This window comes from Zalophus californianus, chromosome 5 (assembly GCF_009762305.2).
Source record: "Zalophus californianus isolate mZalCal1 chromosome 5, mZalCal1.pri.v2, whole genome shotgun sequence".
In the NCBI taxonomy this organism is placed as follows: domain Eukaryota; kingdom Metazoa; phylum Chordata; class Mammalia; order Carnivora; family Otariidae; genus Zalophus; species Zalophus californianus.
In genome coordinates this window covers 13,815,495-13,887,583 of record NC_045599.1, presented here as the reverse complement: position 1 = coordinate 13,887,583, position 72,089 = coordinate 13,815,495, and positions in this window count along the sequence as shown.

The following is a 72,089-nucleotide window of genomic DNA, read 5'->3' as shown; positions in this document are numbered from 1 at the left end:
AATAACTGTTTCTTGTTCTGAAATTTAACAAGGATTTCTGATTTTTTCTGTTGCTTTTATAGTCTGCCCTTTCAGTTGCTCTAACAGAGGCCAAAAGTTCAGTTTTGTAACTCAGTCACTCTTAATACAGTTTCCATCTCATGCTCTCCGATTATGGTGACTGTAAGACCTTCGAGCAATAGGAGCAAATAGGAGTGTCTTATGTAAACTAGTGGATAAGGTCACTCTGTCTGAATTGGCTGTTCTTTCAAAGGGATGAAAAGGAGGGAGATGTGAAGGGAAGGAGAAGGCAAGCTTCTGGAAGTTGTGCTCATACCTTCCATTACATCTCAGAAGACAGATTGGAATCTCAAGGGTGCACTTAACTGCAGGAGAAGCTGGGGACATCTGACTGGGTGCCATATTCCCAGTTAAACTCAGGGGTTATTAGTAGCAGGAAGGAGTGAGGCACAGCAGGTAGTCTCTCCACACAGACTGAAGCTGAACATTTCCTTTTAAGTCCGATAGTAGAGAACTAAAATTTCTACCAACTTTTTGAAGTGCTTTCCTTTGGGAGACGGGGGAAATCTTACTGTGTTTCACTCTTGCATTTAATAAGTAGACTGTCTCTTTTGCAAGAGCAAGTACTGAATAAAAATTTCTGAGCCGAAAGTTTTGAGGAAGCAGCTCAGGAAATGTAATATGTTTGTCTTTGGTATTTTTAGGTTAGGTTTTCTTATGGAATTAACTAAAGGACGATATTCCATAGGCTGTCCCGGTAAATAGAGTTTAGAGGAAATTGGTGAGGAAAACTTATAATGAAACTCAGGGTTGTCTGTCTAGGTATTACCGGCTTGGTTTTCCAGCTCTGCTCTGGTGGAGTGCTGAGGCTTCACACCGGCATGACAAGTAGTCGGGCTGTGCCTTCAGCCACCTTCTCTAATTAGCCACACCATCCAGTGGGCAAACCCAGTTGGGAGGAAAGTAGCCAGAGGCACCCTCGGTGTGCCGACGGCAGGAAAGGGTATGCCGACACATCTCCAAGAGATTTTTTATTTTTTTAAGATTTCAGAGGAGGTGAAACGCGCCCTTGTAGATACCTCTTTTTAATCAATGGTGACCTCAATATGTCATCCCACAGTTTTGAAAGGGATCTGTGAAATGCAACAGCTATTCTTTAAATTGGAATGTATACTTTGTCCTCTCTCTGCAGCCCCCAATTTTGCTTTCAGTCATGGTTGCTAATATCCCTGCTGTCTTCAGCCTAGCTGCCAACTTTGTCAGTTACTGAAATATTGTTTATGCAGGAGCAATTTATATTTTAGAGAGATGAAGAGCAGATTGCAAAGCAGACTCTTGCCAACTTGTTGGAATGTATTCCAGTTCAGAACATTGTAATGTAATTTTTGAATTACTATTTATTATTTTATGTTGATTGGTAAAGGGCTTCTTGAATAATTGATTCATAAAAAAAATCATGCTGTGTTTGAAATAATTGCTGGAGCTGCTTTATTTACGTTTTAAGCTACATAATTATACATTCTTGAAAATATTAAATGGAGAAAGGATGAATTGACACTGCCTCAGTGTGATATGTTTTTGTCCTGTAACACGTGTGATGGTAATTTATGTGCAGAAGCATATTTTAGTGTATTTTTCATCTTATTTGTAATGACTTGTAATTTGTTTCTAAACAATGTTTTATATATATTTTTTCCTATTTTAAACAACCTTAGAAGAATGCAGGTAAGGCTGAATGGTTTTTGTCTTATTTAGTGGCCTCTCTCTATGTCTTGGAAGAGACAACCAATAGCAGACATTTCTACTTCCAACATGTTGAGCTTTGTAGGGAAGAAAGTGATGCTTGAAACTCGATTTTCTGCCTTTGATTTACTTTTTTTCCTTTCTTCATCACATAATGTGCTGTTTTCCTTCTGGTCTCCCTCCCTTTCGTCTTCTCCCCACCTCCCCCCATTTTTTTTTCTCTCTCTCTTTTAATTGAAGTACAGTTGACACAGTGTTATATTAGTTTCAGGTGTACAACACAGTGGTTTAATGAGACTCTACTTACCCTGTGCTCACCAGGAAGTGTAGCTACCATCTGTCACCATGCAACACTATTACAATATCACTGACTGTACTCCCTGTGCTGTGCCTTTTATTCCTGTGACTTACTCTTTCCATAACTGGAAGCCTGTACCTCCCACTCCCCTTCACCCAGTTTGCCCATCCTCCAACCCCCTGCCCTCTGGCAACCATCAGCTCTTTCTCTGTATTTATGGGTCTGTTTCTACTTTTTGTTTATTCACTTTTGTTTTTTAGATTCCACATGTAAGTGAAATCACACAGGATTTGTCTTTCTCTGTCTGATTTATTTAACTTAGCCTAACAGCCTCTATGTCCATCCATGTTGTTGCAAATGGCAAGATTGCATTCTTTTTTTTTTTTTTAAAGATTTCATTCATTTACTTATTTGAGAGAGAGAGAGAGAGAGAGAGAGAGAGAGACAAAGAGCAGGGGGAGGAGCAGAGGGGGAAAGACTCTTAAGAGACTCCCACAAGCTGAATGTGGAGCCTGATGCGGGGCTTGATCTCATGACCCCTGGAGATCATGACCTGAGCTGAAACCAAGAGTCAGGCACTTAATGTACTGAGCCACCCAGGCACCCCTGGATTGCATTCTTTTTTTAAGGCTGAGTAATATTTCACTGTGTGTGTATATATATATGCACATACATACACACACTATGTCTAGATAGATGGATAGATAGATTATAGATAGGTAGATACCGTATCTTCTTTATCCATTCATCTATAGATGGACATTTGTGTTGTTTGCATATATCAACTATTGTAAATAATGTGATAAGCATAAGGGTGCATATATCTTTTCCATTCTTTATCTCTTTATATTTTATGTTATTTTTAAAGTGATTTCTTTATTTATTTTAGAGAGAGAGAGCATGAGTGGTAGGAGCAGAGGGAGAAAGAGAGAGAATCCCAAGCAGATTCCACACTGAGTGTGGAGCCTGACGTGGGGCTTTATTTCATGACTGTGCCACGCAGGCACCTCACTATTTTTTTTTTTTTAATTCCCTGTCCCTCTCTCTTTTTTTAAAAAAATATTTATTTATTTATTTATTTTAGAGAGAGAGCATGCATGGGTGAGCGAGGGGAGGGGCAGAGGTAGAGGGAGGGAGAGAACCTCAGGCGGACTCCACCATGAGCATGGAGCCTGATGCAGGGCTTGATCTCATGATACTGAGATCATGATCTGAGCTGAAACCAAGAGTTGGGCGCTTAACTTATTGAGCGACCCAAGCGCCCCTGACTCTCTCTTTTTTAACTTCATGTAGAACTTATGGAAGTTATGTTACTTCCCTTTTTCCGCATTGGTTACCTCAGAAAATTATTACCTTACTCTCTAAGTACTATTCTGTACTTAGGGTATCTGAAGTGTTGGTCAGTTTTAACTCAGATAGCATAACTTGAAAGTGTCAATGACTTTTCCAGCTTTTCATCTTTTTTGTCCTCTATTGCTCTCTTCTATTTTGTATTTTATAAACAGAATAATATCAAAGATCATTATAATATCCCTAAGAAAAAAGAAAAACAATACCCAGGACCTTGTATTTCAGGATAGTAGTTATTATTTCTGCTTTAGGCGTAGTGACCATTGTTCAGTTTGACCTCTATTAACTTGTTGGATAACTCTATTAAAAAGTTACATATTTTTTATTTTTTTGAGTGAAAATGCAGCTTACCTCTGTGCTATTGGAGAATAAACCTCCATTTTCCCTGAGATTACACGAAATGGCAGAAAGTGGGATCTTCCTTTTTCTGGACAGAATGAAAAAGAACTGCCTCCCCCCTACCTTTTAAAGTACAATTGCTTAAAAAGTACTAAAAAGGAATTTTTAAAACCTGCCTAAATGAAAGGCATAATACAAACATTTCAGACACCAGTTTTCAATCTTATTTTTTGACCCAGGGTTTTCTGGGTGCTGTATAGCAGTTGGCAAACTAGGCTGTGGTAAAGTCTTTGTGCTTATAATTCTTGCTGGTTGTTTGATATAATTACAGTATTTTATTTTCTGTATAATGAGAAATTCATATACTGAATAGAAGGAGTGTCTTATAATATTCACTATTTGGCTTTTTATCATTTTATTTGATGTGTAAAACATCTTCCTGTGTTAGCGAGCAATGCCCGTAGCAGTGCTATGCTAATCACCTTATTAAATAGCCTGTGGTATAATTTAGTGTCTAGATTTGTTCAGGAATCAAGTAAATGATTCAACAGTTTTTACCGAAAATAAATTTATTTTCATTTTTCTGAAAAAGTATACACTGAACTTTCTTATTGCCAGTGGTCGTTTGGGACAATTATAAAATCAGTAATATCTGCTACTGCTAGAAAGAGTGAAACATGCTTACCATTTCATATTTTCACCTCAAATGGTGCACAGTGCTCTCTAATTATGCATTGTGTCTGCCCTGAAATAAAGTTTGGGATGGATGATAATGAGACTGTTGTAAATAAACAAACCTCACAGTGGTTGGTGTGTTGTTTTTGAAGTTGAGACTTACTTAGACTTGAAACTCGATTCTGTGTATGTACATATATATCCCCTTGATTGGCTAATGCGGATTTTTAGGTGTGTAGATATCCTAGAAAGTGGACGTTCCATGGTGCAGTAGGTATACTTGGTTAGATATCTAATTGAACCCTCCCAAGCAAGTGATGGTAGACATAGAGGGACATGCTGCAAATAAAAGGCAAAAAAAAAAAAAAAATTTTTTTTTTAGAATGCACTGTATATTAGCAGTGGACATTTGGTAAGGACCTCAGAATTTATTGTCTGTGTAACTGTAATAACTTCCTGAACTAACTTCTCTGCCCACAGTCTGGCCCTTGCCGCTGTATTCTTCACATAATTTTCATCCTCAGATGCAAAATGAGCCTAACATTCTCTTACTTAGATTCCCTCACTGATCCATTTCACCTGCAGGATCATCTGTGCTCTTTGGTGTCCTGAGCACAGCCTTCCACGTGTGGACCTGGCCACGGGCACCGTCATTTTCACCCCCCCCCCACCTCTCCACTGAGGAGCTCCTCTTGTCTAGATGCACCAGGCTTTCCCTTGACCCCGAGCCTTTAAAGTGTCCTCTCCCACTTGACTTTCACCTTGCTCTTGCGTTTCTGGGCCCAGCTCAGGGTCACCATGTCTGGGAAGACTTCCTTAATCCTAAACCTCCAAAGTTCTAGGAGCTAGGAGTTCCTCTCCCCTTCCAGATACTCTGTGCATAATGTCACCATATCCTTCATTTACTTCCCTGTCTCACCTCTAACCTGTCTGATGACATTTACATCATGGGTGGCAGCCAAAATGACTTTGAGTTTCCAGAATGACAGGTCCCTTCCAGTATGTGCTTGGGGAGTTGTCTATTCTTCTTGGTCTCTGAGACACTGTGGAAAGTATGGGCTAATGTTCCCCTGAAATTCCTCTGTTGTATTGAGGCAGGTTACCACGCTTTTCTGGAGTCTTCTGGAGTCACACTTGTAGTCACGGCAAAAGGAAAACATAGAGGTTGTTTTGTTAAGGATATAAATTGTTCTATGCTATATAGAAGAAAATGACAGCTAAAGTAGGGTTGGAGAACACATTCATTTTATAACAAAGAAACAAATAAACATAGGAGTGAATAAATACAGTGGATATTCAAAAAAATATTACATTGACTTGAACACCCACACCCTGTCATAAACCTATTCATTTCTGGTTGGAATATATAAAGGTTATATTGTTAGTGCCAGTGATATGTTGAATGGTAATTCATTCATTTATATAATTTTACTCATTTATCACACAGTTATTAGCTGCTTACCATGTGCCAAGAGCTGTGCCAGGTACTGGTAGTGACCAAAACAGGGTGTCTGTCCTCAGAGAGCTCCTAGTTGTAGAAGAGCGAAGCCTCTTTCAACTCTCTTCGAGAGAGCTGGAATGTAATTCAAACAGATCTGATAGTAACGGTTCTGAGAAATACTTTTTGTTTTTGTTTTCATTTTTTTAAATATAGAAGACATGTTTTGGCAATATTTCTTGACTAAATAAGTTGGAAATTAAAATTTTCCAATTTGAAAACAAAACTGAGAATGGCCAACCACGAGTGAACAAGAAGGTGTATTCACTTGCACTGAATGATGGCAAAGCTGTGTTCTATTGATCACTGGAAATAATACCCTGAAATAGAGGAAGTTCTACAGAAAAGAAATTTAAACTCCTTTCTCACTTGATTATTTGTTAATAGCTTCATATTTCACGTGGTACCAGAGGATATTACTTTGGTGACATTCAATAAATCTAAGGCAGCAATAGAAATAATTAATAATCTATTCATAGAAATCATGATAAAATACTAGGAAAACACAATCCGATTATGGTAGTAGTAGAAAATAAAATGGCACAGGATGGAAACCGTGACAAATGAATAAAGACTCATATATATACCCCTGCGTTTCCAATTTTTGTGTTTAAGTGGATGACTCTCTTTAAAATGGTTAATTGTGTTTAACTTTAGAAAATTGTACTTTATGTTCTTGGTTAAAAATGTGGTAAGTTTTTTGTTCACCATATTGCAGAGTAGGGAGGTTTAGTGACGATTTCTGCTCATTATGCATAGTTTCCAAACATCGAATGAGTGAGGATTTCAGCGGTAAACTTGAAAAGCCTGGCCCTCACCCACATCAGCTTGTGGTACTTCCTTTCCGCTTGACCTATAAAGAGAAGTGTGTATAACTGTACCGTGATCACTGCATGTGTGATCCTGACTGATGTTCGGGAATCTTCGATCTAGCTTGATTCTCTTGTCATTTGGCAAGATTTTGAGGTCTGTTTGATTCTCCACTTCTTGTAAGTCATTAACCCCTTTTAGTAAACTACAGGAAAGGTGCGGGAGGAGGAAGTGGTGGGAACTAGAGAGGGTCTGGCGTGGGCAGAGGTTCGAGCTGGGGTTATGGACTTGATTCTGGGCTTCAAGTGTTTTCTTAGTCTCTGTTTAACAAGTCTTCAAGAAGGGCATTGTGCTGCTTTGGCAAAAAGTGCCGATTGATGTCTTCTAGTGAATGCTGTGCTTTGTAACAGACCCTGGCGGTCAGCTAGAGGTATCTGGGTTTCTGGAGAGACTGGTTGGAAGCCAGCCTATAGGCATGGGAGTGAGCGGTGGTCGCCACTTCTGTATATAGGCTGGGAAGAGACTCGGTTGCCAGGCTGCTGGAGTCGGAGTTGGTTTAAGGGGCTTGCCTATAAAAGATTTCCAGAATGAATTCAAATGGCCTCTGTCAAAGGAATTGGGCCCTGTGGATCTGTTAACTGAAAAGTGCACAGCTGCCTAGTGATTTGGGTAGATGGATATATAAAGGAGAGTGAGAAGAATTGCAGCACTTCTAAGAACAAGATTATTATGCAGTCCCTTTGTTTCTGCAGTCCTGTCAGCTGACAGCAGGTTTCTTATTAACTCTGATGCTAAGAAGCCTCCAGAGAGGCTCTGTGGAACAGTCTGCACTGCAAGTGGTTTCTCTTCTTCAAGGGAGAAATTTCATAGAGAAGTGTGTGGAAGGAGATGGACCAAAGGGCTGTTGTTCTTGACCTTGTGAGGGAGTGGTCGTGGGACTATAAAGTGAGAGTGGTGGTCTCAAACTTTTTTAGGCATGTGTTTCGTGCTGTTCGCATATCAAAAAAATTCAAGTAACCGTAAGAGATTTTTATATTCTTCCAAGAAGATTAATTATTGTGTTTGTTATTGGGGTTCTATAACCTCAGTACTGTTAACCTAAAAACAGTGGAATATTGAAATGTGTGGACATAAAATTATGATTAAAAAGTAATACTAATAGGCATCTCTCTCAGTTAATGGAACAGAGCCATCTCCAGAATGCTGCCTTCCAGCGAGTTCTTAAAGCTTTATGGTCTTATCTTTTTGGTTGTTACTGCATTTCTGAGCAGAGGGAAAGGGACAGATAGGCTTGTTTCCATTTCAGGACGAGAAGAATTTTAAGATGGCCTACTGAGAATAGTTGAATAAATTATGGAATGTTCATATAATGCATTAAAGGAGATGGATGCATTTTGACTTGGGAAAATGTCTCCAGTATGTTGTTTAGTGAAGAAAATAACATAATAAAATGAAAACACTTGAAGATGTCGCATAAAACACGCACAGTCCCCCACAGAAACACTGTTGTGATAAAAGGGACTATATCCATGGGATTATATTATAAATTATTGTCACTTCTTTTTTCTATGTTTTGTTGTGAGATCTAGATGTAAAAGTAGAACACACATATCCGTATGTACATACACCATATACATATATACACATTTTATATATGTATAAAATTACAAAACGACTCCCACGCAGGCCACCAGTCTGTCCCTCTCCAAATGCATCTGCTCTCACCCTGCCTCCTCTTTCCCAGGTAACCACTCTCCGTCTTTTGCCTGACTCATTTCCTTGCTTTAAAAGATGATTTGCTTTCTATGTATTTTATCTAAACAATATATTGCTTGGTCTGGGAAAACTGAGTGCGTGTACAAATCTATTACCTTTAGATGAAGACTCCCGGGAGAAGATAACATGAACAGTCTCTGATTCATTGGCTTCAGGCATCTTTATAATTTCCAAGAATCCTTTCTCAGAAAAGTCAGTCTACAAAGTTCTTTGAGTCCTGGGAAAATGGGGCTCACACCACTAAGCAGGGTATCTAGCATGACTAAAATAGAATACCCTGAAGAAATGTACTCAGAGGAGGTAGAGTGCTTCATGTTTTCTTCTTTAAGGGTACCATGGTCTGCTTTTCAAGTCTCAGGTTTATCTGAAGACAGAACAGTTCTGTGGGGTAAAATGAGTGAATTTGCCTGCTTCAGGGTGCAGTGTCTTTAGAGAAGAACAGGAGTTTCATCAGCACATAAATCAAGACAAACAAGGCATACAGATAATCCATGCATTCTATCATCAGGTACCTAGGATTGTGAGAATAGAACTTGTGAATGTCATCTTTTGAGTGACACTACTCCAGCCAGGACTGGAAGCCATATATCCCTGGGCACAGCAGCAACCCTGGGATCTCTCCTTCCTGTCTTGAGGATTCCTTTTGCTTCTTTGCCTGTCTCCTGGGTCAGATCCCCTATTTCCTGATACTAATGTCCTTTTGTTTGTTTATTCTTTTTTGTTGTTGTCGTTAGCACAGATTCCCTAGCAGATTTTTGAGAAAGGGGCAGAGGGCTATGCATGTTAAAAAGACATTTCAAGTCTGAAAATGTCTTTGTCTTATCTCCACACTGATGGATGATTTAGCTGGCTATAGAATTCTATTTTGGATATCATTATCCTTCAGAATTTTGAGACATTTCTTCACCACTGTCTTTTTGCTTTCAGGATTGCTACTGAGATGTCCAAAGCCATCGGATTCCTTCTACTATCAAAGTGATGTGTTCTTCCCCATTCTCCCCCACTCTGCCAGAAATACATAGAATTTTCTCTTTGTCACCAATATTCTGAAAAACCAAGTTATGTCCTGATACATGTGGTTTTTGATCCACTGCACTGGGCACTCACTGACCCATTTCAATCTGGCAGTTCATGTAGAATGCTTTTGTTGGTAATTTCTTCCTTTCCACATTCTCTGTTTTCTTTGGAAAACCTAATTATTTGGATGCTGTATTTGAGGAACTATTTCTCTTATCTTTTCATAGCTATTTTCCATCTCTTGGTCTTTTGGTCTACTTTCTGGGAAAGTTTCCTCTTCTTGACCTATTAGTGCTTGCATTGGGGTTTTCATTTCTGCCATCATGTGTTTTAATTTTCATAAGCTCTTTTTTTGTACGCTGAATGCTCTTTTTTATGTGTCCAGTTTGTGTTACAATATCTTCTTTCATCCCTTTGAAAAGGTTCATGAAAGTTATTATTTAAGATTGTCTTCTCCTCAAAGTCACTCTTTATCTAAATTTTTTGGACTCTATGATCTAGGTTAGAGCTTTTTCTGATTATCTAGGACTTTGGCTAATGATGAAGATATTCCCCCCTCCCCCAATTTGTGTGGCCTGTTGTTGATATTATGCCTAATTGTAGGGTAACTTGGGTGGGCTATTTGTAGGGTAGGGGCACTTTCTAATGACACCATCTCTAGGTGTTTCTTTTGGGGCTGGACAGATTTTTCGAAGGATAGAATCTTCTAGTCTCCTGCTTGAAGGATAAAAGCCTGGTTCCTGGAATTCTAGAAGTGAAGTTGTATTTTTTGCTCTCAGAATTGGGAATGAATATAGAAACACAGTTTAAAATTAAAGATAGGTACTTAGACTCTCAACTGTGTGCGATATCCCTCCAGCCAGAGAGCCTCGGAGATGAAATCCACAGATTTCTGCTGAGATGAGAGATGTTGCCCAGCAACATGGCTTACAGGGTTTGATTACCAATCAACAGTTGGAACACCAATCAACAGTTGGAACACCAATCTCAGTGTTCCAACAGTTCTTCAATAATTTAATAATTAGCCCTTTTCCCCAATTTTCCCCTATTTCTGGAGGTACCAAGAGACGCCAGACTCTGAGTTTGTAAGGATTCTGTGATTTTTAAATAAAGTTATTTCATAAACTTTTCCTCTATTGGCAGGGAATTTAGCTTCCTTCTGTCTTCTAAATCAGTTACTACACATCCACGTCTGGGGCAGCATGTAGTGCTTCATTACTGCCCTCTCCTTAAGGGTTGACATCTTTTTTTTAAATTTAATTTAATTTTATTATATTATGTTAGTCACCATACAATACATAATTAGTTTTTGATGTAGTGATCCATGATTCATTGTTTTCGTATAACGCCCAGTGCTCATGTAGTACATGCCCTCTTTTTTTATTATTTTTTTAATTTTTAACTTAATTTTATTATGTTATATTAATTACCATACAGTACATCATTAGTTTTAGATGTAGTGGTCCATGATTCATTGTTTGTATATAACACCCAGTGCTCCATTCAATACATGCCCTCTTTAATACCCATCACCAGGCTAATCCATACCCCCAGCCCACTCCCCTCTAGAACCCTCAGTTTGTTTCTCAGAGTCCATAGTATGTGCCCTCCTTAATACTCATCACCGAGCTAACCCATCCCCCCGCACCCCTCCCCTCTAGAACCCTCAGTTTGTTTCTCAGAGTCCACAGTCTCTCATGGTTCATCTCTCCCTCCGATTCCCCCCCTTCATTTTTCCCTTCCTTCTCCTAATGTCCTCCCTGCTATTCCTTACGTTCCACAAATAAGTGAAACCATATGATTGACTTTCTCTGCTTGACTTATTTCACTTAGCATAATCTCCTCCAGTCCCATCCATGTTGATGTAAAAGTTGGGTATTCATCCTTTCTGATGGCTGAGTCATATTCCATTGTATATATGGACCACATCTTCTTTATCCATTCATCTGTTGAAGGGAGAACTTCAGACCCATATCCCTGATGAATATGGATTCCAAAATCCTCAACAAGATCCTAGCTAATAGGATCCAACAATACATTAAAAGGATCATCCATCACGACCAAGTAGGATTATTGCCAGGATGCAAGGGTGGTTCAACATTTGCAAATCAATCAATGTGATAGAACACATTAATAAGAGGAGAGAGAAGAACCATATGGTCCTCTCAATTGATGCAGAAAAAGCATTTGACAAAATACAGCATCCTTTCCTGATTAAAACTCTTCAGAGTATAGGGATAGAGGGAACATTCCTCAAGTTCATAAAATCCATCTATGAAAAACCCACAATGAATATCATCCTCAGTGGGGAAAAGATGAAAGCATTTCCCTTAAGATCAGGAACACGACAAGGATGCCCACTCTCGCCACTATTGTTCAACATAGTACTAGAAGTCCTAGCAACAGCAATCAGACAACAAAAAGAAATAAAATGAATTCAAATTGGCAAAGAGAAGAAGTCAAACTCTCTCTCTTCGCAGATGACGTGATACTTTATGTGGAAAACCCAAAAGACTCCACCCCCAAATTACTAGAACTCATATAGCAATTCAGTAATGTGGCAGGATAAAAAAAATCAATGCACAGCAATCAGTTGCTTTCTTATACACTAACAATGCAACTGTAGAAAGAGAAATTAGAGAATTGATTCCATTTACAATAGCACCAAAACCCATAAGATACCTCAGAATAAACCTAACCAAAGAGGTAAAGGGTTGACATCTTTAAAATAAATCCCCCTTTACTCTGGTTTCAGTGGCGGTTTGGCAGAAAACAAATTACAACGAATGAATTTGGCCCTCTTACACTAGAATGACTTACTTTTTAAACGTCTTCATATTCTCCATGTGTGTTTAATAATTAACATATATTACTTTAAAATTACTTAAAGTCACGTTCATTTTGACCAAAAAAATGATTAAATACATGTTATGATAATAAGAAAAATAGGAGATAATAAAGAAAAATGTAAGATAATAAGAAAAAAGGAATGAGGTGTGCCTGGCTGGTTCAGTAAGTGGTGCATATGACTCTTGATCTCAGGGTTGTGGGTTCAGACCCCCTAAGTTGGGTGCAGAGATGACTTAAAAAATAGAATCTTTAAAAAAAAAGAAAAAAGGAACTGAATATTTTTGTCTCTCTTTCCAATATTTACAAAAGTAGTTGAGAAATAAGAAATTTTTCCTAATTCCTTGTGGACCATTTAAATGAGTCCTTCAGAAGATTGGCATAGTTTTGAGTGACTTGGAGAGTGAAAGTTCTAGGTAGTGACATATGACGCATGTGCCTATAATATGTATATAATTAAGGATGTATGTATATATATTGCATACACATATATTTAAGAGATTAGATGATATTGTGAAGATTGATTTTGCATGAAGAACAGATAAGTAGACAAGCTCAGAGTTGCTTAATAAAAGCCAGGAGTAGGGACTGCACCTGCAGGCCTCTGGAATACACATTCTGTAACTGGGGGTCAGGGTCACTCTCCCCAGCATGTAGTGTAGACTGTTGCATCCACCCCATGTCCAGAACTTTCATACCTTCTCATGGAATCCCATGCCTGTTGCTTCAGGATCTTTTCTGCTCGGGCATTCAGAAGCAAATATTGCTAAATTCTCCAGGTTGTCAGTGATTTAATACATTGCTATTCATGGTTTACAGATTTGTAAGTTACCCAGGGTTTCCTGGAAATAGTATGTTAACACTTAGATTATCTCCAGTGGTATTCATATTCATTTCAGGAGCCAATAAAGGATGGGCTTGAAATGGGCTAATGTAGTATCAACTCAGGGTCAATTCCAGCAGACCTAGAATGTCCTAATGGATTAAAAAATGTACCTCAGCAGCACTGACCTCCTGGGAAAGGCATGAAACATGAAGGGTATTGCCTTGTCATTGTGGGTCAGAATTTGGGGAAGTTTGTACCAGCTTGTCAGCATTGTTTACTGAAAACAATGAGATTGATAACAGTGAGATGAATGATTTATACCCAGAGGATTCTGCTCTTGAGGCTATGAATGTTCCACCATTTATTTATTTCTTTGACTGATTGTGGTCATTTGGATGGTTTCCAGCTTAGGGCTCTTATGAAAGTACTACTGTGAACATTCTAGGACATGGGTTTTGGTGAATAAATGTATTCCTTTCTGTTGGGCGTATACTTAGGAGTAGAATTGGTTGGCAATTTAGATATCCATATTTGTAGCTTTAGAAGATATTGCAAGGTGTTTTCTAAAGTGGTTGTACCAATTTATACTTGTATGCTGATGATCTTTTAGGAGGTTGGAGGATGTTGCAGACTTCCCTGGAAAGTGAGGAAATTCTTTTTTGATGACTCTGTCTATATATAAATTAATTATTTTAAATATTTAGCTATGAATTTTACCTAATGGGAGACACCAGTTTGGTTGGTTCTTGTTAAACAATTCCTACCACTAATTTTCTTTTCTTAATTATTATTGATTTCTGTGTCCAAATAATTTTTCCATTCTATTCCTTTTAAAAAAATGAAGGCAGGGGTATCTGGGTGGCTCAGTCAGTTAAGCGTCTGACTCTTGATTTTGACTCAGGTCATGGTCTCAGTGTTGTGAGATCAAGCCCCGCATTGGGCTCTGCGCTCAGCAGGGAGTCTGCCTGAGATTCTCTCTCCCTCTCCCTTTGCTCCTCCCCCCTGCTTGTGCCCTCTCTCTAAAATAAATAAAATCTTTAAAAAATTATAAAATTAAAAAAATGAAGGCAGGACATCATCTTACAGATATCCCTTGATGTGGATTTCTGAGATCAAAATTGGTCAAATTCCAGTCTGTAAACTATTTTGGAACCTTCTGGTTATTTCAGGTTTATGATGTTTTAAAGAACAACATCGTCCTCCCTACCATTAGCTATTCTCTAAATTCCTGTGAGAGAGAAAGAGAAAATCTTCCACAGACCCATGAAATTTTATTTTTCAAAGAGATGCATGATTAAGGCAGAACTTGAAGTATATCTAATTCACTTTGGAAGCCCAAGGAAATTTGGATAAGTATGAGCAAGTTGAGAAAATTAGACGTGTAATATGTGCCAATTAAATTTAAAGAAGGAGAGGATGACTCATCTGGAATTAAAGAAAAGAAAAAAAGATGAAAAAAAGACATGACCAAATTGAGAACCGGTCTTGCTGTTGGAGCACAGGAGAAGGGCACTTGGGCTATCACAGCTTGGAGGAACAAGCTTTAAATGCTCCTTAGAAAAATTCTTTTTTTTCCCTCCATCAATAGATATTCCTTTGAAATGTCCCAGAAATGTCCAGCCATCAAATGTAAATTAGTGTAGATGATTAAATTTAATCAGTAACAACCCTGTGTGCAAGGCAGGCAGGGAAGGTAATGGGGAGACCAGGCTTGCTTGTGCACATGTTTCCCTTGCTGACCCACTATGATTGGTCAGTCAAGGGCTTGGCATGTCAAGGAATTAATAATTCATAAGCCTTGGTTTGTTTGTCTTTTAATCTTTTTTTCTCTTTATAATGGAAATTATCAGATATTCACAGTAGTAGAGAGCATGGTGCTATGAATCTGAGATGCCCATCAGCCAGCCTCAGCAGTGATCATGGCTGTTCCGTCATGTTTTATCTATATAGACCCTCACTTCACCCCACCTCTACACAGATAATGATGACGCAGAGGCTAGACTCCATAATCATTTCATTTAAAAATGTTTCAGCATATCTTTAGAAGACAAGGTCTTGTCTTTAATAGTATAATTGCCTTATCATTATCACACCTGAAACAAATTTCCTTGATCTGTGTTTAATATTTTTCTGTTGTATTACTCAGGGAAAATTTCAACACAAGACTTGGATCAAATAACCATGTCTTGGTGTCTTAAAGTTTCCATTACATTTCATCACACATGAGCATGACACAATCTATGTTCAGATCTACTCAAATTCATGGCAGAGTTCAGTTTAACAATGGCTTTCTTTACTTTATCTTCTTCTTGTATCACTATTTCTCTTATATCAGCATTTCTCCCTCTACTGGCATCGCCTGATGGAGCAGATATCTGATGGGTCCTTGTGTGTTTCTGCGTAGGTGTCTTAATTGTGGAGTATGGTGTCTTCCAGCTATGAATAGTTAGAAATGAGTACAAGTACAGCATTTCATTCAGCATTTTAAAATTGTTCCCATATGATGTCAGTAGACCTTTGGCCAGGGTACCTAGAGTGGTCTTCCTATGCTTGGTAGTGGGAATTCTTTTGATGAGATTACATTCTCTGAGCCTAGAGAGAGTCCAGTGACACCATCAGACATTTCAATCTCATGAATAGTGCCATTTCATGCTTTGAAAAGCAAGGATGAGGTGCAAGCCTTCTTCTGTCTCTGCTAAAAGTGAATGTGTGGTGGACAAAGAGTAATCAGTGAAAGCCAGTGTAGCTGTCCTCTTGTTATCCAGGCATATTCATGTGTTTTTAGGAAAGGAATAGCTCCAGTGACGTGCTTGCTTTATCCAAAACCTATAGACACTTCTAAGCACCTCAGAAACAGATGGGTAAAGCCTGCCATCAGTACAAGGCAGTATATTTGGGTATTTTTAGGAAGAAAGAGGAGGTTCAGAATTCTATTAGAGCCGCTTCACTCTCCTCTCAACCAAGAAAGGACTACTTTCTCCTTTCTATAGGCGGTCGCTCAAGATATGATGTTGCATTGCGCAACTGTGCAGCGCCAACATGGAGGGGCTCGAGGCACTCCCCACTTACACTGGCATGGATGCCTTTGAGGGGGGCATGGACTGTAGCTCTTAGCTCTGCAGCACTCCCTTGCCAGGGGGTGCTGATTACTTTTTTCTATCTCATTTCAATTCTATGTCACCAGTTGTATGCGTTAGGAGGGAGGAGGTTATGCCATGGTAATAAAACCCCGACATCTCAGAGGCTTGTTTTTTTTTTTTTTTTTCCTTCTATAAAATCCTCTGCTGGTCAAGGCATCTCTCGGGTAGCTATCCTCCGTGTGTTGGTGGAGATAGGTTCAGACTTATTTCTTTGAATACTGCTAAAACTCTATGTTCACTGTTTTTTGTGAGGAGGACCCCTCTCACCCCCCAAAAAGGCAGCATGTCTCCTTTTCTGTTTCTGTCTCTTTTTCTTTCTTTCTTTTAGAGTATCTCCACATCCCCATGTGCTTCCCTGAACTTTGGCAGTGGAAGGGAAGGCCTGGGAAATGGTGCACCAGTTTCTAAGTGCTTCCCACATGGAAGTGACCCGAGTCCTTTCCCACTCACGCTGCATCGGCCAAAGCAAGTCACCCAGCCGTGCCCATGTTTAATAAGTACAAGGAAACGCAGCCCTGCCATTTTCTTAGAATGGGAGGAGGTTGGAAGGCCTCATGAGCCTCACTGATGGATATCCTACCAGTTGCATTCTGACTGATTTCTTTTAACATTGCTAGAACTCTACACTTTACATTCACATTTTGGTGAGGACACAAAACAAGCCACCATTTCTTTCTTTTTTTGTTTTTCTTTTCCTTCTTCCTAAACATTGTATACTACTGCAGATATTTTGATGGTGGTAGATCCATGTGTCTCAAGCTTTAAGGTACATACAAATCACCCAGATTCTGGCTCAGCTAGCCCGTGGCGCACACTTGGAAGAACAAGCCTTTGGTCTATCACTCTGTTGAGACGGGGACAAGCATCATGATTTTCACTGGATTCAAACAGAAATTTAGGCCATTAGTTTTTTTTCTCTCCCCTACAGCTGAATGACGGGCTGTGTCCCATGGTGATAGTTGTCAACCACATACAAAGCTTGTCAATGCAACTCAAATGCATGCTTCTAAAAGATAATTGGCTTTGTGTTCATTCATATTGAAACAGGACTGCTAGGAAGAAAGGAGACCTAATTGAACACTCAAGACATCCCCCTAAAAGCCAGAGTCTAATTATGGTGGGGCCCACACAGCAGGGACACTGAAGGGGAGAGGATAGACCAAAAACATCTTTATATGCTTTTGCTCTGAAGAGCCCTTCCCGAGATCAAATGCAATTTGTGCTAAGGAGGCAGCAACTGACAAGTTTTACCCCCAGCAAGCTTCTCAGAGACAGGCAGTTAGAGCATTTGTCATCATGCTTCAATTTTGCCTAATTATTAATAGAACACTTTTTTTTTTTCGTCCTGATCCTTGACTGATTAAGATTCTTACATGTTTCAAAGAATTTCACTTAGCGCTCAGGATTCCAGATGAGTTGCCATTTGGCTCCAAGATACAGACTGGCTGCAGAGGGCTGTATCAGAATTGTGTTTAGATGTGCACTGGGGGTAGAAATTAGGCTGGGCTGGGTAAGAGCACTCATAGGCCCTTCTCATTTTATCCACAGCCTGTTTTTGACTTTGCTCATTTGTAATGCCAACCCAGGAGGGCGAATGGGTGTATTGCTATAAATTAACAGCCGTGTCTCATAGTTCTCATTCTGGAGGTGTAATTCAAAGAACTGTCACAAGGAATAGCAAAGCTATATATTCTTCTTTCCAACAACCATCATAAAAAAAAAATCCCAATTACTTTAAATTACCATGAAATGACTTTAGAATCAACCCCCAGACCTGCTGCCCTTGATTTTCTTGTAATTAGTTCAAAGGGCAGGAGACAGAGCAGTAAGTTTTGGGTATATTATATAGCAGTTACATTTTTCATGATCAAGGAACTTTTAGTTTATAGCTTCTTTCCTTTGAACTAATTCATTGAAGGAGATAATAATTCTAGATCCGTTTCCTCATTCTGCTGACACTCAATTTCTGGGACTTGGGCATATTTCACTTCCTTTTTATCATTAAAATATTTAAAACTTTAATTTAAAATCTTAGCAAATGCTTGGTTTTTTATGCGATCAATGGAAACTCATTGGTATTAGCCCAAGGGATCCAGAAATGCCCGAAATCTGTCCTGGCAAAGCCACTCTCTTTAAGAGGCTCTGAAGAAGATGGACACATGATGGACAGTTACAAAGGTAAATACTTCTTGGGCCCACATGTCTGATCTGCCACTGCAGGATTCTTTGTTAAACCTGGCTGTAACAGAAGCCTTCCTCTGGACATTTGAGAACTTTCCTCCTATTCCTAAAATTAAACCCAGACTTTGCCATCAACACATTGGCATAAGAGGAGAAACCAAAGAAATCAGAGTCTTTACCCCTGTGTAAGTAGAACACATGAGTGCTACATCATGGACCAATCCAGTGGGAAAGGCTCTAGCACATTTACTTCCTATACAGAGTGGAGTGGTGTTTCCCATGGATTTAGGCAGCTTGGAAGGTTGAATTACTTTTTGTACAACGTTCCTTACCATTTGCTGATTGCAAAAAAAGACATTGAGTTCTTGTGCAAATGCGGAAACTCTGTCTCTGGATCCATCTCTTTGTACACCCATCCATGTATCTGAACTATCAAGAGAAAAATGGTGGGAAATAATGGTGTCTGCTTCTGACCAGAATCTGTTCCAGTGTCTTCTCCTGTTCTCACTAAGAGCAGTCATATATGTACAGCAATTGCTTCAGCAATTATAATTATATTTTCAAAATACATATTTTAATGGGACACAGGATGGATGGTGTGGTGCAAAGGGCACTAGATCAAATAAATTTATCCAAAGGTGCTGTATCCCCCAGCTCCCAATCACTTGATTTCCCCCTATATTTGGAGTGTTGGACTTATTATCCATGGGTGCGATTTTTAATAGCTATTCTTACCCTTTCTTCATCTCCACTCATATAAAAAGCATATGGAAATGTTCTGTAAGTTTAAGGTATTTTTTCCACCTTAATAGAACAATTTTAGGGAACTTCAAAGGATGTTTTTCTCCTGAGATGTCAGGAAATGTGTAATCTGATGCAAGCGTTTCTCAGGATAGGTTGCTTTTGGCCTTTTTCTAGGTAGGTGCTTTTTGGTCATTCTGTCCGCTTCCAAAATTTTGATAAATCTGCTAAAATCTTCTGCTGAGGGCATTTCTAACACTGTCATTACGCAGAGTTGACTTTTTCTCAGGAAACTTTCACATTTCGTTACCTCTCTATAGCCAACCTTCTTGTCAGCTGACTGCTTTTTGTTGTTCTATATCCTGGTCATCTGAATGCTCCCTCATTCCTGTCCAGCCACCATACTATTTTTCTCTCCCATTAGCTCTATACAATGCTTCCATTTCCTCACTTAACACTCACCCACTTGTGCAATTTAATGTGGCTCCTGATCCATCACTCTGCTAGGTCCAGCTCTTTCTAAACTTGCTAAGGAGTGGTCTGTTGCTAAACCCGAAGAATGTGTTCTGGTTTTAAGATGTATGACTTTTGAATTGCATTCAACGCCGTTGGTCACTGCTTTCCTCTTGAAATAGTCTCTTAGTCTGCCTTACATCATATTCTTTGCACCTGCTCTGCAGGCTTCTCCACGATGTTCTTCTGTGGTCACTCTCTAGTCTCTCCCAGGGTGGAAGCATTTATACTTAAGGCTCCAATCACTTCCTATAAATAAGTGACTTAGAAAGCTGTAACTGTAGGTAAGACCTTTCCTCCTGGCTCCAGGTAATCCACTCTCTCTCTGCTTTCTTGACCTCTCTCTTGCATGAGTTACAGACATCTCAAAATCAGTGTGATTAACACTAAACCCATGAACTCTTCCCTGAGCCTAGCCTTCTCAGGTGTTCTGTCTCTGTGCAGCATCGTCATTCATCTACGATAAGCCATCTAGAATCTTGGGACTCATCCTTGACACCTTATTTCCCTTATCCTTGTATATGCTCCTTCAACATTTATTCCACAAATATTAAGTGTTCTTATGTCCCAGGCACTGTTTTTTTAGCACGAGAGACACATCATCAAATAGATCTACATCCAGTCCCAGTGCTGCCAATTTTACCTCTCATGTGTAACCGACTCTCTCAATTTCATCCATTCTGTCTGGAGCGCTCATCATCTCTCACTTATGCTACCGCAGTAACCTGTTCAGTGTGTCTACACTAAAACAAACTTTCCAAAAGCTTAGAGTTACCCTAGCCCATCCCTACCTCCTGCTTTTGATTAAAACCCCCCAGTGCTCTTGGAGAAGAAAATGCATTATTTTGACTTGCTGGGCCATGACTGCTCTAATCCCTGCTATCTGCCCAGCCTTGTCTATCCTTAGCTTTCCCCTTGGTCTTTCCTCTCCATCTACTTTCCATCCCTTTTACTGCGAGTTCTTTGAATATTGCTCCTTCCAGCTTTTGCAAAATCTCATTTCACAGCCCAGCACAGCCCTCCCTTGGACAGACATTCTCCTTGCCTCTCCAGACTAGATCTAATGCCATTATTACACACTCGAGTGGAATATGCCCAGGTCTCTGCATTCTCCCCACAGAGTCTGCAGTGCTTTGTACAGCACCTGGCACATATTAGGGATTCATTGATACTTACAAATAAAGAATAGTTCCTTACCTCATTTTTATGAAAATGAGTTGCCCAGGCCTTTTGCACATTTGCTCATCATAATGGAATTCTTTGGATTACCTGGGCCTTTGCTGACACTTTTCTTAGGCTCTACCTAGATTTCTCTGTCCTGAAGTGACCTTTTAATGAGTTCTATGTGGACACTGTCATCTCTGATTATTTAAGATGCAGCAGAGAACCTCAGACCATTTACATCAGAGATAATTGCTGGGGAATATGTAAATTAACATCAATTACTTGCATTTATCAAAATTTTCATTTAAACTCGTAGTTGAGCTGTACACAGTTGCATACATTATTTTAAAAACTGATATCCTTAGGAGAAAACCTTGTAATTACGCTGGAGTGGAAAGATGACTGACAGAGAAGAAGATGGAACTATTTATGTTGCTTAAAGTAATTTAGAAAAGTGCCCAAACAGTTTGGTTATGGTCTTGTGACTCTGCCAAAGTCAGATGCTAAAACTTGGCACATTCAAATTTATATTTTATCTTTTTTCCCCTCATCCTGCCTGGTTCCTGCAGTGCCTTTGAGAAGTAAAGAGGAGAAAAAAGTGGGTAATTTGGATAAGACACCAAATTAAAAGTAAACCCAAAGACAAAGAAAATATTTATTTATTTATTTTTAAATTTTTATTATTATTATTGTTATTTTTTAGAAAAACACCCACCCAGCTGCTATTATTTACAGGTGGCATCCATTAGCCACATGATCTTGGGAAGACCCCTTTACTTCCTAATAAAATAGGACCAATAATATATGTATTATATATGTGTGATATATATATGTACACATATGTAATGTATGGTGATGCTCTGTAGAGTGCCATTCCACATGGTTAGCTCATATGATGAGTGTTTCTCTTTATTGTGAATAACCAGGCTTCCTGGGATTCCTATGTCCAAGACCTTTGGGAATGGCAAACACTTTTTAGTGTGCTTTATGTGCCAGATACTAAGTACCTTACAAATATTTATTCATTTGATCCTTATAACAACCTGATTATGAAATAAATATTATTACTGTCATCCTTATTTATAGAGTAAGCAACTGAAGTGAGGGGAAGTTAAATAATTTGCCATGGGTGAGGACCACATGACTAGGAAGCAGTGTTTTCATTTTGGAAAATAATGACCGTATTCTAGAAAATTCCAGGTCGTGGCTAAAACTCTTCCCCTCTAACTTACCTTTCACCCGCAGGGTGTGGACCCCATGTTTCAGTTGTAGCCGCTATGTGGAAAAATTATTTTCTCCGTTTTCTGTTTGAATGTCCCACTGGCTTCACTTTGTACGTCGGGTTGGTGTCGTGAGACAGGCTCTTGCTTCAAGATAGGATTTACTGTTTCACTTTATTTTTCTTTCAGGATACCATGCCAGAATGCTTTTGAAATTTTGTTATTCTCTGCATCAAGGATTTGTCCTTTGAAATAGAGAAATAACATCTGTCATTCTGACATTTGGAGATTTAGACTGTGCCATTTGTCCCTTCTTAGCCTTGTTATAGGTAGTAAATCAGGCAAGGTGTAGGGGTTCTTGGCTTGGAGATTAGATATTATCTGTAATAAGAGTCTCTTGGTATTGGCATGTTTTGGATATAAAATGGAGGATTTTTGTTTTCATAACATTTTTACCTCATGCAGAAATGTTTTTTTTTTTTTTTCCTTAGGGTGTTAGCTCGTCTGACATAATATCAAGAGTATCTATATTTGTTATTCTCTATCACGCCCCCAAGGTGACTGGGGGTACAAGTCTTAGAACTAATGATTTGATTTGACTTCAATGATAATGAAATTAAATATCTCTTGATTCATCTTTGTTGCATAGACCATAGGATTACTTGTTTCGTATATATGTGTGTGTGTTTTCAAATTTAGTAAACAGTGTTAAGAATCTCTCACCTTAAATTTGAGCAGATTTCAAATCTCAGAGCAAAATCTTACAGGTATTTTTAAGAGAATGGTAAGCTGTTTTTTTTCCAGTGCTGATTTTGAACTGTGGTAAGAATCCTATTTTTAGTTACATAGGAAAAAATGTTTAGGAATGGAAAATGTTTAACTTTGTCTGATTTTCTACTTCTGTTTTGCACTTTGAATATTCTTGAATTATGCTGTGTTTGACATAATTAGGTTGGTGAATATAGTAGAAGGCAGTTCTTTTATGCTTTATATATAAAAACACTGGGAAACAGTGAGAGGTAGATAACGTGTTGTTTTAGACTTTCTGAAGCCCTGATCTAGGGTTGCCAAATAAATATAGGACACCTACTTATATTTGAATTTAAGATAAACAGTGATTTTTTTTCTAATGTAAATATGTATCAAATATTGCATGGGAACATATTTATACCTCCCCCCCTCAAAAAATTCATTGTTCATTGTGTAACAGAGCATCCTGTATTTTTATTTGCCAGATTTGGCCACTCTATCTTAGTTCTGGTTAGTCCTATCATTGTCCCTATTAGACACTGATTTTCCTCTCAGGACCTCTAATTTTGTCATTTCTAAAAGTCACATCAGTCCCAAAGTGGGATTTAAAGCCATTATGGAAATAAGCAGATAAATAAACACATGAAAGAGAGCCATGTAAGGATTGTGGTTAATCCATTTCCATCTACCTAAGGCGCATAAGGAAGGACAGTCATATCTCCACGCCCCCCATTCCAAGCGTTTCGTGGAGACAGGTGGCTGGCCTGCCCAGAGAGGTGCACATGAAGCCTTATCTGGGCAGCATGGCTGCCCCACCCAGTCCATTCTGAGGCTCTCAGACTGGGGCAACGCCACACGGGATATGATAGCTACTCAAACCCTATGTTGCTACTAGCAAATTGGGCATTCAGTGCATTTCTTTCCCCTTTTGCCCTGCTTCTTTCTCTTGCCTTGTGTCTGTTCTTGGCCCATACCAGTAGATTCTGCCACAACTATCAAACAGTACTGAAGGACAACCGTGGCTTACTTATAATCCACTCCCAAACTCCCAATACTTAGCACAATGTTTTGGACATTGTAGATATCAAAATGTTGTTACACAGATCAAAATGCTGTAATCCTACCATGGCAAAGGCCAAAAGAAAGTATCCAGATTCTATTTAGGGTGCTAGACTAAAAAAAATTATTTGAGAAAATCCTATTTGAAAAAGCTTATCATGGTATTTGCTGTGATAGCGTTGACTGCTTTTATGGGAGTGGGTCTTTCTATGAACCCTAAATTACAAAGCAACCTCATGCTAACTTATGTCAACAGTAACATTATTATTATTATTAACAGTAACAAATACACACTTCATCTCTTAAACACAAATTAATAAAAGTGAAAGTGCCTTCATCATGGGTAAGAAATATGGTGGTCAATTTTTTTATCAAAGTGTACTTGATGTGCAATATTATATTAATTTCAGGTGTACAACATAGTGCATCAGCATTTATATACATTAGGAAGTGATTACTGCAATAAATCTAGCCACCATCTGTCACTACACAATGTTGTTACTTATTCTTAACTGTATTCCCTGTGCTGTACGATTTATTCGTCTTTCTTATTAATTTTATAAGGAAGTATTATACCCTTTAATCCTTTTACCCATTTCATCCATCGCCCCCACCCTGCCTCCTCTCTGGCGTCCACCAGATTATTCTCTGTCTCTATGAGTCTGTTTCTGTTGTATTTTGTGTATCCATTTGTTTTGTTTTTTTAGATTCTACATATTATAAAATCATACAGTATTTGTCTCTCTCTGTCTGCCTTATTTCCCTTCATATAATAACCTCTAGGTTGTATCCATGATGTTGCGAATGGCAAGATGCCACTACTTTTCCTGGCTGAGTAATATGTCATCATATGTGTATTTATACCACATTTTCTTTATCCATTCATCTGCTGATGGATATTTAGGTGGCTTCCATATCTTGGCTATTATAATGCTGCAGTGAACATAAGGGTGCATATATTGTTTTCAATTAGTGTTGTCATTTTTTGGGGATAAATACCCAGAAGTAGAATTGCTTGATTACATGCTAATTCTATTTGTATTTTTAAAAAAGATTTTATTTATTTATTTGTCAGAGAGAGAGAGAGCACAAGCAGGGGGAGCAGCAGGGGGAGAGGGAAAAGCAGATCCCTGCTGAGTTGGGAGCCTGATGTGGGACTCGATCCCAGGACCCTGGGATCATGACCTGAGCCAAAGGCAGACGCTTAACCGACTGAGCCACCCACGTGTCCCTATTTATAATTTTTTGAGGAACCTCCTGCTTACTGGTTCCCATAGTGACTGTACCATTTTGCCTTCCCACCAACAATGCATGAGAGTTCCCTTTTCTCCACATCCTTGCCAACACTTATGTCTTGTCTTTTTGATACTAGCCATTCTGCCAGATGTGAGGTGATATCTCATTATGGTTTTAATTTGCATTTCTGTGATAATTAGTGATGTTGAGCAGCTTTTCATGGACTGTGGCCCATTTGTATGTCTTTTGAGAAATGTCTGTTCAGGTTCTCTGCCCATTTTTTATTTATTTTTATTTATTTTTTTTAAAGATTTTATTTATTTATTTTAGAGAGAGAGAGAGGGCATGTGTAGGGGGAGGAGCAGAGGGAGAAGCAGACTCCCCGCTGAGCAGGGAGCCCTATGTGGGACTTGATCCCAGGACCCTGGGATCACGACTTGAACCAAAGGCAGACGCTTAACCAACTGAGCCATCCAGGCGTTCCTCTGCTCATTTTTAAGTTGAGCTGCTTGTTTTTTTTTTTTTTTTTTTGATACTGAGTTGTGGGAATTCTTTATATATTTTGAATATTAACCCCTTATCAGCTATACCATTTGCAAGGTGAATTCTATTTAATTTGATTTACTTTCTCTATTTCTTTTTGGTTTACGTCAGACACCTTTCTTATAAGTTTTCCAGTTTCTCTAGTTTTGACCTCATCTGTTGGGGGAAAAAACCCTAAAACTGTCTTGATAGAAAAGAGGTGTAATTTCATCTGATGGATCTCATTTTACTTACGTGTTTTTGTGACTCATAAAGTGTTCGTCCTTCTGTGGCTATAACAAAGTGGTGTTTGTTTGAGCTTTGATCTAGACATGGACATTCAAACCTCAATATTCTCAATTAAATCTGGAGATAACAGTTACCAGGTGGGTTTTTTCCTCCTGTCTTACATCCTTATTATCAAGAATATTGTTGATCCAGATATCTGAGTTACCTGTAACTCTTTGCTGGAAAAGAAAAGGTTGTTGATGGAAAGAAGAAACTTCTTAGAAAACTGGGTCTCTGTTTTAGCTCCAGAAGTGACTGACCACTTACTGAAGAAACTTGAACTAAGGACAGTAGATTCAGAATGCTGACAGTTCAGTCAGGATTTTATTCTAACAGAAAAATATTTGAACTCTAGGCAAGAGCTCTGACCCCGTGCTTTTCCCCCCAAAAGGGCTGTCTTGCTGTCAGATAGTCAGATAACTTTTCCCTCCTGTGACAGCTTTTGCAGTGGATGTGACAGTCTGTCTACAGCGGGACAGCATGGGGCTACTTGATGTAGTGTAGCCGAGGGGGACGTCACTGTTTTTCTAAGACTCTCATATGTGACTGGTTAAGTTAATAAGGGAGTAAGGTATAATCCAGTCATTACCCTGAGACCAGATGGTTTCAGACAACACACTTTTGTTCACATCAGCTGAGGTCCTAACAAGCAGAATACTCTTTGATTTTCATTATTCTCAAATGCCTTCTGTTCATGATGTTACCCTGTGCTGGGCACTTGGGAGAGTAGTGTCCCCACATCATTTCCTCACACATGAAGTTCTGGGAGGTCTCAAGGGTGAGGTAGGTAGGTTTGACTTGCTGAGAGAAAAAACCCTTCGCATGGTCAGTGTTCTATCAATTTCGTTTTTGGTTAGAAATGTACCACAAATGAAGCTAGAGGTTGTTATGCTAAGCGAAATAAGTCAGAGGAAGACAGTTAGCAGATGATCTCACTGAGAAGTGGAATTTAAGAAACAAAAACAGAGGATCATAGGGCAAGAGAGGAAAAAATAAAACAAGCCAAAACCAGAGAGGGAGACAAATCATGAGAGACTCTTAAGCGTAGGAAACAAACTGAGGGTTGCTGGAGGGGAGGGGGGTGGGGGGATGAGGTACCTGGGTGATGGACATTGGGGAGGGCAATTGATATAATGAGCACTGGGTGTTATATAAGACTGATGAATCACTGAACTCTACCTCTGAAACCAGTAATACATTATATCTTAATTGAAATTAAATAAAAATAAATAGAAAAATAAAATAACACCTCCCCCCCCCCCCCCGGAATGTACCACGATTCAAATGGTTTTGAATCTTTCCTTCTTTAAGACAGCATATTTTTTGCCTGGAATCATCATCCTTACCGTATTTACTTGAGTGATTATTTTGTGCAAAACACAATGATAGTTCCATAGTGAATTTTCCAATTTTTTGTGATACCATCCTTAGGAAGCCCTGAGTAAAGCTAACCAGCTGAGTTCTCTTGTGCTTCTGAATTTGAGCACCATGAAACGTGGAACATTCACACCCAGATCCTGGCTTCACAACTGGAGACTAGGCTTCTTCTTGTGGTTTTGCCATCCTTTCATAATTAACCTTGGAGAAACTTGACTCTGACCCTGAATTTCTTCATCGTTCACAAACAGGAGTGGTCAAATGAATGTTCCTTGGAGGTTCTTACAAGTCTGCACTTTAGTGATGACCTGTTAGTCAAAGGGCTTCTCCTGGTCATCATGAGAGGTAATGACCTTCACTTCAGGCCCTTGTGGTATTACTTGTATATGACTTTTGTTGTGGTTGTTGATGTTTTCTTCTTTGTGTGAGGGTTATGCTGGACCTGCACACCATTCCCTTTCCATAGACATACTCATAAACGCCATTTTTCGTTTTGATTTTAGAGACACTGTATTCCAACCATGATATTTGTGGCTCTCTCTCAAGCTCCAAAGTTAATTATTACTCAGAATGATCTGCTTATAAATAGGCAGGGTTCAAAACACATATAATATTTTTTATAGACTATACCTCTTTGTGGTTGTAGGCTACTCCCAAGTGTTTGTACATTGACTCTAATTTTTCCCCAGAAAATGGCCTTTTTCTTCTTTGAATAAGAAGAAAAACAACTGATTGATTAGACTGTTCCATTTGTGGAGGAAAGGAGGGGTAAGGATGTGTGCGGGTGTGTTTTGTGTGTGTGTGTGTGCGCGCGCGTGCGCGCGCACGTGCTCAGTGTGCTCTGGGAGGTTCGGGGAGGAATATCATTTGCACAACGTTTTCCTGGAGGAGCAGTTTAGAGTTTGTTTTGGTGTAAACTGAGCCGAAGTTTGAAAATAAGAAAAGACTTCCTAAACGCTTGTTCTCTGTATAACTACCTTGTTAAATAAATGCAGCGTTTGGACCAATTCCGTTTTCCTAATTCCATTGTACACTTGGGAAAGCAGAAGGCGTTTTGCATTATGCAGAATCTGGTGTTTGGTTATTTGGAAAGCCTGCTTTACCCACCAGGTCACAGTAAATGACTACAGATGCTGAGAATATGTTGACAGTGTCAGCAGTGAAATCTTTGCCACACAGATTGTGAAAAATTACAGGAGGGCAGGACATAATTTATTTTGCTAATGATCTATTTCCCATCTGCAATTTGTACCTGTTGAAGCTGAAAGTGCTCTCCTTGTTTTGATCCAATTCTTGCTTCCCTCTTTCTCCTTCCTCTGACAGGCATGCAACACTTGAAGCCTTAAGTTCAGATGAGCATTATTAACAGCAACCTTTATAGTCTACCGGGGATTAATTTAATTTTTTTTGGTGTGTGTTTTTACAATAGTTTCAAGATGCTGGAATGTAGATATAGTTCTTGTAAAAGAAAAAGTTTAGACAGGCTGATTCATTTAGCTACCCAGCAGGATCTGATTGCTTTTGCTAAAATTAAATTCCAAAGAAGAAAATCTAACATACAATCCCATCCACATCCACAAACACGTAGCACGTACCACACAAATACACACATACACACAGTGTGGTAGTGATGTCCAGGCCGGGCAAGACATACTTTCTTACATGGAAATAGATTAGGTTTTAATTAATTTTTAAAAGTGTTTTTACTCTGGTCCGTTTTCCCCTTGGATGAACCATGACATATTAAATAGATATTTACATCATTTTGTTCTCACTGAATCCTTATTTTTTTGAGTAATCGAAATCACCAGATTCCAGTGCAAATTAAGAGGTTGTTTTCTTTATACACTGGGAGTGGGAGGGTGTGTGTTTTATCTTGCTTGTTTGGTTGTAGCTGACACAGTTAGAAAAATCTTTTGTCCTGTTTTTTCAAGCTGTATGTGAGCTCCATTTCAATGCTGAATAGGTAGGTAGGGCTGTAAATTATACGTGTTGTGGATGTGCTAATAATAAGTTATTCTTATGGCCTTTCCAAGAAATCATTCTGGAGGAAAGGCAGTGGGAAGTATGTCTTGCTGTTTTTGGAGCACACAGAGAGTGAAATGATACTCAGACAAAAATGAAAATATTTAATTTTTATACTTTCACCTCAGTTTGAAATGCAGATGAAAGTTGTATTTTTATTTATGGCTTGAAGGATAGCGGGGCCTGATAACAAATCATAAAGAAAGATGGAAGCCCCAAGAGCAAATTTCATGCAGAAAATTTCATCATTTGTCACATATCAGTTGTTAAAAAAGAAAAAAGGGAGTGGGGAGAAGAGCCTTGAATTTGTGTGATCCTCCAAGCTCCAAACGTAGCTGAAATCATGGTGTGCACTAGATCATTTGGAGAGCATATGCAAAGCTCTGGGCTCTTCTTTTTCTTTAAAGCATAGGGTAGAAACATGGAGTGTCTTGAACACTTTCTTTTATCAAAGATACATTGACCTCTCACAGAGATTTTCCCTAGTATCCAGTGCCTCTGGCCATGCAAGGACCCATGCTTTGCACAGAAAGACAGGGGTCAAAAAGGGAGCTAGGGATATTGAATTAGTGCGTTTGGTGGTGTGGAGGTTAGAGGGCAAGCTGCCTCAAGTTTTCTCACGGTCACCTAATAGCGTTAATGCTCTGTACAATTAATTCAATTTAGAGGAGCCGACCTCCAGGCTAGTCATGAAGTAGGGGCCTTTGTACTGAGTATTCCATTTTAATTCTTCAAGGCGATCTTTCTCTCCTTCCTCCAGCCTCCAGATCCTCCTCTGTGCCCCTGCCTGCCATCCACGAATGCACGAAACCAAAATAAGACAGACCCCAACCTCTGTTTCTGTTTGGGTTTGGAGATCTCACAGCGTTTGCCAGCTGATGTCTCTTGCCTTCCTCCTGTAAAATTACCTGATGATAGATAGATGACCCCTTTCTTAGGTCAGCTGCATAACACAAGATTCTATATGTCACAGAAAGATATAACGGACAGTGGAGAAGATATTCTGGCCTGGAGGGGTCTTAGCAAATACTCTTTCTCTATTTGAAAGAATGACCACACCTAGTCAATCAGAGATTGATAGAGATAAAGACATGATAGATAAAATAGAGCTTCCTCAAAAATAGAGGATTAGATTTCTTCAAGTCCTTTTTGGGGTTGTATTTCTTTTAGAACTTTTTAAAGCCTTTGGGCAACATAGGGAGACCTGAATGATTAGAATCAAATAAAAACATTTTAAATGTTAATTTTTATGGCTATGATGTCATAAATTGAAAGACGGTGTCTAGATACAGACTTTGGAATCGGATGACCTAGGCTTTGGTTGTTCAGTGTGTCTGAACTTGACCTTCTTTGATTATTATAGTGGGAATGGTTGTCAAAGGGCCCTAATGGGGATGGTGTGCGTGCAGGTCCCCATGAACACAGAAGGTGTGTGAACATGTTAGTTATCATTAGTAATAAGTAGTTGCCAACCCTTTCTAGAAGCACTGTCTGCTGGCGAGTTAATTAAAAACCTATTAACTGTGATATATGTGGTGGAAAGAAGAGCAAGAAGGGAGTGGCAAAGCTGATTTCTAAAAGAGTGGGACAATTATGTAAATAGCTTGAATTTATTGATTTAATGCTAATTATTTTTAGCTTGAGTGAGTTTGTCAGACATAGAATGTTACATTAATATATCTTAGCTAGTTGGATTGGTTTAATTTTCCGTGTAATTTTCAAGGCCGTATTGAACAGCCAGTCGCTATCATGTGGGATATTAGAGAACATTGCAGTTACTTGACGCTAAAAAGAGTCCTCATTTTGGGCAATGGTTTTAGAGACGAGTATAGCAATAAATGCACTCTGAGATTTACATTTATCCATTCCACTGGAAGAAGTTCAAAAGAAAAGGAAATGTATTTCCACAACCCTTATGAAGTAAGTTTTATTTCAATGGTTTACAGATATATCTGTTTTTCTTAATACTATATGAAGAAGTCCCTCAGTTGGAAACAGAAGAGCCACTCGTCATTTATATGAAATGGTGCCCTAGAATATCTTTGACCAATATGCACAGAAACTAGTGACCAAAATCTGTTGACAGAGTATGTGAGTTATTAATAAAATTTCTGGAAACCCCTGGATTTCAGGGAGTCATTAGGTGGCCTCAGAGAAATACGGGGAAATAAAAGTAAACTATTTCTGTGACTGTAAGAGGAATTTTTAAAGAAGCCCATGAAGATCTGTAATTCATCACGAGACACCAGGTTGGGGTGCCCAGGAAATTGCTCCAGTGACCTCCAAGGTGATGCTGTGTTTACTTTTCTACAGTTTCCAAATATGTACACTGCCATTAGGCTGGATTCCTGTAGAAGGAGGTGAAAGGAACATTCCTTAAGCTCACAAACAACACACAGTGCTAACACTTCAAGGGTCTTGAGTACCATCTGGTTTAACCTTCTCTCCTGGATGAGGTAAATGAGCTCGAAGTAGTTTGTCTGAGTTATTGCACAAAGACTTATTGCCCGAAGGAAAAGTGTGAGGATAATTAAGAATTATTACATACTTGTTATTTATTTTTCAGTATACTCTATATCACAAAGCTAAATTGGGCATTATCACATCTATTTCACAGGTGAGAAAATTGAAGTTCATTAAGGATAAGAAACTTGCGTAAAATGTACTTGCTGGTAATTGTTAGGATTTGAACCCAGAAGGATCTCACCTTTCCTCTAAGTCACACTATCTCCCAGGAACCATCATAAATGATAACAACAACAACAAAATCCATCTTGGTTTTAAAGCAATGACTTCTTCTTCTTCTTCTTCTTCTTCTTCTTCTTCTTCTTCTTCTTCTTCTTCTTCTTCTTCTTCTTCTTCTTTTCTTCTTCTTCTTCTTTTTTTTGTATTAAGATTTGCTCCTTAAGTGGTGAACAGGCTCAGGCAAAGTGGAAGAAATTATTCAAGAAGGGAGGCAGGAAGAAAAAAATTCCATGAAGGTGGAGGAATCCCAGTACCAGGATGAAAAAAATCAGTAAGTGGTTAAATGTGACAAAACAGAAGAAGGGAAGGAAAGCAAATCCCCTACTGTGGGAGCTCTGTAAGGGTCTGAGAGGGCACAAAATGAAGCTGAACCTTTACTGGAAGATACAGACTGCTAGACTGCATGAAGTCCTAAGGATGCAAGAAACACATGTGCATCAGTAAGTAGGATACATATAGTTGTAACTCTTCAAAAATAACAATGGTTAATATCTTTCAAGTGAGGACTGCCGAAAAAAGTAAACTGACATGCCTATCCAGTAACTGAGCTGCTTTCTGGGGGCATAAATCTAAGCATAAATGAGACCCACTTAGACTCATTAAACCCACTAATCAATTAACTCCAGCTGGGATTGAAGGAACAAACAAGAAATTTGTTTCCAAACCACGTTCCAAAGGAAACTTCCATAAGTAGGGGGAATAAAAAGGCTCTGTGCTGAATTAAGCTCAGGCAATACCACATGCTAAATTTTTGCTCTTGGAGAATCCCAGGAAAGAAACCTGGTAGACTTTGTTTAGCCTAGAATTTTCCAAAAGATTTTGGCCATGGGCCACTTTTTCAGTAACACGTATATTAATGTGTGGAACAAACTTTTTGAACATATGGTTCTCGAATACCTGCTAATACTCCTTGGCCTGTCAAGTGATTTGATATTTACAGAGAAAAAAGGGAAAGAAATACTTTCATTTCAATATATTTTACAGCTTTGAAATAGAAGATTAAATCTTAGATCTTCAGAAATTCTGGTATTTTCTTACAGTCTTGTATGTTGTTACATGTACCATGTCGGTCAGTTTATCTTGGCTGGAATTCAGTTATCAGGGAATAGATTGTTTTGGCTAAAGTCTTTGCTCACCACTTCCTTACTGCATAAGCTAAGTTCATGTTTTGTTTTTTAGAGTTGCTTTGCCTTTTAGCTTCAACTGATGAAAGTTGATTAAAATGTTGTATAACAACATAAATGCCGTGGTAAAAATTGTAAAGTAAAAGTATCCTCTCAAAATAATTGCATGGATATAGAACATAAATCTGTGTACGCTCAGAAAAATAATTAATCAGCTTCAACAAGTTCACAGAAGCAGCCAAAAAAAAAAAAAAAAAGAAAGAAAGCTACAGGTAAAAAATAAAATGAATATTCAGATGGATGTGTGAAAATGTAATTTTATAGGATCTGCAGTCTATTTCTAGAATTATGTCAAATACAAAAGCCCTGTTTACTATGCTCGTTTCAAAGTACTGGTAAATCAATCAATCAAATCAATCTAGATTCTTCTAAAATAGGAATTGGAATAAAATTATGTTTATTCAGAGAACTGCTGGGATCTCCAAGTTGTCAGAGCACAGCAACCACAAACTTTGGGGACAAGAGAGGGAAGAAAGAGGTAATTGGTGAAATCGAAGAGCTGGAGAAACTTCAAAATCTTTGGGAGCTAGAAAAAATTGACATTGCATTGGAAATTCTTGAATCTTGTTATTAAGTCAAGAAGACACAAAATTTACTGTGGGATTTTTTTTTTAATACTACATTCCTCAAAAAAAAAAAGCATATTGTGCTTTTGCCAAAAAGAGAATAAACTGATAAACTGATATAATTATGTTGAGAAAGAAAATTTGCAGGTTACAATTTTTGAATCAAATAATATTGTTGGGTGTTGCCTAATATCAAGGATATGTGATTTAAAAAGGCAGTTATCAGCATGTGCTTACTAAACACTTAACAGTTTTGTTTGGACAGAACCACTGATGGGCTCCACATGAACATGTTCTTGGCAACTATGCAGTCGGTTTACAAGAGAAAAGTGCTCAATGGGTCTCTGTTTTAGTTATCAGTAAATATATTGCTGCAGAAATTAAAAAAAATTGTTAATGATTATATTTGAACTGTGCTGCAGAATAGAAAAGGTGGGGTCCTGTGAGTGGCCTGGGAGAGCAGGAGTCAGACAGGGAGAAATAGCGTTAGTAACATAATAAAAAAAATAAAATAAAAAGAAAGAAATAGCGTTAGTGGGTGCGTTGCCTTGAGCACTGGGAACAGACAGCTTTATTCATAGTAAATGATTGGAAACTTTTTTTTCTCTTCGCCATGAGATGAAATGCTAAGAATTATGAATACAGCCACATTATTGTGAGTGTTCATACTTCTTTTCAGTGTGTTTGAGAAGAAAGAAAAGAAGATTGCCTAAGACTGATTTTTTTTTTTGTTAGAATATTCTAGGTGTCAGTGAAAAACAGGTACTCTCACCAGTTTTTGAAATAAAGATGATATAAAATATTTTTCTTGAAACTTTTTATGCTGAATAATTTCAAGGTTTAGTCAAATGATGAATCCCATTGATATGTTGAGTCTTGAAAAGGCTAAACTTCCTGCTTAACAGCATATATATCATTACTGTATTCTGTTTAAGCGTTCCAAGATTTAAAACAAGACTAAATTATGGAGCAAATGGCTCATACCACGAGTATGATTCTTACCCAGGGCTTGATGGTTTTCTTCTCTCATCAAAGAGAAACACTGATAATATGTCATGGTTATATTTTACATCGATATCTAGATGCCGCCACAAAATTACTTTCCAGGGGCAAATACAATGTAGCAAATGAAAATTTATTTGCGACAGTATTGCAAATTAAAACATTTTAATGTGGTGTGTTTGCCAATTTATATTCTGAAGGCCCATTGAAAATAGTGTTTGATGTGAAATTTCTTCGTAATTTTTGGGTCACTGTTTAACTTTTTAGCCAGAATTATACACATGTACTGCCATTATGGTTGACTTACAAGACTTATAAATCAAGCCAAACTCTACCTATTACCTAATCTATAGCTAATCTTATTTATTGCTGGCATTATGTTGAGATCTTGGTATAAGGTGAGAGACAATATTTTCCCTACCCCTGATAGGAAATTAATAAAAATACCAATTTCAATATATACTTTATTTTTATAAATGAAAATCATAACACTGAAAGTTTATTTAATATTAGTGATTAGGGATTTTTGTTAAATAACTAATACATGTTTTGTAGATAAAATGTTATAGAGACATTGATGTAGGAGAATATTTTGGAAAATGCTAGATGAGGAACTCAAGTGTTGGAGGCATTGAACGCAAAGACCATGAAAAGGAAATGCATGGTTTCTAAAGCCAAACTTGAAATAAGAGAAAGAGGAATCTGATGCTCAAGTAATTCTATAAAGCAGAGTTTTGTTCACAAGGACAGGTGTGACTGAGAAAAAAAGTATCCTGGAGGAATACCAGTGGCAATTAGAAAAGGAGAAAGAATGAAGAGAAAAAATGCACTTGGGTGCTGATTCTTTATTCATTTGTCCAATTAATAATATAATAATATTTTCTGAAGCTAAGTAGCTAATTGATACGGAACTGAGTTAGGTGTATGAGGTAAATCTAGAGCCCATGAATGCTGGACTGGTAACCAGTGCTCTGGACCTTTGGTAACCGCCATTGATAGAATAATACACCCAGAACAAGGACTACTTTCTGAAGAAATATCATGAGTTCAATTTTACTTGAGTAAAATCAAGGGCCTGTGAAATATCTGCCCGGGATATCAGTTTTGCAGTTTGATATAAGGTCTGACATTCAAAGTAGCCGTCTGAGCTAGAGATATCAAGTTAGGTGTCATTGTGTTACATACAAAACCTGGAATCGATAGGAATTTCCCTCAGATATTTGATCTGCAAAGCAGGTCCTTGTTATTTAACAAGTGGAGGATTTAAAGAGAAGGGAGTCTAGAAACACTCTATATTTAAAAGATGTAATCCCAGTATTGACCAGTTACACAGAGGAGGAGAAGCAGTTAGAGAAGACCAAAAGGGAGCGATTAATAAGAGGAGAGGAAAACCAGTGGAGTTGATGTCCACAGAATTCAAAGGAAGAGAATGTATGTGTAGAGAAGGACTACCATGTGCAAGTCTGCTAAAAGTCAAGAAAAAGAAGGGAGGAAAATTCCACAGAGGTTTTAATGCAGAGAGGTATGGCTGAGGTTCCCATGTCAGTGGAGTGTTGATAACAGAGCACGGAGCGTGAGTCCTAAGCAGGAAATATGAGTAATAAAGGCAGATTTAGACACCGGATTCTAGCAGAAGTCCATGACATCTAGATATAAAGTCAGGTTTAAATGAATTTGGGTCGGGCGCTGGAGTGGCTCCGTGTGTTAAGTGTTTGCCTTCGGCTCAGGTCGTGATCCCAGGGTCCTGGGATGGAGCCCCGCGTCGGGCTCCCTGCTCCGCGGGGAGCCTGCTTCTCCCTCTGCCTCTGATCCTCCTCCCCACTCATGCTCTCTCTGTCTCTCCCTCAAATAAATAAAAATCTTAGAAAAAATAGATGACTTTGGGTCATCAGCTGGAAACTTTGGAGTTCTCCAATTGAGAGCGATTGGGAGAGTAAGGACAAACATGGTCTTTAACACTGGGGGATACCCAATGTTTATATTCTGGACCCACAAACACAAAGTTCAAACAAGGTTGATTGGATTTTTGTTCCTCTTCCTTTTGGTTTCCTTTCACGCATAAATCTCCTCTTGAATGTCCCTTTTCTCTTAGAGAGCGGGGTATATGTGTGTGGTGTTTGGGAGGGCACAGTTCAGGGGGGCATAGGATCATCTTAATGTTGGAATATGGAATTAAGGAAAGAGATGCAACCGAGCTATTCTGTGGGACGAGGTAATGACATAATGGAATTCAAAAGCAAATCTTGAAAGTCCTTGTCATAGATGAATTACACGCTTTATAATTTGATGAGGAAAGTGTTTAATTTTATTGTAAACTTAAAAACAACCCTGCCACATTCTGATTTCATAAAGATGTTTAATTTTAGAAAAACAACTGCTAAAGGGCCATGTCTGCAAAAATATTGTGTGGAAAATAGCAGTAAAAAAAAAAAAAACCCTCTCCTTTTGACCATTTTACTATAGTATGTGAATAAGGATTTATTTAATGTTGTATTATATTTTATAAAATGAAACCAGTATCACAAAAGAAAGAAATGGTGAGGAACAGGACCATTGTACTTCTTTGGAAAGTTTTTCCCTCTTTGTAAAGAAAATCTTTGCTTCCTCATCCATTCTTTTTGGAATACAGAACTTATACCACAGAAGCAGTGGCATCTGTCGGCTACAAACTGGCAGATCATTTATTTTGTCTGATTTCTTAATTACTGAGCCTGCTGTATACGGTACCAGAATTTATAGACTTTGCCAGAGTCATTTTGTCGTTTCGCCCAAGATTTGTATAATTTATTTTTGTTGTGGTGGACATGATCCTGCATTAAATTATCTGTGCATCTATTTCCTAAAATAACTGAATGTAATAAATAAGTATTTTGGTTTCAAAATGGAAATCAATTCTGGTTAAATTTAATGGGAAAAGTTAGTTGTTTGAAAGAATTCATTCACTCCTTTCCTTTATTTGACATACCTACTCTGAGCACCTATCATGAGCTAAGCCCCATCCTGGGGTTAGGGGTAAATCAGGAAACAAAGCGAAGGCCTGGAAGCATATATTTCAGGAAGCTTATATTTCTATTAGGGAAGACAGACACCAAATAAAACAAACATGTAATATGTTGAATGGTAAAAAGTAGTATCAAGAAAAATAAAACAGTGGTTGGAAATTAGAATTGATGGGGACGACGTGAGTTGGGCTCAGAGAAATGGTCATCATTGGAGGCTTAGCAGTTATGGTCATAGCTAAAATAGTCTGGGAGGGATGCTGCTAACTCTTTCTTGGAAATCGTTAGCATGAGGACAGGATATTGGCTTCATCCATTGGATACTTCACTCCAGAGTCAGAGACTGGACAGGGAACGGCTGAGTGTAGGTCTTGCCCCCATCCTTGAGCTTTGCAGAGAGATTGTCTGCTCCTCTGTGACCTTTCTAATGGAAACGTGACTCTGTCACCCACCAGTCTTGTTTTCTTTTCCCAATTTGGGGACGCAAGATAAAATACAAGATAACTGAAGTTGACTTTTGGATAAATACTAGTTAATGTTTTAGTATAAGCATGTTCAAATTCAAGTGAGTGTCCTGTATTTTGTTTCTTTTTTTTTGCTAACTCTGACGACTCTACCCCAAATAGTAAAGATGTTGTTTGCTGAGAGCCCCCACATGACAAATGCCTACTCCAATCAGTTAAATGTGAAGATTTGAGAAAGAGCGTACATAAACTCAGAATCATAATACAGTGTACTTTGTGCTATAATAGGAGTGTATATAAAAGTCTGTGGGAGAGTATCTGAGACGGCAACTTTTTTTTTTTTTTCTGCCTAGAAATTGGGTGGAGCGTTTGGCCAAGCTGCAAATTGGGGGTGAATTTTGAGATGGGTCTCAAAGTAGTAGGAATTTGCCAAGTAAGAAAAAAGAGAGGGAAACCCTCCACCAGCAGAGAGAGCAAACAACATGGACCAAGGGGTTATAAAGTGAGTGTCATGAATTCGGTGTGGTTTGCATGGAGGGGTTTGTGTGTAAGAAGTGATTGGGGCCAAGAGTGTAGAAGGGCTTTGAGTAAGATTGAGAAGAGTTTGATATAGTAGAAAAGACAGGGATAGAGCCTGAGTTTGGAAACCTCGCTGTAGCTTCTCTATATGACTTGATTTGGGTTTTATAGGTTTGGCTTTGTATATTTATAACTTGAGTCCCTAAGATAGAACAACTTATCTTAAGTCACTCAGTAATTATTACAAGTGTGTTTGTTGGCTGGGGACAGACTGATGTCTGGTTGGTGGAGCTCTGGAAGGGAGGAATGAATCCAGTACAGATGGTAAGTCATGGAGTGAATGACAGTGTTGGGTGTCCCCACATGGTGAACACTGGTGAGGCCACAACAATGCTCTTGGTGTGGTGCACTGAGGTGGCTGTTAAGGCTGGGTGCGAATAAGAGAAAAGAGGAAGGGAATCTCTGAGGTGACAAGTGAGTAAAGGGACAGTCGATGTGTTGCAAACTAATGAGGTCACGAGTGCCTAAATGTAAAGACTTTCCCGGACTTTTCCCTCAGCAGGGCACTTACTTACTTTCCTTAGGCAACTCAAAGTTGAAAGAAGTTGAAGCCTTGAAATTAAATCACACGTTTTATTCAAAGAGAAAGTTTGCCGTAGCAAAATTCATACCAACTCTTTTAAGACTATGAGAATTTTGAGTTCAGAGAACAGACTCCTATGAACGTTGGTAAATACTTGTCTGTAGTTTCTCAGGGGAAATTGTAAGAGATTTTTTGAATAGTTACGCATGCCAAGACAAATTCACTTGTCACCCAATTGGCTTGTAGTCTGAAGACTTGAATCAAACAGAAGTGTAATCTCAAAAATTTTTTTCTTACGATTTAAGATAACTTTCACCACATCAGTTTTTGCTTCATTCAGCTGTTCATTTCATTGTTTTTTTAGGCATATCGCAGGCACTTGGGGTTATATCAAGCTGGAAGGCTTTTTGATATATCAAATTAAGGACTTCCCTAACTCCACTTAAAATTTTCTTTTTGCATGTCCTACATCTTTGGGGTATATATGTATATATATATTTATATTACATTTTACCTTTATGAATATATATGCTGTTAGAGAAAGAGAAGTCAGAGACAAACCAATTACTAGCATCATGGTTTTTAAAAAATTGAGAAACTGTACTGACTGCTTGTAAATTTCATTATTTTTAAATCTGCCTCTGCCTCCCACATTAGTGTGAATAATGGGGAATTAGTACACAAAGACTTTGCATAGGCCCTCTAGTTATACATGTAATACATTAATATCACGATGTTGTAGGGGGTTACATACATAAATGCATATATGCAAATGTGCATTTTTGGAATTCATTTTTTTGGTAAAGAGCCAATAATTAGTGTTAAACGCAGGAATATTGGAAGGATATACAAACTGGGGCCAACTTTGCTATATCTGCAGGACATGTACACTGGGATAAGGGAGGATTAAATTAAAGTAGAAAACAAAAGCAAAAAACTCAAAACCTGAACATAGCGAGAGGACATTTTGAGAGAAGGATTTGGTCTAATATGGCTTAGCTGGGTTTCTGAAAACATAGACTTTCTTACAAAGGAGTAACCTGAGAAACCAGTGGGTAGCTAGTGGGAGGAGAGAACCATTTTGAGGAGGCCAGGGGGGTGCCAGGAAGGCAGTTGGGCCGGATGCAAAAGATTGTAGCTATTAAAAGACCAGAAAGGACTCCGTTTTCTCTGAAAATCTGATTTCTAGAACCTCACTGACCCTGGAGCAGTGTTCTGGAGATTGGAAAAGAATTAGTTTATGTTAGATAAAACATTTTTCATCTCTGTAATGTTCTACAGTTTCATTGTGGAGATGCTGAATACCTTTTGGTAGACTTATTCTTTGGTTTCCAGCTTTGTATTCTTTGATGCTATTGCAAAATGATGTCTGGCTCTTTTAATCAAATTGTCTAGTTGTTTGCTGCTCTTGTCTAGACATGCATCTGTGTATCCAGCCACATTGCCAATAAATCGATAATTTTGAGTGTTCAAAATGCAATTAATGATACTATTTGCAATTATAACAGATTTGTCTCCTCAGTTCTAATCTTTGTTTCTGGTCTATTGTGCTAGTTAGGACCTCTAACTCAATATTAAATAGAAATCATCATCATCATCGTCATCATAATCATCTTGTACCATTCCTGACTTCATTATTATTTTTAAAATTCTATATTTTTGTGGTAAGAACACTTAACAAGAGATCCATCCTCTTAAATTTGTAAGTGTATAATACAGTATCTTCAACTACAGGTATAATGTTGTATAACGTCTTTACAACTGATTCATGTTGCGTAACTGAAACTTTGCCCATTGATTAACAATTCCTGTTTAGCTATCCCTCCAGTCCTGAGTAACCATCATAGTATTCTCTGATTCTGTGAGTTTGACTACTTTAGATTCCTTGTATAAATTGAATCATACAGTATTTGTCCTTCTGTGATGGGCTTATTTCTCTTACGATGATGTCCCTTGAAGTTCATCTGTGTTGTTGCATATTGCATAATTTCTTTCTTTCTGCAGGCCAAATAATATTCCATTTTGTCTCTATATACATTTTCATTATCCATTTATCCATCCAAGGACATCTAGCTGTTCATCATCTTGGCTATTACGAATAGTACTGCAATGAGCATAAGAGTGCTATCTATCTCTTCAAGATCCTTACTTCGATAATTTTGGATAAATACTCAGAAGTGGCATTGCTGAATCATATGATGTTCCATTTTTATTTTTTTAAGGAACCACCATAGTCTTTTCCGTAGCAGCTGCACAATTTTGCATTCCCACCAACAGGGTACAAGATTCCTATTTCCCCATAGCATTCTCAACATTTGTCTTTTGTTGTTTTGATAATAGTCACTGTGATAGGTATGAGGCAAAATCTCATTGTAGCTTTCATTTGCTTTTCCCTAATGGTTATTGACATTGAGCATTGTTACATGTACCTGTCGGTCATTTGCATGTCTTCTTTGCAGAGATGTCTATTTAAAATCTTTAGCCCATTCTCTAGCCATTTATTAGTTTATATCTCAGAGTCTCTTAACATATTTTGGAAACTTACCCCTTATCAGATAAATGGCTTGAAAACATTTTCTCCCATTCTGTAGGTTGACTTTGTTGATTGTTTCCTTTGGGTTTGCAGAAATATTTTAGTTTGATATACTCTTTTCTGTTTCTGATTCTTCAGATATGTTTTTAGTGTCCTAGACATGAAATCATTACCAGGATTAATATCCTGAAGGTTTCCCCTATGTTTCCTTCTCTGTGTTTTATAGTTTCAAGTCTTAAGTTTTAGTCTTTAATCCATTTTGAGTTGATTTTTTGGTATTGTGTGAGATAAGAGTCCATTTTAATTCTTTGACATCTGGCTATCTTGTTTTCCCAACAACATTCATTGAAGAGACTTTCCTTTTCCCATTGTATATTCTTGGCTGCTTTGTTGAGAATGAATTGCCCGTATAGACATAGATTTATTTCTCGGCTCTCTCTTCTGTTCTATTGATCACATGTCTGTTTTTATACCAATACCATACTGTTTTGATTACTATAGCTTTGTAATAGAGTTTGAAATCAGGAAGTGTGATGCCTTCAGCTTTGGTCTTCTTGTTCAAGATTGAATGGGTTATTCAGAGTCCTTTGTGGTTCCATATAAGCTTCAGAATTGGTTTTCTATTTATGTAAAATGTGCTATTGGGGTTTTCATAGAGATTGCACTGAATCTGTAGATCACTTCGGGTAGTATGGACTTTTTTTTTTAAACGTATTTGAAAATTTATTTGAGATTTAGATGTGAAAAATACATTATGGCATTCAGTGTGATTCATCAGAAAGAAGGTAGTCTGTGCTTTTCAGGACATTTCAGTTTTTTTTATTATTATTATGTTACGTTAATCACCATATATTACATCATTAGTTTTTGATGTAGTGTTCCATGATTCATTGTTTGCATATAACACCCAGTGCTCCATGGACTTTTTTTTTTTTTTAAAGATTTTATTTATTTACTTGAGAGAGAGAATGAGAGAGAGAGAGAGCATGAGAGGGGGGGAGGGTCAGAGGGAGAAGCAGACTCCCTGCCGAGCAGGGAGCCCGATGCAGGACTCGATCCCGGGACTCCAGGATCATGACCTGAGCCGAAGGCAGTCGCTTAACCAACTGAGCCACCCAGGCGCCCCCATGGACTTTTTAACAATAGTATATCTGACAATTCATAAACACAAGATGTTTTTCCATTTGTCTTTAATTTCTTTTGTCATTGCTTTGTGGTTTTCAGTGTATTAGTCTTTCACCTCCTTAGTAAAATTTATTCTTTTTGGTGCTATTGTAAATGGGATTGTTTCCCTAATTTCCTTTAAGGTAGTTCATTATTAGTGTATAGAAATGCAACTGATTGTGTATATTGACTTTATATCCTTAAAGTTTACTAAATTTGTTTCTTACTTATAACAGTTTTTTATGGCATCTTTTTGGTGTTCTGTATATAAGATCATGTCATCTGCAAACAGGGACAATATTACTTTTCCATTCTCATTTGGATGCCTTTTTTTTTTTCTCTTTCCTTTCCTTTTCTCTTTTCTTTTCTTTTCTTTTCTTTTCTTACTTTTTTTGCCTAGTTGTTTTGGCTAAGACCTCCAATACTACATTGACTAGAAGTGGTGAGATTGAGTATCCTTGCTTTGTGCGGATCTTACAGGAAAAGCTTTCAGGTTTTTACTGCTGGGTATGAAATTTGCTGTGGACTTTGCATATATGATCTTTATTATGCTGTGATAATTTCCTTCTGTTCCTAGTTTGTTGAAAGCTTTTATCATGAAATGGTATTGAATTTGCCAAATGCTTTTTCTGCCTTGATTGAGGTGATCATGTGATTTTTATCCTTTATTATATGTGGTAAATCATATTAACTGGTTTTCATATACTGAATCATCATTACATCTCAGGGATAATCCACTTGGTCATGGTGTAAGATCTCTTCAATGTGCTGTTGAATTCAGTTTCCTACTATTATGTTGAGAATTTATGCATCTATACTTATCATGGATATTGGTCTATAGTTGTCTTTTTTTGTGGTGTCTTTGCTGGGTTTTGGTATTATGGTAGTTTTATTCTCAAAAAAAGTGAATTTGGAAGCATTTTCTCCTTTTTGTTTTGTTGGAGGAGTTTGAGGATCGGCATTAATTTTTCTTTAAATGTTTGGAAGAATTCACTACTTAGGCCATCTGGTCCTGGGCTTTTGTTTTGGGAGGTTTTAATTATTGATTCAATCTCTTTACTAGTAATTTGTTCAGATTTCCTTCTTCTAAATGATTCAGTTTTGGTAGGTTATATGTTTCTAGGAATTTATTCATTTCCTCTAGGTTGTCCAATGTGTTGGCATAGACTTATTCATAGTAGTCTTTTGTGATCCTTTGTATTTCTGTGGTATCAGTTGAATGTCTCCTCTTTCATTTATAATTTTATTTGAGTCCTCTTTTTTTTCTTCATAAGTGTAGCTAAAGGTTTGTCTACTTTCATTATCTTTTCAGAAAACCAGCTTTTATTTTCATTAATCTTTTCTATTTTTTTTTTTTTTTGGTCTCCAATTCATTTATTTGTACTTTGATCTTTCTTCTTTCCTTTTACTAATTTTGGGTTTCATTTGTTCTTTTTCTAATTCCTTGAGGTGTACCGTTAGGTTGTTTATTTGAGCTTTGTCTTTTTCTTAATGTAGGTATTTATTGCTATGAACTTGACTTATAGTACTGCTTTTGCTACATCCCATAAGTTTCAGTATGTTGTGTTTGCATTTTAATGTGTCTGAAAATATTTTTGATTTCTCTTTTGATTTATTCTTTTACCCACTGGTTGTTCAGTAGCATGTTATTTAGTCCCCACATGTTTGTGACTTTCCTAGTTTTCTTTTTATATTTGATTTCATACCATTATTGTAATACTAGGAGATGGGCATTTTTCCCTCTGTCCTCTGAGCTAGGCCCTGATGGATAGCCATGGTGAGTGTTTGCACACCTATGAAAAACTGCTAATTTTTTCTAGTCTTGGGGTTTCATGAGCAGGTGTTTTAGATGCCTTTGCCTTGAAAGGGAGTCTTAGAAGTTGAGGTCGAGTCCTTTTCTTTTTCAGGGTTAAGCTGGGAGTTGAGAGTTACCTCCTGATTGTGTGGTGTAGTGCCAGGAATTGGGTTTACAGTGAGACTGTGTCTCAGCCTTTCTAACCTGTTGCCCTGTGGACATTTTCTCATTTGCCTTATGTATAGGAACCTTTTGGCTATTCTGGATTTCTTTCAGAAATTTCTTGCCTGGTGTGTCTATGGGAGGAGAGGAATTCAGGAGCCTTCTGTGCCACCATCTTGGTTGACCTATACGTATGTATTTTAAATTGTTACTTATTTTTTTGGTAAATTGAGACCTTTATCATTATGCAGTGATCCTCTCCATTCTTAATGGTGCTGTTTCTCTTAAAGTGTACTCTATCTGATATTAATAGTGCTATTCCATTTTTATTTTGGTTAGTATTTCTGGGATAGGTCATGCTGTACTGTTTTCTCCCAATGTTTAGCTGTCCTTATGTTTTTGGTGAATTACAAGCAGCATATAACTATTGGTCCCTAATAGTCCTTTTAGTTTTCCAGTTTAGTATATTTATATTTATTGTAATTTTTGATATACTTGGACCTATTTCTATTAACTTTACCAATTTATTATTTTGTTCTTTCTTCTGTTTCTTTTTAGTTCTTTCTTATTTTAATGATTTGAGTTGATACTTATACTCTCTCCCAATAAGGCAGGAACTTAGCACTTTGTCTACCAAAGATTTTTCCACGCTAAACCCAGATTAGTGTCACTCCCCACCCCCAAGCCTTCTACATACTTATATGTAAATACTAGTTCAAAATAGCTCCTCATTATTTTGGAGATTTCACAGTTTTCTGCATTTTTATACTTCCAGTTCTTTCAGGGTTGATTTTGGCCAACAGGTCCAAACTAGTTTTACTAGATTTATATCTTCTCAGAACCAGAGCCCATTAGAGTTGCTATTTATTCTATAGCTATTTTCTACTATAATCTGCATACTTTTGTGTAGCTGGTTCCTTGAGATTACTTACACCACAGTTATGGAGATTTAGATTTATTACCAGTATGTTTTGTGTTTTGTTTTACATGAAGTACTTTGGATGAAGGGTACAAGTACTCTAATTGTTTTCTTTTTTTGGTGTGGGGGTTGTATGTTAAAGTTTAATGTAAACTTTTTTAAAGTTAAAAATTTATTTTCTCACACTTCTTAAAAAATAACTGATGTTTATTTTAAACGTTGGAGAGATAGGCCAATTTGGAAAGGGTAATTTCTCTCCACTTTCACCACATTTTGGAGAAATATTCATGGCTACTCAAACCATTGGTGTGGTTGAGACACACAACCCTTCTTAGGTTAGTGCTGTCCACAAGTTCTGCAACACATTTCATAAATACTGACATGGACTTTTCAACGTAATGACAGTATTTATTTGTTGTCATCCACTACCTTGTTGAATTTTCCATTTTTCTTTATCTGGTACTCGACCTTATGGATTCTGAAATATTGTCTGTCCTCTAAGAGACTTTTCTCAGAAGTGAACACATTTTGACACCTTATCTCACAGCTGGTATTTCAAACCAGATTTTCTATTATGTCTATTTGTTAAGCAAATATTGCTGCCATAGAGACTAGGTTACCCTAAAGGTGTCTGGATTACACATTCTTAAAAATTCTTATCAAGACTGTGATATGTGTCAGACTTTGCCCTGGTAATGGAAGATTTAATGATAAATAAGTCCAACTCTTCCTGCTCTTTAAAATGACATTAACTTAGGGAATAGAGTTAATACCATATAAGATTCAGACAATTTGTTAGTTTTCTATGAAAATTTACTACTCAGGAATAGGAATTTTGAAGTCTGTAAAATCCTCATATTCTCCCTCCCACTGGCCTCATCAGCATAATCAGCAGGTAGCTTCTGTGCATGGATTCACAAAAAGGATGTTTCCTATATATTAAGTCTAAGCCAATGGATATGGATTACAGTAAGCATTGTCCTATAATTTGCTTTCTTTTCCTTTTTTTTTTTTTAAACATGGGTGTGAGAATGAGTATGGTCACCATATACCTGAACTTCTTAAATCTAGAAGCTCTTTTCTTTAGATAACAGATGAGGTGATAACCCAGTTTTACTGGCTTTGGGACCATTCCACTTCATTAGATAAATTTGTGTCTCATTTTGTTTTGATCTTTTTGTTAAGAGTTGGTCTTAAACAGTAGTAGTAACTTTCAAGAAGCCATTCTCATTTATGTTTTCCAGGGTTTTTTTTTTTTAAGGGAGGGTTCACCTTACTATAGATCACAAGAACAGATGATAAATTTTAGCATTTTCTATATTATTTCAGAAGTGCCAGTAGTGTTACACTTAATTCATAATCAGTCTCTTTCAACTAGAATTGTAATTTGAATTATTTTGATTTGCTTTGGTATTTATAATTTACTTTTGACTTTGAATTTTAGATAAACTAATGGAATGGTCTCTGTCATGAGTTCTGGGTGTGCCAGTCTCCTGACACAGTATTTGCAAATACAGTGTTTTAATATATGGATTATAATTTACAGTTTTTTCTATTCCACACCTTAATTCCAGAAACTAAGTATGTAGGATATCTGGTATTGCCAGGCTCTTGTTTATAGGCCAGATGTGGTCTAATTTGCTATATGCATATTCTGGCTAGTATTAAAAATATGGAAATATTAGAATATGGCCATAACATGATATTTCTGTCATATTGTGGGGTTTTTTGTGTGTGTGCATTTGTTTTAATTGAAGTATATTTGACATACAATGCTACGTTAGTTTCAGATGCGCAACATAGTGATTGGACAAGTCTATACATTATGCTGTGTTTTTAGTTAGATTAAGAATATATCTGACATCTTTGGTTTAGAGCAAAAGGTGTTTTGTTTAATTCTACTGAAATTAAGGGTTGAACTGTTAAGGAAGACCCTCTGACAGAGCATCGGATTTGGTGGTAGAGTCAGAGGCTGTCTTATGACTGGGTGAAAAACCTTATTTATTACCTGAAATGAAATCCTAAAGAACACATGAAAACAGATATAGTGGAACCACAGAGTGTCAAGATTTGATGGCTAAGCTCATGAGGTTCCAAAGTAACCTGTGTATAAAAATTTCATTTTTTTCTTAAAAAAATGGACTTATTGTGTGCATCTAACTTCAAGAGTGGCTCAAAAGGAAAATTGGTTTTTCTCTGCTTGAGTGAAATGGGAAAAAGCAAGTTATGGAATTTCGTATAATGGAAAATTTTATGAGAGGAATGAAATTGAGATTGGCGTCCCTCATTTGCACAACTTCCAGAGAATTTATAGCAAAGAGAAACAAAGTAGAACAAAAGAGAGCGGTCGAGTTCCACTCAAACAGGTCAGAATGAGGAAGAAGCAAAATAGTCTGGATCCTGCTAGGAAGGTGGGTGGAGCGAACGTGTCATCTTCAGCAGAGTGCTAACACAACCTTGATTTTCAGAGCCTGTGTCCTCAGCCACCGTCTCTGCTGATGCTTGATGGGTGCACCATGTTGTTTAAATTCAGGTTAAATGTAATCTGTTGGTGAAAATCTGCCACTAGAACAGAGATTGATGCCTTGAAATGCAGAGATGGGCGGGGAGAAAACCTCTCCCGAATTCCAGAGCTGTTTTTCCATCCCCAGTCTGAGGGTAGAATCCTTTCTGAAGTTACCACTTGGAAGATCAAGAGAAATGGGACTTGAAGTAGTGAACATCTTCCCTATTTGCCTTCATATGCTTTATGTGGAAATATCCATATTGACGCTGAAAGGATTATTTGGGGAAACTGTGTGTGTGTGTGTGTGTGTGTGTGTGTGTGTGTATTAGTGAAAATAAAATTGAGAAATAGAAAAGGTGATTAAATGTTTATCTTTCAAGAAATACCTGCCTGGTTTCAGGAAGGATTTAACGTATTATACCCTGTTAAAATGCTAGAAGTTGCGTGATTCGGGTTTACAAAAAAGATGTGAAAGCCTTGCATTGTGAAAAGAAGCTAAGATCCTTAGATCAAAAAGCCCCTTCATCACTTTGAACATCAGTTTTCTTGCCTCAGCCAACTGTTTTCCTAGGTTAAGTCTCCTGCAAGAGCTGACATGTCCTAAGTGAAGTGCGTGGCTTCTGTCTGTAAGCCGGTCTTGCATCAAATATGTCTTCTGTCAACCTGAGAAGAAGCCCCTCCCCTCCCCTTGCACATACGCAGTTCTCTCCACGTCTTGCAATTCAGAGACTTCAAGCTCAAGTGTCAGATGGGAAACTAGCCAAACCCTCCAAACCCCATTTACTGTGGGAAATTGGAGGACATAGCACCCATGAGAAACATCTGGTCTCGAAGATGACCACCCCCTGTTTTAGATGTTTCCAGTTTCAGAAAGTGCTGAGATTGGAAGAGGATGAAGAGAACCATAGAGCAAAGCCTCATAAATTGGTAAAGGTACTGGGAAAAGGTAGAGGCATCCAATCATACGTTGATTCTGGAGATGGAGTTACTTCTGTGATGAGTAATGCAGGATGCAGGGGCTGTGAGGTGACTGACTCGATGCACGTGAAAATGTATCACACTGGAAATGTGGAAGAGACATGGCTTAACCAGAGGACATGGTGGGCTTGAGATTGTGGAGGACATGGACAAACTGAGAACAAGGCCAGTTCCTCCTCACATCAGAAAACTCCCAACACTCTCTGCTGATGAAAACAGTCTTTGTGATTACTTTAGGATGTGGCTGCCAAGTCTTACATGTTTCCCCGTGAGGATGCAAATATCATGGGCTGGCAGGTACCGTGAGACAGGGATTAGGGAGATGCTGCAAGGGATGTAGAGGGATATAATGCTAGGACATGGAATGGATGTGAAACTCTCCACTTGCTTGGTTCTCTTACTCAAATGTGTGATAGGCCTTCTGGACCTACTGTGAAATCTAATGAGCTTCTTTCAGATACAACATTTTAATTTCAATCATAAGGTATTTCCATTTATTTTTTAAAGGTATTATAGCAGTTGTGCATTTTTAATAGTGAATGTAAGGTATATTCTACGAAAGCTGGGTGACGTGTTTGTTGAATCTATTTTTTTTTGCATTCATGTGAATCCTCAATGAATGTTCTATAACCAGATAGAATACCAATTTTCTGTCTAATTTTTATCTCTCTCCTATTGTAGAAAGTGAATCGAGGTGATGTGATCAATTATTTTTTTCTATAAATCATCATTTGGAGCTCCTCATGTGAAACAAACTAACTTTCTAAAAACAATCTCTTTGAGGAAAGGGCAGCATATGGTGATGGATGATGGGAAGGGATTTTTCATCTCCTGGCCAAGGAGTTTCCTATGCTGATAGATCATTACATCAGCATCCTTTTATAGAAAAAAATGAATCCAGCCATGTTGGAATATTGGAAAAGAATAGTGGTAATATTCTCATATTAACAAATACTTGTTGGGTGTGTCCTTGGGCAAGGGCCTGTTGTAGGAGTTAAAAACAAAGGCATAAGAAAATGTACCTGTGGATTAATGGGTTGACTTTCTACACAAAAGAGGTGAAACATAAACATATAAGAAATAAGATAACAGTAATGAAGTTGCTAATAACATAAAACAGAAATAAATGTACTGAAAAGTAAGTGAAATGTATTGAAATATATTGAAAACCCTAACTTGACTAAGTTGAGGACAGTTTTTACTTTATTTCAATTTCTAGGAAACCTCTTCTATATCAGAGTTCTCTAGCTGTCTAGAAGGGTTTGCCTACTACTGACATCTTTTTCTGAGGTGGGGGAGTGGTAGGGAAACATGTTTCCTGGGTAGGCAAATCAAGAAAAGCTTTGTAGTGCCCAGATAGTTGGTAGAGGATAAGAAAAGCTTTATAAATTTTTCAACTACCTTGAAAGGTTGTTATACCTTTTGACTTGTCAGTCACCAAATATTTTTGATCTTGACGTCTCGCTTTTTAACCCTCTTCAAACCATCCAGGCTTTCAAAAGTTTCTCTCCCATCCCTGTATAATAATTACTGTTTGTCTAATGCTTACTGGAAGCCACATGGTGTCTTACTAGCTTTATGTACTTAATCTCCCTTAATCCTTGTGCATGATCACCCAAAAAGAATGGGTGGAGTTGAGAATTTAGCCACTGAAATTTGCTCTACTGTTGACTCAGCGGTATCATGGATCATCCTAACAATGAATCCAATCACAGTTTAGTTGAGTATATTGCTGGTGATCAACACACACTTGGTGACTGACAAACTGATGACTGCTGTTGACAGAGAAAGTCCAATGCATCTTTCACATCATCTCTGTTCCATATTAAACACTTCATCTGTGTCCATTTTAACACAAGAAAGCTAATAAATCTTGGGACACCTGAGTGGCTTAGTCAGTTAAGCGTCTGCCTTCGGCTCAGGTCATGGTCCCAACGTTCTGGGATCGAGACCCGCCTGGGGCTCCCTGCTCAGCAGAGAGCCTGCTTCTCCCCTCTCCCTCTGCTTGCTGCTCTGCCTACTTGTGCTCTCTCTCTATCTCTCTGTCAAGTAAATAAATAAAATCTTAAAAAAAAAAAAGAAAGCTAATAAATCTTGCTGACTAGCCTTGGCAGACCCTGAAAATCAAATTGGAGAGTAGGCCTGGGAGATAGGTAGTTTCAGGGTTTGGGGCTATGTGAAGATGATCCCAAGTGATGCCTATCCCCATTTCTAGGAACCTCGTTCCCTTTTGAAATTTCTCTAATGCTCATTTCAAGATATGTAACCTCTTACCTCGGAATCTATTGGTTCTTCTCTATTAACCATTCTGTTGTGACAATTCAGTTCATAGTTCTAACAATCAGCTAGTCACAACTTCTTGATTGAGAATCTGTGGGTTCAGTCAAAAGAGTAAACCTGACCATACAATTGACTTAGTAAATATTAGTTTTGAGTATACATACATGTGATTATTCGTGCACATCATGGGCTTTTCATTAATCTCTAACTGATTGGAGCATACCTTTTTCATTGTCTACTTAAAAGTGAGAAATCATTAGATTCTTGAAGTGGATTGGATTCACCATGTACATTGTTTTTTTTCCTCAGATACTCAGAAACACAGCAGGAGAGATGGCACGTTTATAGCATCAAGTGAGTGTGGATCTTGGCTAAATATTATCAATGTAGAGTATTTCTTACTGAGCATACAAGATGGCATGTGAAGTGTATTTATGTCATGGTGATGATTATTATTTTTTTCCAAATCCTACTGGGCAACTAATTTTTTCTAGAATAAATAAAATCATCCTCCCTCTCTTTTTTTTTTTTTTTTTTGGTCAGCATATTTTATAATGTGATTTCAAGTTAACAAAGAAAATATACTGACTCAGTTTCATCACATGGGAATATGGTCTTCTGGATTTACTGAAGATGCTTTCAGAAGTTAAAAATAATCTGAATATAAAGATGGGAGTCATGATACATTTTAGAGCTAAGGAGATCTCTTCATGAAGGCTGGCCAGTTCAATTTCTGTCAAGTCTAACCACATGTTATCATGATATTAAATCAAGAACAATAAACACAATTCAGTGACACAGATAATGGAGAGAAAATGACAGGGTTCAGAAGCACTTTTGCTTATATGTTCTGTTATCTGTATAATTTCTAAATTCTTCCAGACATCATGATAGTGAAAGAGTCTGTGGCTTTGCTTTTAACTATCCTTTTGAGTCGATCTAAGGCAGTTTGAAGACAAATGGAATCTTTGCATTCCTGATGGGTATTTTCCAGCACAGCCTTCACATTTTCAGTACAGATTGAAAGATGTGAATAAGTACTAGCTCAACAAGCTACAGAAATAAAATCTTGAACACATGCCACAGACCTCCACAAAATCCTCCCTCTTCTTCTCGTCCTTAGAAATAGTTGTTTGAATCAAAATGATTTTTTTTTTAACATCTTAAGGTGTTGAAGAGTTTCATGGAACTGAGGATAGCTGTTTCTTTCAATTTTAGTAAAATTAATTTTATGAGGCTTTGGAGTTTGACAAACTTAAGGCTTACTTAGAAGCAAGTAACCCATTATACTTGAACTACTATCATATAGCTGTGTATACAGTAGTCATACTGCATTAAGATAGCTACTACCCAGAAGGGAACATTCATTTGATCTACATTTCTGTTTCCTTATCTGGAAAACAGGGATAATAATATCACTTAGTTTACAGGGTTGTCAAGAGGATTTAAAAAGTTAAATTTAATTAAGTGCTCAGCAGAATGTGATTGGGTTGGTCTCATTTCTGTGGTCTCCACTGTCTATTTAGTAAAGCTCTTTCTATCACTTTCAGGCACTTAGGTGGCTATTTTATTGAACTCCTACTGAAGAGTGCATTAAAAGAGATCTCAGAGCAGTTTAGATACATTATCTTATTTAGTCCCAGATTCTGTTACTGAGATCACAGGCAATATATACATACTGGGTCATGAATTTATTTGGTTGGGGTAAAGTATCAAAGAAAACAAGGTTAAAAGTTTAATTTTTCTTGGGACTCATCACCCAGGAGGGCACAATTAAAACTTGCCAATCAGTCATCTGTGAGGTGTCAGTGATTTTATTTTTTGTACGTGATCAAAGGTGAGACTCGTCATTTTTTTTTGCAAGCTCACAAGGTGAAGAAACCTCTATTAGGCCAAACAGATAATAAGCAGTGAAGCCTGAATTCAGACCCGGATCTGACCCATTTTCGAAGCCCGCATTCTGGGTGGTATCCTCCCCCGAGTATACTATGATGGATGGAAATTAAGACTCTGGTATGTTGTCTTAGCAAATGCAAGTTATTTAGCACAAAGGCAACTATGTGGAAGGATCTGGCTGTATGTCTAGATATCTAAAAGAGAGCCTATTACAAATCCTAGACAAAAAAGCCTTTTTTTTAAATAACTGGTTTGTGCTTTTATTTATTTATTAGAGAGTTCAAGCAGGGGAAGGGGCAGAAGGAAAGGGAGAGAGAGAGAACCTCAGGCTGACTCTATTCGGAGTGCAGGGCTTGATCCCAGGGCCCTGAGATCATGACCTGAGCCGAATTAAGAGTCAGACACCCAACTGACTGAGCCACCCAGGCGCCCTCTGGACAAGAGAGTTCTATCAGTTCGCTGTCCGATTCTCTTCCCTTCCCTGTCAGAAAAGAATCCGTTGTTGTGTTTGCTGGTATTAGCCCGTATTACAAATCTCAGAAGAAATCTGAAATAACTCTAAATTGAATCGTTTAAATAATCCGTTGACATTTTGAAATTATTAGTTCAGTTTTGAAACAGATTTCATTCAAAGTAGGGGCAGTTCTTCCTATATTACAAATGTTCTCAATTCTTTAGTGAAATGGTATTCCTTTAAATTAGATCTAAAAGAAGAATGACCTTTAGTGCAAACGATTAAAAAAATCTAAAGAACTGTATATATATATATATATGACATAAATTTAATTTTTTCCCCTTTTGTTCCTCGTTTGAAAGTTAAAGTTCACGTGTACTATTTAATGAGCTCCCAAATTTTATAGATTGAATTGCCCTCTGTCTTTAGTCTGTGTCTCTCAGGGGTCACAAACCATAAGCAAGGGTTTCCACCCATCCTCATGCGGTTTAAAGAGGATTTGGCCCAGATTCAGAGCTTTGTTTCAGGAGTGGGCACCCGGCCTTTTCCTTCACTGCAGTTTTATTTTGAAATGCCTTCTAATTGCATCTGACAAATACATACAACCTCTCTTAGCTTAGTGGATTCCAAGTGAAGTGTGTGAAATACTTGGAGTTGATACCGCTCTTTTTTTTTCATGGGGTCCACCATCTGACTTTCTTATTCTGCCTGATTTCTTATGTAAAAATCTCTCTAAATTTTATGAGAGCCCTGCATCGGTGATGGGATATGTAGTGGGGGGGGGGTAGTATGTGATCAACTGCTCAAAAGCCAAGTGATTCAGCAGGAGGGTGCCTGTTACAAGGCTGTTTGAAATCTTGAAAGAAATAAAAGATGAAAATTATATTCAAATGAAGTTTCCCAGTTTTGTCTTTGATATTAAACTGATGAGGTAAATTGCTTTCAGAAGTTAAAATAGAGATCTAAAGGTTATAATAATATCAATGCAAAAATAGCCCAGAGAAAGGAAGAGATGGAGAATTCATTTAAATATGTGAATGATTTGTGGAGGTGTAATGGCCCTATTAATATTAATTATGCCATTATCATTCACTGCTCTCCAAATGGAAAATTGCCAGTCTCGATTTCACTGGCAGAGATACTGAAATGTAAATACAAGTTGACAACCTTGCTTCTGTGCATATGGGTCACCCATGACTCCTAATTTAAAACACTGGAACCAATCTAATGTTGAAACAGTCAAAGTTTGGCAGAAAAACTCAGGAAGTGAAGAACTTGTTACTTCTAAGTGTTGCTTGTCATAGTACCTTGAGCTTGGTCTTCTACTAGTTGTTGAAGTACTGATGCTACCTGGTCCCAGGTTCTGGTTTATCTCTCTTGGGGTCTGCGTAACCCCCTGTGAAGGTGTCTGGTCAGAAAGAGAGTTCTGTCAAGCCTGGTGGAGGGGTTCTTGAAGGCAAGGAGGTAGCCAAAGGGACAGTCTGTTTCTGACCACCTGGGATGGAGGGGATATTTGTTTCAAAACCCATTACTTAAACCAAAATTTTGTCTTTATTTGGGGATGGGTTAGGGTGAAGATAAATAATTTTATGCCTGAAAAACCATCTCATCAGAGAGAGGATAGTCTTTTAACTCTGCACACTGGTGCTTTTGTCTTGAAGCAATTGACATCTAATGAGGAAGAAAACAACATTTTGAAGGTTGTATTAATTTTTTTAATGCTGTGACTGTCCTTGTGTTTGGAAGATAATGTTTTTATGTGTGGTTTAAAATGTTTGATATCAAGTTGAGTTCTGAGCAGATACATTTCATTAAATTCCCAACACTTTGGTTTTCACCCCATTAAGTTCCATTATCAAAATTACCAGGCGATCTCTTAAAAGCTTAAAAGTTACATCTCTAATACTTGCACAGGTCTCTTCCTTCTTGTTCAGTGTAAAATGCTATTTTAAATGAATCAGAGTGTGTGTGTAGCTGCCAATTTGAATCCCCACATCTGGGAATCGTCCCAAGATCACACACTTCCTGTCTGGAGGAGGGATCATTCTTGGTATGAGCATCAGCAGCAGTGATTTGATGCAGTAATAAAAAGAGACATTCCTAGTGAGTCCATGTGATTAAATATGGAAAAGGGGGCTCTGGATGTCTTGCGTCCTCGACACGCGAAGGTAGTTAAACCTCTGAATTCGAAAGTCTCCTCTTCTCTTTATAACTATGCTGCTGCTAAAGAAAGAAAAAAAAAAAGATTTGAAATATGGGCAGAGGGGTGTGGTGCCATATGGCAGAACAAACAAAATTACCCAAACACTTCAAAAACAAGCAGGGTGCACTTTTCCCTCTGTTCAGTAACCATATGTTAGCTCAACACGTGAGAAGCTCCCTTCAAGTTGATGCAAACAGACTCTTTGTCTTTTGGCCTCCAGTGTGCTTCCTTAAAACAAAAACCAGGGGACCTTGGAGAAACGTTACAGTGAGGTCCCTTCAGGGTCTGAATCCAAGATGGCAAAGCTTGTAGAACTGTTTTTGAAGTCAGAGAACTTCAAGAAGCAGGACGAAGATGTAGTTGATAAAAGGATCCTTGCCATCAAGAGGCAAGACTCTTCTGGGGGTTGTTTATAGAAGATGGGAGGGACATACCCCTGCTCTGATGGGATCGATCATCAGCGAAGGATGTTTTGGTCATTACAAACAAACAGAGACATTTTTACAAAATCATGAGAATAAATTGATTGAATGAAGAAGAAATGCACTGTACGGGAAATATCGGTGAAGTGTGGTTATAGGTTATGGGTGAATACTCTTGCATCCGAACTTTCCTTTTCTTGTACGGCTGCAAAGTGTGCATGTTTTCTTGCTGACTACTAGCACAACCCCTCCTTTCATCTTTTCCTTTGAAGTTCCCACTTGGCTTATTTTAAACCTGCATATTGCTTTGGGACTAGGAAACCTTGTGCTGTCGGTGGCATCGATGATATTGCAAAATATATAAACGAAATATGTAAAATTTAATTGAGAATATAATATAAATCGTAGGAAAGAAAAATCCCCAGAAGAATGGATCAGAAGAAATCAGAATCAGAAAAATCCAGAGGTCTAGAAATGGGTCTGACCAATCTGGGCTGGGGGAGACAGCATGTAGACATATCAGAGGATCCCATGTTAGTTCTAGATTCCAATTCAAGTATTTGGTACAAGATCACTGATACTCAGTTCAAGTAGCTGTGTTAAATCGAGTAGTTGGTGAAAGCTTTAAAAGACCAAATTAATGAATGACTTGGTAATTCAGTAGACATTTTTGAATACCTAATACACGTTAGCAAACCAGTCTGGTAAACATTTTTAGTGGCCTAGCTACAGGGCAATTGGAACACAAAGTATTAGTTATTTTTGTTGTCTGCACAGCTAGCCAGGTATTCAATCCTTTTTGGAATTTTCGTTATACACATTTTAATGTTCAGAAGTTCTTTGTTTAGTGTATGGTATTACGCTAGTTATCAAAATAATAATGAGGTTGCTGTAACACATTATTACGGAAAGGTCAGATGCTTGGCAATCTCAACTCTGTTTAGGTTAATAATAGTTTGGATTTTAAAATACATCCACACACTCACACAACGTAACACATACCCACTCACATGTTCAAATACTGTTTTATTAACTGCTTCCAGAGGACTTGATTTAAGAATCCAGAGCGAAAGGAGCTTTGAAAGATCTGCGGGTGTGTAATATGAATCACTAACTGCCCATTTCTGTTTCCACATTTCTCTGGTTATCCCCGAAACGCTTCTGAACGTTCCGGCGTCTGCAACATAACCTAACCGTCAACTTGGCAGGAACACGCTTGTTAAGTTACTGTGACGTCAGGGAGGCGCGTGTGACTCTTGCACATGGCAGGGTGGCTGGAGCCCAGAAGCGGGCCTTCCCTCTCTCACCTGTTTGTTTTTAAAGTCCTTTGTGGGAGTCACAAGTTGCAACTGCCAAAGCAGCTCAGGAGCTAACTAATCCATAGTTGATTTCAATTGATCTTAAAGTGCACGAAACACACTTTTCTCAGTGGCTGGCCCCCATTTATATGTCAGCGCAGATCAGTGTTGAGCACACAAGTGACCCAGAGCACTGAAGGAAGAGTTGTGTTGGTCGGCTCAAAAGTTATTGGAACAGACTTGCCCTTTGGTAGAAATGCACTGGGACGGAATAATGTCTCTTTTGCCGGAAGACAAGCACTCAAGTGATGTCAGCCGTGCTTGAAAAGGGCATTAAAGCGTCTTCTATTTAAACAAATGGAGTAACAGATTCTAATAGCAAAGCAAACTTACTTTCGAGGACTCCAGGCTGCTTTACTGGTGGATGTTCTGTAGTTTGCTTCACTTAAGATTATTTACTAATAGGACTTTCAGTAAGACTTGAAAATGTTCCATACTTATTGATTTTTTTCTTTTGTATTTATGTAATTTTATTTTTAAAAAGATTTCATTTTTAAAAAATTGTATTTTTAAGGAATCTCTACACCCAGCGTGGGGCTTGAACTCACAACCCCGAGATCAAGAATTGCATGATCTACTGACAGAGCCATCCAGGTACTCCTAGTTGATTTTTTAAATTATGCATTTTTCATATTGATTTTGTTTTGGAAAAAGCAATATAAAACATTACTACTCATTATATTGTCCAGCTATGAAATGCCTGTAGCAATGAAGTAATATGCCAAATGCTATTTCTAAGTCAGACACTTAAGGGACAACACGTTGGGGAATAATGATGATGAGTTCTAGATGGTAAGGTACAGGGATTGCCTAAACTCAAAAAGTAGTACTATCCAGGTGACCTGCAGTTTAACTACCACTTTTGTGCATGACAACTTCATCTATGTCACTTGATCTTAAAGTTGCTTATTTGAAAATAAATTGTATTACTAAGGTAGTCAAAAGAAGTAGCTGCATTTCTCGGGCATTAGCCTCGTGTTGATGGTAGACCACAAATGAAATATTGGAGGCCTCTCCTTTCTCAGGTTAGGCTTAATTTTGCTAACCTTATTGTAGGCTATTACCATCTTGGTTAGAATGTAAGGAAAATATATTTTACTGTGTTTTAGTTACTCGACAAATGCATAAAAGTTAAAAATATTAGTCAGAAACAGGATAAAAAGACAGGTGTTAGAAATAAAAGAGGACTTAAAACATCATTGAGACCCTTTTATTTATTATCTGCTGTGTTCCTTTGTGACTTATTGCTCTAGTGCTGGGTTTTAAATCTACAGGTCTTTGGAACTGCTTCCTTGAAAGAGGTTTATTATGTACTTAATTGGCCTCAGCCTCAGAGTTGTACCTGGGTATTTATACAGGTGGTGGACCACAAACCAGGAGTCTCCACACCTCAAGAATCTAAGAATCTTGGACTTAATGGGAATTTACTTTGAATTCTTAAAATAAATGAATTTTCTTCTCCCCACCCACCCACCCCTAAATAGTCTATCTTTCTCCATGGAGGAGGAAAGAAAGCATTACAGGGCAAGGATGCTAGTTTTCCCTGTGAACATAGTTACAACGTGTGGCTAGTGACTTCTCTGTACCAAGATTGCTGAGGAATTTGAATGGGACAACCAATGATGCTGTTTTTTTTTTTTTTTTTAAAGATTTTATTTATTTATTTGAGAGAGAGAGGGAGTAAGAGAGAGGCAGAGGGAGAGGAAGAAGCAGACTCCCCTGAGCAGGGGCTCAATCCCAGGACCCTGGGATCATGAGCTGAGCCAAAGGCTTAACTGATTGAGCTGCCCAGGCACCCCAGATGATGCTGTTTAATAAGTAGTTAATGAAGCAGTGATTATCTTGGATGGAAACATGGAGTGATGCTGGGCACCCCCCCCCTACTGCAGGCTCCCAAATCCATTTGGGATCCGTCTCCCTCTCTTCATCCTTGCTGTACCCTTTGTCCAAGCCATAGTCCCAGGACTAATTCAGTTGCCTTATAACCAGTCTCTCCATTTTGCTCTTAATTCTTTCCAATTCATTTGCTGTGAAGCAGCCAGGACAGTTTTGTGGGTTTTTTTTCCTTCAAAACAAAACAAAAAACCTTAAAATGCTCCCAGTGATTTCCTGTTGTATTTGAGATAAACATAAAGTAGAATATCCTTAATATAGGATTCTGTGCAGTCTGGTCCCTATCTACTTTTTTGTCTTTATCTTGAGCTGTTCTCCCCTTTGATTAATTGCCTTCTTTCAAATATACTACTCTTAATTTAGTTCCCCCAAAGGGACAAGGCTCATTTCCATGGAAGAACCTTTACAGTTGCTGCCCCCTCTGGTAGAAACACCCTTTCCCCTACTTTTTTCCTACTCTCAGTCTAAGTGCTACTTCCCCATTAAGGGGATCTTGGGAGGACCAATTTAAACTAGATATACCCTGTGTCTTGTTTGTAGTGTTCTGTAAAAGGTTAATTCCGAGGGCTAAAACCTTATACATTTCAAAGAAAGACCCATCTTTAGGACTACTCCTAGAAGAGAGATACTGAGCCTTTTAGAATTATAGATTTTTGTACCCCCGAGGCCTTAGGCTTACCCAGTGCCATTTTTAAATAAGTCTTAGCCTAACAATATGATTTATGGTGAAGACTGCTTTTGCTCTGGGGGTGGGACTAGAATCTGAGGTCAGTTGAGTTCAGTTATGCAGGAGCTACATACCTGTACGACTAGCACCCAGTTCAAACCCTGGACATCAGTGCTCAGGTGAGGTTCCCTGGTTGGTGACACTTTAAATGTGTTGTCCCACATCACTGATGGGGGAACTGAGTGCATCCCAAATAACTCCCCTGGGAGGGGACTCCAGGAAGCTTGTACCTGGTGTCTCCTAGATTTTGCCCCTTCTGCCTTTTCCCTTTGCTGATTTTAATCTCTGTTCTTTCTTTGTAATACACTATCACTGTGAGTATAACCGCTTTTCTGAGTCCTGTGAGTCCTAGTGAATTGGCAGGACCAAGAATGATAGTGCGGACCCATAATATCTTGTTTGTTTCCTTTGAAACAATGATCTCCATTTGTCATTCTATAGAATTGTTTTACTTTTTTTTAAAGTACTACATTCTAGTGTAGAAATTAGGCAGTGCATAATTATCTTTCTCTCCTTATACCTAGTCCCTGGCATAGCACCATAGTCACTCAATCAAAATTTGAGGGGGGGCATTAAAAAGTAAAATATACAGTGTTTGGTGAAAATAAAATTTTAAAAGACTCCAAAGAACTTTATTTATTTATTTTTAGAGATTTTATTTTTAAGTCATCTCTATACCCACCGTGGGGCTCGAACTCACAACCCTGAGATCAAGAGTAGCACACTCTACTGACTGAACCGGCCAGGCGCTGCAAGAACATTAAATAAGATTTGGTGACCTTGTCTTCCTATTTGATTTCACCTTAAAATATTATGATTTAGTTTTAATACCTGAATAATTAGTATATAATTGGAAATAGAAAGTCACCAAGATTTCAGTTGGCTTTATAGATTTGTGGAAATTCTCCTAGCCATTTTTCACTCAGTTCTCTGAGTTCATATTTTTTGTTACATTTATATAGAATCCCTATGATAATGTGTAAATTTGAATTCCAGGGATTTTGGTATGACTAATGGGAAATAAGGGAGAGGCAAAACAATGCACACAGAATTATTTGGGCTGGCTTAAGAAAACAAAGTAACAGTGTTGTATATTAGATATCCAGAATTATTCACCTTGCATAACTGAAATTTATATCTTTTGACCAGTATCTCATTATGTCATTTTTCTCCCCACCCCCCCTCCAACCCCTGCAAACCACTATTGTGCTTTCTGTTTCTATGAGTTTGACTATTTTAGATTCCATATATAAGTGAGATCATGCAGTATTTATCTTTCACTGTCAGGCTTATTTCACTCAGCGTAATGTCCTCCTGGTTCATCCGTGCTGTTGCGTGAGTAGGGTTTCATTTGTAAGGCTGAACATTTCATTATGTATCTCTATTCCTATCTATCTATACATCTCTCATCTTTCTTTCTATCCCGTGTTTTCGTGTCCATTTAGCCCTCCAAGAAATTTCATTATTTCCTTATCTAGGCGAGTGTGAATAGTGCTGCAGTGAACATGGGAGCATTAACTATCTCTTTGAAACTCCTATTTCAGTACTTTTAGATAAATACCCAGAAGTGGGACTGCTGGATGATATGGTAGCTCATTTCTAAGTTTGGGGGGACCTTCATACTGTTTTCCATCATGCTATGCCAGTTAAATCCCCACCAGGGCTCACTTTGCTCCACATCCTTGCCCACACCTGTAGCTTTTGTCCTTTTGATAAAAGCCGTTCTAACAGATAAGAGGTGATATCTCGTTGTGGCTTTGCTTTGAATTTCCCTGATGATTAGTCTTGGTAAACATCTTTTCATAAACTCGTTGGACATTTGCATGTCTTCTTTGAGCTATGTTTATTTGCATGTCTTCTTTGAGCTATGTCTATTTAGGTCCCTGGCTTATTTTTGTAAAAAAGTACTTTTATCTTGTTTTTGCTATCAAGTAGCAGGAGTTCCCTATGTATTTTGGAAGTTCATCCCTTATCGGATACATGGTTTGCAAATGTTTTCTCCCATTCTTTAGGCTGCCTTTTCACTGGGATGACTGTTTCCTTTGCTGTGCAGAAGCTTTTTGGTTTGATGAAATCCCAATTTCCTATTTTTGCTTTTGTGGCCTGTGCTTTTGGTGTCTTATGAAAAAAGTCATTGCCTGGACCAATGTCAGGAAGCTTTTATGTGTTTTCTACTTGTAGTTATATAGCTTCAGCTGTTAGGTTTAAGTGTTTTATCCATTTGAATTGTTTTCTTTTTTTGTGTATAAATGTTTAGTTTCATTCTTCTGGATGTGGATATTCAGTTTTCCCAGCACTATTAACTGAAGAGACTATGCTTTTTCCATTGTATTTTATTGGCACATTTGTCAAACATCAGTTGAGTGTAGATATGTGGGTTATTTATGGGTTATGTATTCTGTTCCATCGGTCTGTTTTTATGCCCTCGCCATACTCGTTTGATTACTGTAGCTTTATAATATACTTGGAAATCAGGTATTAAAATGCTTCCAGCTTTGTTCTTGTTGCTGAAGATTTCTTTGGCCATTTGGGGTCTTTTGTGGTTGCATGTGATTTTAGACTTTTTTCCTATTTTTCTAAAAAGCACCATTGGGATTTTGATAGAGATTACATTGAAGATGACCACATTCTGGGGATCTACTTACCATACAACATTGTGACTATAGTTAATATTATATACTTGAACTTTGCTAAGACGGTAGATATCAAGTGTTCTCACCTTAACAACAAACAAAGAAGATGGCAACTATGTGAGGTGATGGATATGTTAATTAGCTTGATTGTGGTGATTATTTTGTAATTTATACGTATGTTAAATCATTGAGTTGTACGCCGCCTTCCATAAATACAGTTGTCAATTATATCTCAGTGAAGCTGGGGAAAAAATACAATGTGGCACTAAGTGATGAGCTGTCACCGGAAGGAGAATTTTAACGCTGTGAAGAGCATAATTAATTAAAGGACTTTGTAACTTGCTCTTGACCCACATTTTAAACTGCAGAGAGTTAGTAAACCAGGACTAGAAATCTCCAAGGAATCAAGAGGAAGAGACAAAAGCTTGTCTTATAAATAGAACAGGGGTAATGAAAAATTAAATTAGGAGTTTAAAAGGCATCTGTTGTAGTGACTGATCAGAAGTCGTCCACTATTTCCTTCATGTCCTTGCATTTATCTCCGTGTTCTCAGCAAGAATGAAGCTGTTCTTCTTCCCTTGTCCTGCATCACACCCATCATGGATGGAAGCTGATGTGGAAGGAAGTAGAGGATGGGAATTAGGGCCCATCAGAAACCAGTCATGATATGAGTCTGGTACCCGACAGTACGTACTCATTTGCAAAGATTCTCTACAGGACAGGGTACGTCCTGTAATATTAATATTAATATTATTATCATTTTCCTAAACCAGACACACTTGGTTGTGTGAGTTTCAATGTTCATTCTCTGTCTGTAAAGTACAGGGTATTGAAGTGGTCCTGTTTGTTTTTCGTCTGCCTGGTGTATGTTCCTCTTCTCATAAAGCCACCCTAGCGTCCCACTGAGTATCTGTTCTTCCCTGGCCACGGCCTGCGTGTGTGACGTTTGCTGGTCCAATTTCATACACACCCGGAAATTTAAATCTGCAATAGAAATTACAGCCAGAAATGGGTTTTCCCAGTTGCTAAGTCCTATCTGTATTCTCAGAATACCGTAATTCTTCATCTTTTCTGAGGCAAAATAATTTATTTGAATCAATGAGATACCAAGTACGGACAGAGCTGGAGCCGCAAGGTTGCAGTATTAATCTCTCACTGCTAGAAAGATCCACCTAATGAAGTGAGGCATGGCTTGGGAAAGGTCTGGGGGCTGATGGAGATGTGTTCAGGCAGATTTATTTCAGTGGCCTTGTAATGTCCCTTACGGCAGTAGTGCTCTTACTCCAATTAATGCATGATCTATCAGGGAAGCAAACGCTTCTTAGTATAGTTTTCACTACAAGATTGGATCCGGTTACTGTTGCTCCACAGTAGAGTGAATTCAGTGAAATAAACTGGGTTTTGGCTGCTAAACTACTCTTCTCTTCTCTTCATTCATTGCCATTCAATAAACATTTTCAGAGTTTATACTATACAGGACACACTGTGCTGTGGGCTCATAGGGCTTCTTTCTAGGACATTTTTATGTGACTGAAGTAATCAGTTTTGCTAGAGAAAAATTTAAGAGACTTTGGGAATAAATGTCATTTCAGAGAGGTGGAGATCCATGAAGTTTTTAAAGACTTTTAAGAAATTGTGGGTCTACAAAAGAATTGTCTTTGTCAACAGCTCCTAAATATAGTCTAGGGGCGCCTGCGTGGCTTAGTTGGTCAAGCGTTGGTCTCTTGGTTTTTGGCTCTGGTCATCATTTCAGGGTTGTGAGATGGATTCCGCACCCCCCCGCCCCCCCCCCCCCCCCCCCCCCCCCCCCAGTAGGGCTCCGTACTCAGCAGGGAGTCTGCCCCCCCCCCCCCCCCCCCCCCCCCCCCCCCCCCCCCCCCCGCCCCCAGTAGGGCTCCGTACTCAGCAGGGAGTCTGCCTGTCCCTCTCCTCCCTCTGCCCCTCCCCCTGCTTGCCTGCAGGCATGCACTCTCTCTTTCTCAAATAAATAAATAAAATCTTAAAAACCCATATTTATAAAATCTAGTATTTCACCTCAGAAGATAACTGACCTGAATTCTTCTAAAATCCATTTACGCCTTTTTCCCCGTCTTTGCACCCATGGAATAGTCCATTCCTTATGATAATCCTTCTCTAGTTAATAGAGTTCGTGAAAAATCCTTTCTGTAGTTAAGGAAGCTATGAAGTCACTTTTCAGCCTTTTTCTTCTTCAGGCTAGGTAATCCAATTATGCCAACCTTTTTACCGTAATTAAATGAAAGGGTGCTGCAGAAGACTTTAAATCACATCCCTGAATATCCCTGATCCAACCAGGTGCCCAACAAGGAGAACTGTGGTTAGTGGCCTAGAAAAGCTAAAGAGGTTTCATGTTCTGTGCTGTTCTGTTCTGTTCTGTGCTGTAAGCCTCCATCTGGCACAGACTTGGAGGAAACAAACAAAAACCCCATTCCAGCCATTGCCTTTCAGTGGGGCCTGACCCGTGAGAGAATGACCTGAAACAGGTATGATTCATGCCCCACTGATGAAAAAATTCCTGAACACAGGCTACTCAGTGTGTTTACAATAATGTCCTAAAAAAAAAATCAGCTTCTGGATCTAGCACATTTGAATCCGAGGCCCGCCTTGTGTGTGGGTAGAGCAACCTTAGAATTAGCAGGTTAGGCGATCTCATCTGTATCTTGCTATCCTGTGTCTTCTGTCTTCTGCCGGGGTTAGGAGAGGGGGTGGTGGCCCCATGGTTGTATGACCTTACCATCTTGCTGTGAGTCAAGGTATGTGCCTGCCATTGGTATCTCTCTCTCTTTTTTTTTTAAAGATTTTATTTAATTGACACACAGAGAGAGAGAGAGGGACACAAGTGGGAGAGGGAGAAGCAGATTTCTGCCAAGCGGGGAGTCCGATGTGGGGCTCAGTCCCAGGACCCTGGGATCATGACCTGAGCTGAAGGCAGTCGCTTAACTGACTGAGCACCCAGGCGCCCCCATTGGTATCTCTTTAGCTATAACTGGTCTACAATTTTTTAACAGACTCAGATATTACCTTTAAAACAGCTGATAGATTTTAACATATTCTCTACATATTTTAGATAAAATATACGTTCCAAATAACTTCATGTTCATATGCACTCTTTCACCCCTCTCTCCCCCTTTTTTTTAACTTCTGACTGCTATCTAAACCTTAAAATAAGGAAGAAGGAAATTACTCTGGTGGTCTCACACTCCCCCCACTTCCTAAACTGAACAGGGAGCTGACCTGAAATTTGAATCTGGAGCTATGTGACTTCTCAGTTTCAGTTCCTTCTGGTGCCACTGTCTTAATAATGGGATGTCCTGAGGGCCAAGACTGGAATGAAGCAAGAGAGATGCCCAGGGTGCATGCAACATTTAAGGAGGCACCAAGTCACAGAGTTTACTGGCCTCCTAGCCGGGCCCTCCTGACTTTTTCCTGGTGAGGTATGAAGTAGGCATACAGATGTACTAGAATGTGGTTGGAGGGGGGCATCACATGTTAGCTGTAGTCCTGGAGCAGTCTGACTCACATACCCATGGAATAAGAATTCTGTGGGTCCAGGAGAGGGACCCTGGGTATCAGCTGTCTGTGGGTAAATCAAGATCTCTATTCTGGTCCTTCAGATTTTTTTTTCTCCTCTTTTGACTTGTGCTGATGTTATGGACCGAATTGTATTCCCTTAAAATTGATATCTTGAAGTACTCATCCCCAGTACATCTGAATGTGACTGTGTTTGGACCTTAAAGAGTTAATTACGATTAAAGGAGGTTAGATGGTGGTGCCCTTATTCGCAGAGGTAGAGACCCCAGAGATGTGTGTGCACAAAGTTAAAGGCCATGTGCAAGCCAAGGAGAGAGGCCTCAGGAGACACCAAACCTGTCAACACTTTCATCTCCGACGTCTGGTTTCCAGAACTGTGAGAAAATAAATTTCTGTTGTGTAAGCCACGCAGTCTGTGGTATTTTGTTGTGGTAGCCCTAGCAGGCGAATACAGCTGATCACACGGCCGATGCAATGCAGAACAGTCCTAGTACATGAAAAATTTCCCCTCTTAGGCCTGAATATGACCTTCTCGGGCACTCCTATGGACTCTTAGTTTTTAGCATTTTATTCTCTACTCTTAAACTTCAAAGAAGCTGTTCTTGGATTAAGAAATCCCTTTATGAGTTATAATTAGAATTTGAGGCCCAGCCAAGAAAGACCTCTAGAGGCTTCTCTTTGCTCTAGGAATAGGATTGTAAATTTTAATGGATCATCTCAATGTTCTCTAAGTTCGAGGCCATGCCCAGTCCCTGCTGTTATTACCTTCAGTAGAAAGAAAAAATTGACTAGACGTCATTCTTGAGTGATGGACCATGCCTCTCTTCCAAACAAAAAGCTGGCTAATTTCCATAATGTTCATTTCATGATCAGGATCATTCATTTTTCTTCCCAGTTCTTTTCACTTAATTTAAGGTTAAATCACATCTATTCTCTTTGCTCTTAAAAACACACCAGTGTGTAGAAACTCCAAAAATAAATAACCAAAAGGACCAAAAGAAAAACCCCCCCCCCCCCCCCGCCAGGGGATAAATATCTGTCATGACTTTGGTGCTGTTGAGAACCAGGATTGATTCCACCGCCGATCAGCTCAAGTATCCATATCTACAAAGGGAAGGTATTGTACTAGGTTGGTCATCTCTAATTCTGTTATGTAAAGATTCTATAACAAGAGATAAAGAAAAATAATTGGAAAAACTACGTTATTTGTTCAGATACTAGCAGGCTAGACCACATTTCCTGAAGCTCCAGTCTCCTAGCCAAGTCAAGAAATTCAAAGTGAACCTCTCGCAACTATATCCCAGCCATTGCTCTAGGCAAGCTATATTCATTCAGCATTTGAAATTTACACCCTAAACCAAGATTTTCCAACCCAATGCCTATCGGTCAGGATGGGGGCAAAATGGCGGCAGTGGTGAGCTGAAGAACAGTGCACATCAACTGTCTAAAGGGCTCACCCAGGATTTTGCCCTATATGATATTACTGACCTGCAAGATGAGGGGATCCATGGTTGCTAGATCTTCAGATTTTCTGAGAGAAGCCAGACATCCAAAGTTTAATATCACATTTCATAATCCTAAAAGTGTTAGCAACCATAATTTTTTTTTGAAACTCTATAAGATAAATAAACATGTCTGCCATCATTTTTTTTAAAAATAACCCTATAGTTTTCAATGGTGGAGCTATGCATTCCCTGACACTGGGTTCATGTTGTCCGCCTTTGTGGGAAATCCGTGTTCCCCCAGAGTGTAGTAGATTCTCAGGGCTTCTTATGTATTTGTTTTATTATTTTTGACTTGGCCTAAAATTTCATTTGAGCAAAGGGTTGTTTTCATAAATAGATGTGAAGTGTTTAAAAGTCCTGGGCACATCACAAGCACTACTGAAGTGTTAGCTACTGTTGCTAGTAAAGAGTTGGTAAGACATATTCTGTAGGAATCATGAGTTAATGTCCTAGTTTTTCTACCATATTGTTCTGGAGAAAGACCATCCTTCAATTTCATGAAATTCAAAAGCATTTTAAAACATCTTTAAAGTTTTTATGATAGTCAGAAATAGCTATACTTTATGTAAGGCTCTAATGTGCAAAAAACCAAAGAGAGTCTTAGCTAGTTTGCAACCTCGCTTTTGCTATTTTTGCTTTTAGATTAAAAAAAAAAAAAAAGTGTGCAGTTTCATTTTTTATCTAGGTTACTCACAGCTGGGCTGACTTGGGGGATTTTACCTTTGGATCTGAGAGTACAAATATTTCCATCAATATTCTATTTCCCAAAGGTATGCTAATTCTCATGAATAATCACAATGATCATGGCAAATTTTTAGAGATTATAACTGAATCATTCCTCTGCAATTGCTGTAAAGAAAGTCTGTAGTAGAAGCTACTTAACTTGAAGATTCTCTCACATTCTGTCCAGCCTCTGACCTACCTTTCTGGGAATGCGCACTGGCAGTGAGGAGTGTTACACTTTCCTCCTTTGCTTGCATCATAACCTGTGCCCAGAATGCCTCTCATTTCCCTCTCATTGTAAAAGTCGTTCCCATCTTTAAATCATGGTTTCAAATTCTGCCTCCTCCAGCTAACATTTCTTCAATATTATAAGCACCCTGTGCCAGCCTTGACATTTTCTTCCTTTGAGACCTCATAGCTGCTTATTTTATCTTTGAAGGTATTCACCAAGTTCTTATTATGCATGTCCACATACCTTTTATAGCTCCCTACTAGATTTTCTGCTTCGTGGGTGTATATAGATTATTGACATTTTACGAGGCATTATTGCACATCTGATTAAATCTATTAGAGGTATTGATTCTTGGTTCCTTTCTTCCTCCTACATGTTAAGCCCTTCTATGCCCAGTGGTTCCGACAGCACCTCCTAAATATTCCTCCAGTTTGAGCTGAACGCTCAAGTGGTATTGGGGTGAGCCATTTTCTCTGAACTTGTTCTTACAGATACTACCATGTGTTGCCTCTATAACATTCTATTCTCTCATTGATATATCAAGTTATTGGTTATCTTAGAATGTTTATTGATTCCCTTGGGGATGGGGGTAAATTTAGACTATGAAGCCTGTCATTATTTAACCTTGTCATAGTTTCCCACAGAAATCTGTGTAAACCTTGATACTCACTTTGCTTAGTCTTTTGGGTGAAACTTTATAGAGTAACGTGGTCACAAAGTGGCTTTCAAATGCTCTCCCTGTTGTCTTCTGAGGGCTCACAGTTGATGCTGGAGGACAAGCATCTCCAAAGCCAGCTCAAATGTCAAGGGAGCTGGTCTTCTCTTTCCTACAGCTAAGGTGCTCAAATGTTTCTTTTTGTCTGGAATAGAACTCAGTTATGCCTCTCATCCTTCTGTAACTATTAATAGGGACCCCTTGCACCCTCAAAAGTGTGTCGGTTTAGATAATAAATTGTATAGTCTCTCTACTAATAATAGCCTTCTCTTTATTATGAAATGCCAGTTAATACAGTATTGAAGACCTGTGAATTGAGGGGCCATCAGGAATTAAATTGGAATAAAGAAGGATTTGCTCCTTAGAGCCGGGACCTCTTTCTTCTGAGTTCAGTACATTCAATAAGATCCTGTGGGCAGAATGAGTTCTTATCTCTATAAGGTTGACCTGATGTCTCCACAGGGCTATGGCAATGTGTGTGTGTGTGTGTGTGTGTGTGTGTGTGTGTGTGTGTGATGGATACGGATGTAGAGGTGGGTGCTATTACTGGTAATACAAATGCTCTTCCATAATGGCGTTGGCACAGTTAATGAGTGTGGTAGCCAAGGAACCCAAAAGCTTTGGTAGCCAACCTTGGTGGCAGTGAGAAATGCCTAACACTGATCATTGTGGCAGAAGAGGCACCTTCAGAAAGTTTTTGCCTCCTGGCAGATCCCTTAATTTACTTAGGGGACGTGGGTATTTCCTTTTAGGTGAATCTTCTGTTTGGCTTTGTGCAGATTACCTTATAAACATCAGGATTCACGTGCCCATTTTTTTCTTCTGAGCTCTATCTTGTAATATTTTAAACTTACTTGTCCTTCCAATGCCCTTGTGAGCTAGAACCTCATGTTTGAAACTTGGAGATTATGCTCCTTTTCCTGGACATCCAGTGACAGTGCTCTGCAGCTGGAGTTAGAGACAACATTCAAGATATGTCTGAAAAGAGACAGAGAATTTACAATAAAAAGAAAACTAGATGTCAGAAGACTCACTTTGGGGTTTGACTCTAAAAGCTCCTAAGTCAAGAGACTTGTCTAATATTTCTTAGTCTTTTATTCTTAATTCCCAACTCTTCCTCCATCTACCCGGCAGATTCTACACTATGTTACCTGAACACAAACCGATCTAATTGATCAGCTTAGGAACGTGATAACCTGGATGTGATCTGGGGGCTAATGGAAAACATTATGGAAAAATTAAAGTCATCAGTGATATTTCCTGAATTCTCTGAATAGATTCTGCAGTGTCATGGTTAAAAGCATGAGCCCCGTAGCTCGGCTGCAGGTGGGGGGTGGGGGGGTGGGGGGTGAAGTTCCCATCTCCCCACTTATTAGCTGTGTGATCCATACCAAGTTCCTTTGGTCTCCAAATCTCAGGTCCCCATCTATAAAATAGGCATTTCAAGATCTGCCAAATGACATCATAGAAATTGTATGTAAGATAAGGCATTTCAAGATCTTAGCATTGTGTGTGGACATGTGAATGACCAGGTATTTTTATTAATCCTATGTTTCTGATGCTTTGACTTCTGCAGTGTTATGGATCCTGGAGAGACTGCTCGTCCCAGGGCTAGCCAGTTCCTAAAGATAATATGTGACTCACCTGTGAGGTGAGCGACTCAGCTTTTATACACGGCAGCTAACTAATTCAGATCCAAGCCCTCTCCTCTCCTCTGTCAGGTTCTTATACTCAGGGCCACTAGTTGTCTGTCTTCATCATCCCAGGGTCAGGTATCTGACAATTAGGGACAACCCCTATACGCCAGAGCCCGCTGAAATGACTCAAACCAGCCAATCCTAAACCCGATTTCCGTGTCTCATCCATTTCTTCCTATGGAAACCACAATGAAACTCTTGCTTCCAGTTTCCCCTTACTCCCTCTGCCTCCTGACTGCCCCCGGTGCTTCCCTGTGTGGCACTTGTGGGACTGGTGTGACTCTCCTC